This window comes from Rana temporaria, chromosome 6 (genome assembly GCF_905171775.1).
Source record: "Rana temporaria chromosome 6, aRanTem1.1, whole genome shotgun sequence".
NCBI lineage: Eukaryota > Metazoa > Chordata > Amphibia > Anura > Ranidae > Rana > Rana temporaria.
Genome location: NC_053494.1, coordinates 214,328,805 through 214,400,893, shown reverse-complemented (window position 1 = coordinate 214,400,893; position 72,089 = coordinate 214,328,805). Strand labels below are relative to the sequence as shown.

The 72,089-nt window shown below is 46.1% G+C and overlaps 1 long non-coding RNA gene across 1 annotated transcript; it reads right to left on the bottom strand.

Annotated features, from left to right (window-relative positions):
• Positions 1-30,225: 30,225 nt before the first annotated feature.
• On the bottom strand, positions 30,226-30,712 carry LOC120942709. The gene is made up of 2 exons (XR_005750253.1): positions 30,679-30,712; positions 30,226-30,314 (listed from the first exon to the last, which is right to left on the bottom strand). It is a non-coding gene; the product is annotated as an uncharacterized LOC120942709 (long non-coding RNA).
• Between the last annotated feature and the right edge of the window lie 41,377 nt (positions 30,713-72,089).

Genomic DNA, 72,089 nt, shown 5'->3' with positions numbered 1-72,089 from the left:
TGCTGTTAATGAAGAATGTTTAGTAATTAGCCTTAGTGTGTGATTAGGGGGGTGGGGAGTTGATTGTTCCTTTAATGCCTTGTACTGTATATAAGACTGAAAGAAACCATTAAAGTTGTGATTACATTTGGAACAAGTACAGAGCTGTGTGTCTTGTCTTGATTCTGGGAAAATGGGATGCCTGCTGATTTGTCTGTGTGTCAGATGAGCTGTCGTGGATGGGATGGAAGGTTGTAAACGGTGGTGACCGTTACAGTGACCATTCCAAAGAACGATACGAGTACACAAATTTGCGAACAGACAAAGAAACAGATTTACAAAACACACAAATGAAAATACGAACATACGAATGAAAATACGAACAGACAAAGGATTTAAAATACGGAATGCAAATCGTTCATTATAGATGTCATTTTCGTTCTTTTGCTTTTTCGGTGTTTCGTATTTTAGTAAGATTGTCCAATCGTACGTTCATATTTTCGCTTGTTCGTTATTTTGCTTATTCGTAATTCCGTAATTTTCGTATTTTGGTTCTTTCAGCTTTTCGGATGTTCGAATTGATCCGAATGTATGAATACTAACAAATTCGTACGAAAATCCATTCGTTACGAACGGGAACGCACATGTCTACCAAAAGCTCACATCGGACTTTTCTTGTCGGAATTTCCGATTGTGTGTACGCGGCATTAGTGTTTATATCGTGATCAGCTGTGATCGGACATGGCTGATCACGTGGTAAAGAGTCTCCGTCAGACACTCTTTACCAAGATCTGTGTTGCGGTGTGTCAGAGTGACACGCCGCACCACTGATCGCTGCGCGCCCCAGTGGGCACACCGGCTGTTATCCTGAAAGATGTCACATGACGTCCAGTCAGGATAATGGAACCACCGCCAGAGAGAGATATCATTTTGCCCCCTCTGTACAAATCATTAGTAAGACCTCATCTGGAATATGCAGTCCAATTTTGGGCACCAGTTCTCAAAAAGGATATCGGGGAACTGGAGAAAGTGCAAAGAAGGGCAACCAAACTGATAAGAGGCATGGAGGAGCTCAGCTATGAGGAAAGATTAGAGGAACTGAATTTATTCACTCTTGAGAAGAGAAGAATAAGGGGGGATATGATCAACATGTACAAATATATAAGGGGTCCATATAGTGAACTTGGTGTTGAGTTATTCACTTTACGGTCATCACAAAGGACAAGGGGGCACTATTTACGTCTAGAGGAAAAGAGATTTCATCTCCAAATACGGAAAGGTTTCTTCACAGTAACAGCTGTGAAAATGTGGAACAGACTCCCTCCAGAGGTGGTTCTGCACTAAGCATCACGTTATCAGCTGTTATTGGCTGACAGCTAATCACGTGGTAAGGGGCCGGGATCGGCCCCTTACTTGGATCTGTGATCACCTGAGTCTTAGTGCAGGGCGTGCGCGGCGAGCCAGAAAAGGGGAGGACGTCTATTGACGGCCTCCCGGAAATTCAGGTCTGCGTTGTAGCCGTCATTCGGCTATAGTGCGGACGCCAAGTGGTTAAATTGTCTCTGTCACCACCGTGTATCGGCTGGTTCAGCTGGACAATATCGAACACTTTTAGGCAATTATATAATGCCAGGCCGTTGGCATTTACATGACACGACACCTTCATCCCACCGCTTATTAAATCTTCGACTTTCAGACAGAATATCGAAGCTTTTTAAGTTCAATACAACATCAGAATTCTTTTTTTTTTATAAGTCTTAAGTGAAAGAAAATGTTCGGCTTAAACTGTTTGTTTTCCTAGAAGCCAATTTGAGTGCTTCATCTTCCCTGTAATTATTATTATTATGTGTTTTTTTTTGTTTTTTTTAACATGTTGGTAAGTGGCGAAGATTCTCAAAGAGGGAATTGCCAATCATTACTCGGTGAGAAATTGCTGCGGTGCAAGAGAAGCAATCAGAGCAGAACGTCAATGGAAGTCGTCTATCACGCGGCCTCATACAGTACAACGTCTCTTGTGGGGGAGGTTTTTTTTTTTTTTGTTCTTTGAAAAATGTGGGCTTCTCTCTGAAGTTTTATTATAATAACTTGTTTTTGTACCTTTTTTTTTTTTTTTTTCATGGAAATGCAGGTTTTGTAGATAATTTTGTCTTTTTTTTATGCACTATACACTGAGGCCCAGATTCTGAAAGGGCTTACGACGGCGCAACGCAATGTGCGCCGTCGTAAGTCCTAATCTGGGCCGTCGTATCTATGTGACCGATTCTTAGGCCCCATACACACGGGAGGATTTATCCGCGGATACGGTCCAGCGGACCGTTTCCGCGGATAAATCCTCTCGAGGATTTCAGCAGATTTTAATGCGATGGAGTGTACTCACCATCGCATTGAAATCCGCGCCAAAATCCTCTGGCGATGACGTGTCACGCCGTCGCCGCGATTATGACGCGGCGACGTGCGCGACGCTGTCATATAAGGAATTCCACGCATGCGTCGAATCATTACGACGCATGCGGGGGATCCCTTCGGACGGATGGATCCGGTGAGTCTATACAGACCAGCGGATCCATCCGTTGGGATGGATTCCAGCAGATGGATATGTTCTGCATGTCAGCAAATATTCGATCTGCTGGAATCCATCCCAGGGGAGATTTATCTGCGGAAAAAGATCCGCTGGAGTGTACACACCATAGGATCTATCCGCTGAAACCCATTCGCTGGGATTTTTCAGAGGATGGATTCTATCGTGTGTACGGGGCCTTAGGCCCCGTACACACGACCGGATCTATCCGCTGGGATTGATCCGCGGATCAGTTCCAGCGGACAAATCTGGTCGTCTGTACGGCCTAGCGGATATTTATCCGCGGAGATTCGTCGGGCCGGTCCATTTCAAGCGGATATAAATTTCTTAGCATGCTAAGAAATCTATCCGCTTGAATCGGGACCAGCGGATTGATCCGGTGGTCTGTACAGACTCACCGGATCAATCCGTCCGCTCCCCTCCCTCGCATGCGTCGTAATGATTCGACGCATGCGTGGAAGTACTTAACTTCCAGCGTCGCGCACGTCGCCGCGTCATCGTCGCGGCGACGGCGCGACACGTCACCGCGGAGGAATTCCGCACGGATTTTGATCCGATGGTGTGTACACGCCATCGGATCCAAATCCGGAGGAGGAATCTCCGCTGGAAACGGTCCAGCGGAGATCCGGTCGCGTGTACGAGGCATTAGAATCAGTTACGCATAGATATCCATTAGATCCGACAGGCGTAAGTCTCTTACGCTGTCGGATCTTAAATGCAATTTTTTTTTTTGCCGCTAGGTGTCGCCTCCGTCGTTTTCCCCCGTCGTGTATGCAAATTAGCAAAATACGCGAATTCCCGAACGTACGCGCGGTCGACGCAGTGAAGTTACGGCGTTTACGTTAGATTTGAGACGCGTAAAGTTGCCCCTGCTATATGAGGGGCAACCAATGTTAAGTATGGCCGTCGTTCCCGTGACGAAATTTAAAAATTTACGTCGTTTGCGTAAGTCGTCCGTGAATGGGGCTGGACGCCATTTACGTTCACGTCGAAACCAATGACGTCCTTGCGACGTCATTTAGCGCAATGCACGTCGGGAAATTTTAGGGACGGCGCATGCGCAGTATGTTCGGTGCGGGAACGCGCCTAATTTAAATGATCCACACCCCCTACCTGGATCATTTGAATTAGGTGGGCTTGCGCCGGAGATTTTACGCTACGCCGCCGCAACTTTACAGGCAAGTACTTTGTGAATCAAGCACTTGCCCGTAAAACTTGCGGCCGCGTAGCGTAAACGAGATACGTTATGCCCGCGTAGTTTTACGCCAGGATACGAGAATCTGGCCCTGAATTTATAAAATAACATTTAAAAAAAACATGTTGTTTTTTTTTAGATGAGACAAATATTGCATATTCGTGTTGTGTATTATACCTTTGTGACAACCAGTGGAGCTTTAGATTTCACGTCATTCAGGCTCCCTGTTTGTTCCTATAAGATTTCCTATTATCTGTGCCCAGTCTTGCCACACAGAGTTAACCCAGCTCTGAGCGATCCCAGTGAAATAAAACGGACTTACAGATAAAGACCAAAGTCCTTGCTTGAGTGACAGGTTATTTACATATCTCGTGCACTAGCTTGCAGACATGCACAGCTTCTTGTCTATGTATATTCTGATGGCTGTTTACACTGAACTGTGGATCACCCCATATTTTGAAAACATTTAATCAAAACACAGGAAAGACAGCCAATCCTGGGAGAGGAGAGGAGGAGAGGGGAGGGGGATGTGAATTGTGAACTTTACAGAAGCTGTGCATTTCTGCAAGCTAGTGCTTATTTCACTGAACAATAAAAGAGGATTGCTCAGAGCTGGATTAACTCTGTGTGGCAAGACTGGGCACAGATGATAGGAAATCTTATACTCTACATTGTGACATAAAAAAATAAATACATTTGGGTTTACATCCACTTTAACCTTGATGCGAGACATTGATGCCCAACTGCAGTGCCAACATGTGTCTGTTAACAATAACTCTATGGCTAATTTGCATACCTGAATAGGTTATATATTTTTAACCACTTCTATACTGGGCACTTTTACCCCCTTCCTGCCCAGGCCAATTTATAAAGAATTGGGAAAATTGCGCATAGAACATAATAGGCTGCCAAAACATTCCACTAGGCGGTGTAAACCAGTGGTCCCCAACCTTTTTGGCACCGACCGGCGTTGTGGAATAAAATCGTGCCAAGGCCCGGGGGGAGGGGGTTTTGTTATGTGGCTTTTTGTAGACAGTTTGTTGGGGAAATGGCTGGTGTTGGCGCTTCAATCATCACAGCACCATGGCTGATATGGTTTTGGGATGATTAAAGCACATTATTTCTGTCATTACATTGTAATATAAAATGAAATAGTTCAACTCACCATAATGCAGAATCTGCCACCAGATGTGGATTGCCATGTCACCTTCCACCAGATGTGTTTTGCCGCTTGCCACGTCGCCTGCCACCAGGTGTGGATTGTTATGTCACCTTCCACCAGATGTGGATTGTCGCTTGCCACGTCGCCTGCCACCAGGTGTGGATTGTTATGTCACCTTCCACCAGATGTGGATTGTCGCTTGCCACGTCGCCTGCCACCAGGTGTGGATTGCCATGTCACCTTCCACCAGATGTGGATTGTCGCTTGCCACGTCGCCTGCCACCAGGTGTGGATTGCCATGTCACCTTCCACCAGATGTGGATTGTCGCTTGCCACGTCGCCTGCCACCAGGTGTGGATTGCCATGTCACCTTCCACCAGATGTGTATTGTCGCTTGCCACATCACCTGCCACCAGGTGTGGATTGCCATGTCACCTTCCACCAGATGTTTATTGTCGCTTGCCACATCACCTGCCACCAGGTGTGGATTGCCATGTCACCTTCCACCAGATGTTTATTGTCGCTTGCCACATCACCTGCCACCAGGTGTGAATTGCCATGTCACCACGCCGCCGTAGCGCAAACCAATGTACGCCACGCCGACGCAGCGCAGAGAGGCAAGCATGGAATTCAGGAAGCCAGTGCTCCCCACGCTGCGTCAGCGTGGCGTAGGTTTCGAAGGCGCAGGCCAGCGTAGGTGGAAGTGGGCTTGACCCATGCAAACCCATGCAAATGAGGCGTGACCCCATGCAAATGATGGTCTGAGCGCCAGACAAGTACGTTTAACGAACTGCGCACGCAGGTTCGTGAATCGCTGTATTTCCCTCATTTACATATTTGAATGACTAATCAATGGGAGCGGCACCATGCTCCCAGCCTAAATGTGCGCCCGTACCCTACGCCGGCGTAAGCAAGATACGTCGGCGGGGTGTAGCCTGGTTTTAGGCGCATCTCTGTTTGTGGGTCTTGCGCACAGATACGACGGCGCACATTTGCACTTACGTTGGCGTAACTTGTTATACGTCGGCGTAAGGGCTTTGTGAATCCGGGCCATAGTATCTACAGTCAGGAAAATAAGTATTTGAACACCCTGCTATTTTGCAAGTTCTCCCACTTGGAAATCATGGAGGGGTCTGAAATTGTCATTGTAGGTACATGTCCACTGTGAGAGACATAATCAAAAAAAAAAATCCAGAAATCACAATGTATGATTTTTTAACTATTTATTTGTATGATACAGCTGCAAATAAGTATTTGAACACCTGTCTATCAGCTAGAATTCTGACCCTCAAAGACCTGTTAGTCTGCCTTTAAAATGTCCACCTCCACTCCATTTATTATCCTAAATTAGATGCACCTGTTTGAGGTCATTAGCTGCATAAAGACACCTGTCCACCCCATACAATCAGTAAGAATCCAACTACTAACATGGCCAAGACCAAAGAGCTGTCCAAAGACACTAGAGACAAAATTGTACACCTCCACAAGGCTGGAAAGGGCTACGGGGAAATTGCCAAGCAGCTTGGTGAAAAAAGGTCCACTGTTGGAGCAATCATTAGAAAATGGAAGAAGCTAAACATGACTGTCAATCTCCCTCGGACTGGGGCTCCATGCAAAATCTCACCTCGTGGGGTCTCAATGATCCTAAGAAAGGTGAGAAATCAGCCCAGGACTACACAGGAGGAGCTGGTCAATGACCTGAAAAGAGCTGGGACCACCGTTTCCAAGGTTACTGTTGGTAATACACTAATGCCGCGTACACACCATCACTTTATGTGATGAAAAAAAACTACACTTTCTGTGAAGTAAAAAATGACGTTTTTGAAACTTAAATTTTCAAAGACGAAGTTGCCTACACACCATCGTTTTTCTCACAATGTTCTTGCAAAGTGAGGTTACGTTCACCACGTTTTTCCATTGAAGCTTGCTTCATAAGTAGCTTCTGGGCATGCGTGGATGAAAAAACGTCTTAGAAAATGACGTTTTTTGCTACACACGGTCAATTTCTGTGAAGTAAAAAGTGCACTTTTGAAAAACGACACATAAAATTGAAGCATGCTTCAATTTTTTTTGGTCGTTTTTTACAAGACATAAAACAACGTTTTCCCCCCACACACAGTCAATTAAAGTGACGTTTTTAAAAACGTCATTTTTTTTCATCACATAAAGTGATGGTGTGTACGCGGCATTAGACGTCATGGTTTGAAATCATGCATGGCACGGAAGGTTCCCCTGCTTAAACCAGCACATGTCAAGGCCCGTCTTAAGTTTGCCCATGACCATTTGGATGATCCAGAGGAGTCATGGGAGAAAGTCATGTGGTCAGATGAGACCAAAATAGAACTTTTTGGTCATAATTCCACTAACCGTGTTTGGAGGAAGAAGAATGATGAGTACCATCCCAAGAACACCATCCCTACTGTGAAGCATGGGGGTGGTAGCATCATGCTTTGGGGGTGTTTTTATGCACATGGGACAGGGCGACTGCACTGTATTAAGGAGAGGATGACCGGGGCCATGTATTGCGAGATTTTGGGCAACAACCTCCTTCCCTGAGTTAGAGCTTTGAAGATGGGTCGAGGCTGGGTCTTCCAACATGAGAATGACCCGAAGCACACAGCCAGGATAACTAAGGAGTGGCTCTGTAAGAAGCATATCAAGGTTCTGGCGTGGCCTAGCCAGTCTCCAGACCTAAACCCAATAGAGAATCTTTGGAGGGAGCTCAAACTCCGTGTTTCTCAGCGAGAGCCCAGAAACATGACTGATCTAGGACAGGGGTCTCCAAACTACGGCCCGCGGGCCACATCCGGCCCGCCAGGCCATTTCTTCCGGCCCGCAGCTTGAATTCTTAGCTCCCCTGCGCTGCATATTCGCCCCAGGCAATAAGCAGCGCAGGTCCCGCAATCCCCTCCGGCGTCTCACTGTGTTGGCTGCTGGGACCACGGCATTCCAGCAGCCAATGAGGTGTTTAGTGCAGACCCGTAGCCGCCTCCCTGCTCCCGCCTCCCGCCTCGCTGTTAACCAGTAACGAGTGTGTAATACCAGCGGGGCGGGAGTCGGGAGGTGCAACAGGTCTGCAAAGCCAGTGATGGAGACGCGCTGGACACATGCAAGGAGGGGGGCTGATACACTTGTGTGGAGGTGGGTTGAATGGCTCTCATCGGGACACCCATTTGGGGGGGGGGGGGGGGGCTGACTCTTATGGGGACACAAATGTGAGGGGGTTAATAACTCTTATGGCTCTGATGGGGACACAAATATGTGGGGGCTGATGACTTTGATGGGGACACACGTGGGGGGGAGGGGGGGGAGGGGGGTTGTAGACTGATGGGGACACAAATGTGTGTGTGTGTGTGTGGGGGGGGGGCTGATGACTCTGATGGGGACAAAAATGTGGGGGGGGTGATGACACTGATGGGGACAAAAATATCTGTGGGGTCTAATGGGGAGACAGATGAATGGGGACACAGATGATGGGGACACAGATGGATGGGGACACAGATGGATGATGGATGGGGACACAGATGGATGGGGACACAGATGGATGGGGACACAGATGGATGGGGACACAGATGAATGGGGACACAAATGAATGGGGACACAAATGAATGGGGACACAAATGAATGGGGACACAAATGAATGGGGACACAGATGATGGGGACATGGATGAATGGGGAGACTGATGGGGACACAGATGAATGGGGAGACTGATGGGGATACAGATGAATGGGGAGATTGATGGGGACACAGATGGATGGGGACACAGATGAATTATGGATGGGGACACAGATGGATGGGGACACAGATGGATGATGGATGGGGACACAGATGGATGATGGATGGGGACACAGATGGATGGGGACACAGATGGATGATGGATGGGGACACAGATGGATGGGGACAGAGATGGATGGGGAGACTGATGGGGACACAGATGGATGATGGATGGGGACACAGATGGATGGGGAGACTGATGGGGACACAGATGGATGGGGACACAGATGGATGGGGACACAGATGGATTATGGATGGGGACACAGATGGATGGGGACACAGATGGATTATGGATGGGGACACAGATGGATGGGGACACAGATGGATTATTGATGGGGACACAGATGGATGGGGACACAGATGGATGGGGACACAGATGGATGGGGAGACTGATGGGGACACAGATGGATGGGGACACAGATGGATGATGGATGGGGACACAGATGGATGGGGAGACTGATGGGGACACAGATGGATGGGGACACAGATGGATTATGGATGGGGACACAGATGGATGGGGAAACAGATGGATGGGGAGACTGATGGGGACACAGATGGATGGGGACACAGATGAATGGGGAGACTGATGGGGACACAGATGGATGATGGATGGGGACACAGATGGATGGGGAGACTGATGGGGACACAGATGGATGGGGACACAGATGGATTATGGATGGGGACACAGATGGATGGGGAAACAGATGGATGGGGACACAGATGGATTATGGATGGGGACACAGATGGATGGGGACACAGATGGATGATGGATGGGGACACAGATGGATGGGGACACAGATGGATTATGGATGGGGACACAGATGGATGGGGACACAGATGGATTATTGATGGGGACACAGATGGATGGGGACACAGATGGATGGGGACACAGATGGATGGGGACACAGATGGGGACACAGATGGATGGGGACACAGATGGATGATGGATGGGGACACAGATGGATGGGGAGACTGATGGGGACACAGATGGATGGGGACACAGATGGATTATGGATGGGGACACAGATGGATGGGGAAACAGATGGATGGGGACACAGATGGATTATGGATGGGGACACAGATGGATGGGGACACAGATGGATGATGGATGGGGACACAGATGGATGGGGACACAGATGGATGGGGACACAGATGGATGATGGATGGGGACACAGATGGATGATGGATGGGGACACAGATGGATGGGGAAACAGATGAATGGGGAGACTGATGGGGACACAGATGGATGGGGACACAGATGGATGGGGACACAGATGGATGGGGACACAGATGGATGGGGAAACAGATGAATGGGGAGACTGATGGGGACACAGATGGATTATGGATGGGGACACAGATGGATTATGGATGGGGACAAATGTGGATTATGGATGGGGACACAGATGGATGGGGACACAGATGGATGGGGACACAGATGGATGGGGACACAGATGGATGGGGACACAGATGGATGGGGAGACTGATGGATGATGGATGGGGACACAGATGGATGGGGACACAGATGGATGGGGACACAGATGGATGGGGAGACTGATGGGGACACGGGTGTAAAGCCTCGTGCACGCTGCAAGTTTAGCCCCGCTGCATGATGCTCCAGCGTTAAGGTGCCAGCAAAGAATACAGGGCCACCAGCCAGTCCTGCTGTCAGCAGTAAGTCAAATTCTATTCTTCTTCTACTGTGGATTTATTTATAAATTATTTTTTCGGCCCGCGAATATGTGTAAAATATAGAATGTGGCCCTCGAAGTAAAAAGTTTGGAGACCCCTGATCTAGGAGAAGATCTGTGTGGAGGAGTGGGCCAAAATCCCTCCTCCAGTGTGTGCAAACCTGGTGAAAAACTACAAGAAACGTTTGACCTCTGTAATTGCAAACAAAGGCTACTGTACCAAATATTAACATTGATTTTCTCAGGTGTTCAAATACTTATTTGCAGCTGTATCATACAAATAAATAGTTAAAAAAATCATACATTGTGATTTCTGGATTTTTTTTTTGATTATGTCTCTCACAGTGGACATGCACCTACGATAACAATTTCAGACCCCTCCATGATTTCCAAGTGGGAGAACTTGCAAAATAGCAGGGTGTTCAAATACTTATTTTCATCACTGTATCTATCTATCTATCTGTCTATCAATCTCTCTATCTATCTCTCTATCTATCTATCTATCTATCTATCTATCTATCTATCTATCTATTTCACTCCTTTGCATCTTGCAAACTGAAAGTCTTTTTTTTTCTAAGCTGACTTCCTGGCTTCACAGTTGTCACCTCCAGGAATTTATATGTTAGTCAGTTGTAATTAGACATATCCTGGCAGCTGGCTTTTTCTACCATCCTGCCGCTCAGTGTGTTGATGAAGCCAATGGGCTGCTGTAATTATGCAATTTAATTAATTTTATGCATGCAGAAACATGCACTCACTTCATGGTTGGTTCCTTAAATAGAAAACACACATAATGATAATAAATGAATGGGGCGAGCTTTAGACAAAACACAGCTCTGGGCTAAACAGAAAAAGGACCCTCCATGTTGACTTATTAAATAGGTCTTCTGGCCGCACAATGCAATTTCATAAAGTAGTAAAAATAACTGTAGGGGGGTCACTACCAGTGCTTCCATCCAAGTAACTAAATGCCAAATTACCAGATCTCATTTCAATACATAATAAAAAAGAACAAAAAAAGTAATCTAATGGGTGTTCTGCAGTGTTACCAGAGGGATGTTATGCAGCCAACCAGGGCCGCCATCAGGAATTATGGGGCCCCTTACACAGCTTCAGGCAAGAGGCATGGGCCCCTGGAGCAGAGAACCGGGGGGGGGGGGCTGCCGCGAATTGAGAAGGGGGGGGGCCTTTATAAAAAAGGGGGTTGTCATCTGGGGCCCTTTAATAAAAAATAAAATAAAAAATATCTAAAAAAAATAAAAAAAAGGGGGGGGTTGCCATCTGGGCCCCTGGGGACCTCCGGGCCCCTTACAGGTGTACTGCCTGTACGCCCCTGATGGCGGCCCTGCAGCCAACATTGGGAGGGATGTAAGTGATAGAAACAGTGGTGGCTCATGCTGGGTGCAGGGGTGGCGCGGCCACCCCCCCAATCTATTCATCTGGCCCACTAATCTACATTTGTGGCACCGGACGCATGGATTCCAATGGTTTTTTTTGTTTCTTTTGAAGCACATGGTTAGAGCCTGAGATCCTAATTGGCTTAAAAAAAGGGTGGGCTTGGGGCTCAAAGCCAGGATAAGCCAGTGACATCCTCCACGGTGACTTTCTTGCGTAGTTATTCAGCTGGTCAGTCGATACCTCATTACTGCTATAGCTGCTGGTCTCTGAGCCTGACTCCCCGACCATGGCCCTTGCTGGCACCTTTTCCAGGAGTGGAGCCTGAGGCACCATACCTCTGAGCAACCAATGGACGCACAAATAGGATCAGTAGTCACCGGATCTCACTACCTTCTTCGCCTGCTGTGTAGACTCATCCCCTTCATTCCGGAAGGAGACACAGCAGTAGTAGTTGGAACAATCATCAATTCCCGACTCGTCTACACAAACTCCCTCTACCTCGAACTCCACAAATACCAAATTTCACATCTACAAGTCGTCTAGAACATAGCAGCCAGACTGGTAACGGAGGGGAAAAAAAACTGGGAATCGATCATCCCGTTCCTGAGGACCCTCCATTGGCTGGCCGTGAAGGATTGGGTTACTTTCAAGACCCGCTGCCTCACTCACAAATGCACACAAGGAAACGCTCCTGAATACCTATGCGAGAAAATAAATCACCACACCCCAAGTGGCCCCCTCCGGTCAACTAACTAAAACCTCCTCCACATCCCCAAGTCCCGCTACAAATCAAAAGGAGAACGAAGATTCGCAGTCCAAGAACCGTAACTATGGAGCGCTCTACCCACAGACATCCGCATGGAAGAAAACCATCTGGCCTTCAGGAAGAAGCTTAAGACCCACCTCTTCCGAGGTGGCTGGAAAAAGCGCCTTGAGGCGATTTAGTTCGCATTTGTAGCGCTATACAAGTTACTCACTCAATGGGAAGTGTCTATGTCACCCAGGCAGCAAAATGGGCCCAGAAGAAGGATGCTTCTTCTCTGTAGTAGAAAATAGAAGACTTGGGATCAAGCACATCACAAAAAAAGAATTTAGGCAAATTAAAGGGGTTTTTAGGTACCGTATTTATCGGCGTATACCGCACACTTTTTTGCCCTGAAAATCAGGGCAAAATCGTGGGTGCGCGATATACGCTGATATCCGCTTCCCGCGCTTTGTTCGAACCACTGCGCTGACATATACCGAGCGCAGTACACTCGGGTATAGTCGGGCAGGCTCAGCATCTCTCAGGCCTCGTACACACGACAGAGTTTCTCGGCAGAATTCGGCGAGAAACTCGGTCAGAGCCGGATTCTGCCGAGAAACTCTGTCGTGTGTACACTTTCGGCCCGATGGAGCCGCCGAGGAACTCGTCGAGAAAATAGAGAACATGTTCTCTATTTTCTCGTTGTTCTATGGGAGCTCTCGGCCCGCCGAGCTCCTCGGCGGCTTCAGGGCTGAACTGGCCGAGGAACTCGATGTGTTTGGCACGTCAAGTTCCTCGGCCGTGTGTACGAGGCCTCACGGTCAGGTCCTGTGCGTCCTGTACGTCCTTTACGCGAGAGGAGCCGAGCCCACCCGACTATACCCGAGTGTATTCCGCTCGGTATAAGTCGGCGCAGTGGTTCTAACACAGCGAGGGAAGCGGGGATCGAGCGGGGATGGCCGCAGAAGGACGCCGGACTGGACGAGGCCGTCGATGGACGAGATGGACGACGGGCAGGACGCGATGGACGACGGGCAAGACACCGACGAGGGGCATCTAAACTGTAAGTATTTTTTTTTTTTGCAGGAATCTTCCTTCAAGTTCGGGGGTGCGCACTATACGCTCGGGTGCGTTATAGCCCGCTAAATACGGTAGTTATTTTTTTTCCAACTGACGGATTGGGGTGGGGGCAAAGTGTGGTCGCGGGGGGTCATATTGGTGGGCATCAGATTTAATAATGATTCAAGTCTACTTTTTTATATATATATATATATATATATATATGCGTAAGTCGTCCGCAAATCAGGATTTACGTTGTTTCCGTCCACGTCGAAATCAATAGGCCCGTGCGGCGTACGTAGCCGCAATGCACACTGGGAAATGTAGGCGCCCGGCGCATACGCAGTTATAAAAAAAACATAAAAAACGTGAGGTCAAGCCTCATTACCATCAAACACGCCCCCCTCCAACACATCTGAATTAGGCGCCCTTACGCCCGCCCGCTTTAGGCTACGCCGCCTTATATTAGCATAGGGTGACCAGACATCCCCGGTTTCAGGGGACAGTCCCCGGATTGAGGACACTGTCCCCAGACCAAGTCTGTCCCTGGTTTTGTCCCCAGATTGGATTTGAACAGGGGATGGGGCAATTTCAAAGACAGCCAGTGCAGAATAAAAAATAATACAATTCTGAATTACACCCCCCCCCCCGCTCCGCCACTCCTACTAGCTTAGGGGTGTATTTTTTTCCATTATCTGTGCCTCTTTCTGATGATCATGTGCTGGTTGGTAATATTTTCTCCGTTTCGGGTGCATGTCCATTCAGCTCCGTTCGCATGTTCTTCTGCCTTGGCCAGAAGAACGGCGGGCGGCGACGGGCAGAGAGTCGCAGATTGCCACCATTACTGTTAAAAAAAAATATGTCCCTGGATTTCATTTTAAAAATCTGGTCACCTTATATTAGCAGGCAAGTACATTGAGAATCATGTACTTGCCTAGCTAACTTACGGCGGCGTAGCCTAAACAGGCTAAGCTACGCCGACGCAAGTTTAGGCAGATGTACTTGAATCTACCTATTAAAGCCCTGAGCATTGTACAGGTGGCCTCTTTTTTATATTTAAACTAATATGTCCTACACATGGCTTCCTTATCCTGCAGCTCTATAGCGGTCACATGGGCTGCTATGGTGGCAATTCTTCACCTTGAATAGTCCTTTAAAATAGGCTGATATCCAAACTTATTGAAAATATCTGTTGAATTTCTTTATAAAAGTCAAGGTAAGTTTAGAACACTGAATCCTTGGAGCCCGCATTGAATTTGCCTTGTAAAGTTTCAGAAGAGAAAAGCTCATTCCTTTAATTTGTTCCAATATTCCATTATGCAAGGTGCAATGATTGCCAAAAAAAGTCTGAATTTTAAGTGCAGACAGATTTTATTTGCTGTAACTAGTCCTGAACGAATGTGCTAGTTTAGCAGTTTTCCTTATCTCCCGGCCCCAATAACAATATTAAACTCTTTTATAGTCTATTGTCTGACCTAATATACCTGAGAGCTCAGTGAGATCCATCTTCAGCTGCTGAAGAAGCCAGAAATAAAGTGGAAAGTAATGATGAAGAAAACTTACATTAAACACATTGTTCCTTCCCTTCGCTGAGACATTAGAGGCGCCATTTACATATAAAGCGGAAATCAGAAGGTGTTAAGAGCGCTTCGGAAAAACTCAAAAACGGAGATAAATTTAAAGCTGAGATGAGCGCATTCACTTAATCCCCCTTTTGGAGTGAAATAGCCCATTTACTATGCCTACTAAAAATCATGGTACCCAATCTTATCTGATCTATTAAATTATTCTAGACTAATATAATGACATTGCAGAGCAATAACCTAGCCAGTTCTGGGCCTGGTGCTTCCGCAGCCTGTCATACACTGGGATTACTTTGGCGTACATTAAAAAGGGTGCTTACAAAGTTTGACCCCCCCCATGCTCCTATTGTAGTACGGCCACATAAGTTCCATTAGTGGTTGCTTATGCTGCGTACACACGCTGGGAATTTCCGACAACAATTTATCAATGGGAGCTTTTGGTCGGAAATTCCAACCGTGTGTAGGCCCCATTGGACATTTTCTGTCGGAATTTCCGACAACAAAAATTTGGGAGCTGGTTCTCAAATTTTCCGAAAACAAAATCCGCTCTCGTAAATTCCGACACACAAAATTCCACGCATGTTCTGAATCAAGTACGAGACGGAATCGCTCGGTCTGGTAAAACCAGCGTTCGTAATGGAGATAGCTCATTCGTCAAGCTGTAACGGACTGAAAAGCACGAGGCTGAAAAACGCAAATCGTCTCTCACCAAACTTCTACTAACACGAGATTAGCAGAAGGAGCCCAAAGGGTGGCACACTTGCTATGGAACTTCTGTTTTATTGCGCCGTCGTACATGTTGTACGCGACCGTGTTCTTGACGTTCGCAACCTCCGACAACATTTGTGCGACCGCGTGTATGTAAGACAAGTTTGAGCCAACATCTGTTGGAAATGTATCCATGGTTTTGTTGTCATACACACGATCGGTTAACCAGAGGACAACGGTCTGATGGACCGTTTTCATCGGTCAAAACCAATCGTGTGTGGGCCCCATAGGTTATTTAACCATCGGATAAAAAAAAGCCAACTTGCTTTAAATTTAACCGATGGATTCCTAACCGATAGAATTAACCGGTTAAAAATCCACACACGCCTGAAAAACTGCTATGGAGCATACACACGACCCCTTTTCCCCGACCAATTTAAAAAAATGTCAGTTTTCTCGGCGGGAAAAACAGTCGTGTGTACGAGGCATTAGGCTACATCAGGGATAAGCAATTAGCGGACCTCCAGATGTTGCCAAACTACAAGTCCCATGAGGCATAGCGAGACTCTGACAGCATCAAGCATGACTCCCAGAGGCAGAGGCATGATGGGACTTGTAGTTTGGCAACAGCTGGAGGTCCGCTAATTGCTTATCCCTGGGCTACATCTCTCCAATATAGTTACATTAACTGTTACAAGCCTGGTCTAAAGTTATTCAAAGGGGTTGGTTCTGGGGTATCACAAAAAAAGCCCTAAATGCACTATGGGGAATAAAGTAACACCGTTAAAAATGTTTAATTCAGCAAGACAAGAATAAGAGGAGTGTAGTTGCTATGTCCTTGACCTGTCTCCTGCCCGCTTCCTGTGTTTGACCTCAGCTATCCACCTGACCACATCCACTCTGATACCCACCTGGCTCCCAACCTCGGCTATCCACCCTGAACATGTCTGCTCCCATACCCACCTGGCTCCTGACCATGGCTTCCTCCAACCACGCTCCAGTCTTGGCACTATCCTAGACCTGCAACATCTCACAGGCGCCACCTATCTGCTGATTCTACTTCAATACACCAGCTGTACTATGGAACTTTCTGCACATGGTCCAGCAGGCGACCCGTGCTACTATGGACCTCACCTCTCTTGTTTCACCCTTAGGTAGGTCTGGAACTTAGCGCAAAAGGGAAGCCCTCTCTCCATTGGCCTCCAGCACCAGGTACGTGATAGCTACTGGTAAAACACATGGTTACTGGGTGTTTGCATGCACAGCCTTCCAGACCATTGCTTTCACAGAGAACAAAGGTCCTTCTTTACAGCATGCTGGCAGGGGACAGGTTTTTTGTTTTAGCTAATTTCAACTGTTTCCCAATGATCCTTGGTTAGCTTTCGTGACAGTCATTCTCTCTCTCTGTGTTTGATAGGAACAGGAGTTTGGCAGGAAGGAGGATCCATGGGAACCCACCAGTTAATAACCGTGATATACAGAGCAGAACTAATAGCTCTCCTTTGGAACAGGTTCCCTTGTTTTTCACAAAAATGGCTCTGTGAATTAATTTCTCCGAACAGTAGAAGAACTTTAATGAGATATTGTAAGGCAGTAATTATTTTGTGGCCCTCGTGGACCCAGATCACAGGAGATCATAACAAAGAATATCAGACAGGTTTATAGTTTGATATTTGTTCACTGATCAAACAATACATTCCAAAGAGCTCAGCACTGCTGTGAAAGCTGGAGGGAGGGTGCACTAAGCATGTGTGGGTCTCACACATGGGAGAGCGCTTGTTCCTGTGTATGTGGGGACGTCAGGGCCGTCTTAATAGCATCATGGGCCCCTGGGCAAAGTAATGCTCTGGGGCCCCTGCAATGATGACAGTGCCGGTAAACAGACATCAAGTAGGTAGGAGGCAGACTGCCTCCCCTGTGTATCTATCACTCTCAGTGCCTCATGCAGCTGGGGCCCCTGGGCAGTGCCCAGGTGTGCCCTCTCATTAAGACAGCCCTCTGTGGGGTTCATGCTAAACATCCTAGACAGGAATTTTTTTTTGACCAGGCTTTTTGGAACGCAGTACTTGGCCTATAGGTATGGCATTTAACCACTTGCCGCCCGCCAATGACAGATTGACGTCGGCAAAGTGGTTGTAGAATCCTGAGTGGACGTCATATGACGTCCTCAGGATTCTGAGCCGCTGCGCGCCTTGCGGCGATTGTTGTTGCAGGGTGTCAGTCTGATCTCACGGAGACTCTTTACCACGTGATCAGCCATATCCAATCACGGCTGATCAAAATGTAAATAGGAAAAGCCGGTAATCGGCTTTTCCTCACTCGCGTCTGTCAGACACGAGTAGAGGAGAGCCGATCGGCTGCTCCTGTGACAGGGGGGGTTTGTGCTGATTGATTATCAGCACAGCCCCCCCCCCCCCCCGAGGATGCCCACTGGACCACCAGGGATGGCCATATAGACCACCAGGGATAAAAAAAAAAGGATGCCACCCTAGACCACCAGGGATGAGGAGGACACAAAAAATGGATGCCAATCAGTGCCCAGAATGGGCATCACAGTATCTTAGGGTGCATTCTCACGCTGGCCACTAGGTGGCGCTTCCGTAGATTTCAGAGTAGAGTATGCAAATTACCTAGTTACGCCGATTCACAAACGTACGTGCGCCCGGCGTTAGTTTTTTACGTCGTTTGCGTAAGTCGTTTTCGTCGTAACGTTGCTCCTGCTATTAGGTGGCGCAGCCAATGTTAAGTATGGACGTCGTTCCCGCTTCGAAAATGTAATTTTTTACGCCGTTTGCGTAAGTCGTTCGCGAATAGCGCTGGACGTAATTTACGTTCACGGCGAAACCAATACGTGGGAGCAATGCACACTGGGATATGTACACGGACGGCGCATGTGCCGTTCGTACAAAACGTCAATCACGTCAGGTCATCATCGATTTACATAAAACACGCCCCCCCTCTACATTTGAATTCTGCGCGCTTACGCCGGCCCCATTTACGCTACGCCGCCGCAACTTACGGAGCAAGTGCTTTGTGAATACTGCACTTGCTCCTGTAAGTTGCGTCGGCGTAGCGCAAATACAATATGCTGCGCCGCCGTAACTTAAAGCGCAGCTACGTGAATCTACCCCACTATTTTTATGTATTCTTATTCACCATGGCCCAGATTCTCAGAAAAGATACGACTGTGTATCTCAGGAAACACCGTTGTATCTCTGTTTTTGGCCCCGGGTATCTACACTGTATGCGTATGATTCCTAGAATCATTTTCGCATAGATACGGCATAGATCCGACAGGTGTAAGTCACTTACACCGTCGGATCTTAGATGTAATTCGACGCCGGCCGCTAGGTGGCGTTTACGTTCAGTTCTCATTTGACTATGCAAATGAGCCTGATACGCCGATTCCCGAACGAATTAGCGTCGCGTAGTCGTCGCGTACATCGTTTCCGTAAGCGTAAGGTTACCCCCGCTATATATGAGGGGTAACCTTACGCCAGTCCGCCGTATGCCATGTTAAGTATGGCGTCAGGTCCGCGTCGGCTTTTTCCGTCGGTTACGTCGTTTTCCTAAGTCGTCGGCGAATACAACTTTACGTTAATGACACTCACGTCGGCGTCATTGACGTTTTCCGTCGTGAGCTGGAGCATGCACACTGGGCTATTTTTACGCCCGGCGCATGCGCAGTTCGATCGGCGCGGGGGCGCGCTTAATTTGAATACAAGCCGCCCCCTTTGAATTACGCGGCCATACGCCGGGCCATTTACACTACGCCGCCGCAAATTACGGAGCAAGTGCTTGGAGAATACGGCACTTGCTCCAGTAATTTTTTTGGCGGCGTCGTGTAAATGGCTTACACTACGCCGCCGCGGATTCTACGAGAATCTGGCCCTAAATCACTATTGTTTCAACATCTACATTCATTCTCACTTTAACCACTTCCCGACCTCCTCATGTACATTTACGTCCGTGGAATGGCACGGACAGGCACAATCACGTACCTGTACGTCCTCTGCTAGACGTGGGTGGGGGGTCCGATCGGGACCCCCCCCCCCCGGTACATGCAGAGGTCGGGTCCGCTCGGGGAGCGATCCGGGACGACGGCGCGACTATTTGTTTTTAGCCGCTCCGTCGCGATCGCTCCCCGGAGCTGAAGAACGGGGAGAGCCGTATGTAAACACGGCTTCCCCGTGCTTCACTGTGGCGGCGCATCGATCGAGTGATCCCTTTTATAGGGAGACTCGATCGAAGACGTCAGTCCTACAGCCACACCCCCCTACACTAGTAAACACACACTAGGTGAACCCTAAATGTTACAGCGCCCCCTGTGTTTAACTCCCAAACTGCAATTGTCATTTTCACAATAAACAATGCAATTTAAATGCATTTTTTGCTATGAAAATGGTCCTAAAAATTTGTCAAAATTGTCCGAAGTGTCCGCCATAATGTCGCAGTCACGAAAAAAATCGCTGATCGCCGCCATTACTAGTAAAAAAAAAATAAATAAATAAAAATGCAAAAAAACTATCCCCTATTTTGTAAACGCTATAAATTTTGCGCAAACCAACCGATAAACGCTTATTGCGATTTTTTTTACCAAAAATAGGTAGAAGAATACGTATCGGCCTAAACTGAGGAAAAAAAAAATTTTTATATATGTTTTTGGGGGATATTTATTACAGCAAAAAGTAAAAAATATTGCATTTTTTTTAAAATTGTCGCTCTATTTTTGTTTATAGCGCAAAAAATAAAAATCGCAGAGGTGATCAAATACCACCAAAAGAAAGCTCTATTTGTGGGGAAAAAAGGACGCCAATTTTGTTTGGGAGCCACGTCGCACGACCGCGCAATTGTCTGTTAAAGCGACGCAGTGCCGAACTGTAAAAACCCTTGGGTCTTTAGCCAGCATATTGGTCCGGGGCTTAAGTGGTTAATCCCCTCACTTCAATATTCTAGCACATCTTAACCCTTTCCATTCACAGTACACATGATTTGTGTCACAACATACATACACACGACTTGGTTTAATCAATCAACTCTTAACACTTGCCCTACACTTGTAACTCATAATTTATCACACGATTCTTCACATGTAATTTAATCTTCACATTATTCATGATTAGTGGGGTAGATTCAGTAAGCAATTGCGTCTGCGTAACCATAGTTACGCAGCGCAATTGCTTAGTTGCGCCGGCGTATCGACTGCTCCTGATTCAGGAAGCTTGATACGCCGACTGCAGCCTAAGATATGACTGGCATAAGGCTCTTATGCCGTCGTATCGTAGGCTGCATTCTTACGTTGGCCGCTAGGTGGCGTTCCCGTAGTGGTCAGCGTAGAGTATGCAAATTGCATACTAACCCCCGATTCACAACCCTACGCGCGCCCTGCGTACGCATTTTACGCCGTTTGCGTTCGTCGGGTTCCGCGCAAGGCTGCTCCTGCTATTAGCAGGGGCTGCCAATGCTAAGTATACCCGTCGTTCCCGCGTCGCGATTTAAAAAAATTGCGTAAGTGAATCGTGAATGGCGCTGGACGCCATTTACGTTCACGTTAAAGCGAATGACGTCCTTGCGACGTCATTTGCCGCAATGCACGTCGGGGACTATTTCCCGACGGAGCATGCGCACTACGATCGGCGCGGGAACGCTCCTAATTTAAACGATCCACGCCCCCTACGGGATCATTTAAATGACGCGCCCTTACGCCGGGCAGTTTTAAGGAGCGCCCGCGCAAATTACGTAGCTACTGCTTCATGAATGAAGCGTAGCGCAGGTAATTTACGGAGGCGCAGTGTTAAAACGGTACGCTGCGCCTCCGTAAAAGGGCGCAATTCGTACCTGAATCCACCCCAGTGTCTTTATCCTAGCAGTACACTGCTATTACTCACATATATTATTATTCTCCTAGCATCTAATGCATTACTGAGAATATACTTTCATGTTCATTTATTTTTATATTAATAATAATAATAATAATAATAATAATAATAATAATAATAATAATAATATATGCTAAGCTGTATGACAATTTGTTGTGTTCTGTGATCTTTATGTATGGAAATTTTAAGATTTTGCAACTCATAACTCATTGAATATTTCCTACTTGTTGGGGCAGATCCACATACATCTGCGCCGGGCGCAGCTTATCTAAGATACGCTACGCCGCCGTAACTTATCTTTTTTAGTTTGAATCCACAATGAATCCGCGTCGTAAGTTACGGCGGCGTAGTGTACCTCTCGTGGCGTAAGGGCGCGGAATTCAAATGGCTGTGATGGGGGCGTGTTCTATGTTAATACGTCGTGACCCGACGTAAACAAAGGTTTTTTTTTAACTGCGCATGCGCCGTCCCTGGGGGTAACCCAGTGCGCATGCTCGAAATTAAACCGGAACCAGCCAATGCTTACGACGGTGACGTCATTCTACGCAAATTCCTATTCGCGAACGACTTACGCAAACGACGCAAACATTTTTTTTAAATTGTACGCGGGAAGGACGGCCATACTTAACATTGAGTACGCCATCATATAGCAGCTTTAACTATACGCCGGAAAAAGCCGAACGCAAACGTCGGAAAAAAATTCGCCGGGCCGACGTACGTTCGTGGATCACCATAAAGAGCTAATTTGCATACTCGACGTGGATTTCGACGGAAACGCCACCTAGCGGCCGCCGAAAAATTGCATCTAAGATCTGACGGCGTACGAAGACATACGCCTGTCGGATCTAGCCGAGATGCCGTCGTATCTTGTTTTGAGGATTCCACAAAACAAGATACGCCTGAAGCTGGGCTCGATCCGACTGGCGTACGTCTTAGTACGCCGTCGGATCTTAGGTGCATATTTACGCTGGCCGCTAAGTGGCGCTTCCGTTGATTTCCGCGTAGAGTATGCAAATGAGCTAGATACGGCGATCCACAAACGTACGTCCGCAGGCGCATTTTTTTTACGTCGTTTACGTAAGGCTTTTTTCGGGGTATAGTTACCCCTGCTCTATGAGGCGTACGCACTGTTAAGTATGGACGTCGGGCCAGCGTCAAATTTTCCGTTGTTTACAATATACAATTGTACTTAAAATATTATCGGCACTGTGCTGTTCCTCTACAAAGAGAAGTGATTTCAATCGGATGCAAATATAATACACGTAATATCCAGTAGTCAGTGGAGCCCAAAAGCTGATTGCGGAACCCCACATGGGACCCCGATTAGTTTGCACCTCTGAGATCCAAAAATGTATTTTATGATTGGGTGATTGAGGTGAAAATACAGCTGTTACCTCATCCCGATTTTTCTTTTTTTACCTGGGAAAATAATCTTCATTTTAATTAACTGAACCAGCCAGAGAAATGGAGTCTTTACTTGGCAAATCTATTCCTCCTTCCACTAGGCTGCACCGGAGGGAAGGTTTAAAATGTTTATTTACATTTTATTCTGAAGCTTTTAACCTCAACCTTATAATTACGGAAACGCACATCAATTTTATTCCATGCAATCAGATTTAATTTAATTCCCAACGAAAAAAAAAGCCAAAGAGCTGGCGCCACCAAATACGCACTTTGTAGAGGAGCAATCTTCTCGAGGGGGTGGGAGGTGTGCAGGAAGATTGAAGGGCACAATCAGTCTTCCGTCTTCTCACAAATGACAGCCGTTGTCAATAAAGTAGATCGATGTTATTACCGGGGAGAACAATTCAACAGGCTGACGAGAAGAAAAGAAAACAAAATCTTACGCAAATGCGCTAAATTATACAAGCATGTCTAATCTCAAATCTTACAATATTGTGCAAGTTACCTTGTCAACCGGTTCCCGACCGTCTCCTGCACACAGGGCCGCCATCTTTTTTTTTTTAGGGGTCTGGAGGTCCCCAGGTGATATATATTTTTTTATTATTATTATTATTAAAGGGCCCAGAGGTCCCCAGGGCCCCATGTGGCAACCCCCCCTTTTTATTTTTTTTTATAAATGTTTATTTTTTTATTTGTGTTTATATTTTTTTATTTTTGTTTATATTTTTTTATTAAAAAATATTAAAAGGCCCAGAGGTCCCCAGGATGGCAACCCCCCCCCTTTTTTTTTTTATGTATTTTTTCTAAATGTTTATTTATTTATTTTTATTTATTTTTTATTAAAAAACCCAGAGGTTTCTTTTTTCTTTTTATTAAAGGGCCTAGAGGTCCCCAGGGCCCCGGATGGCTACCCCCCTTTTTTTTATAATTTCTTTTATACATATATTTTTCTTTATTTCTTCTTTTTTTGTAAAGGCCCCCCACCCCCGCTTCTCAATTTGCGGCAGCCCCCCCCCCTGCTTCTCAATTTCAGGCAGCACCACCCCCTCCCCCCCCCCAGTTCTCTGCTCCAGGGGGCCCATGCCTGAAGCTGTGTAAGGGGCCTCAAAATTCCTGATGGCGGCCCTGCCTGCACATATACATCGGCAGAATGGCACGGCTACGCAAAGTAACGTATCTTTACGTTACTTTGAATTTCACACCGCGCCCCTGCCGCGAGCTCCGCCACCGTGCCGGCGGGACCCCCGGACTCGATGTCCGCTGGTGATCCCGCGATCGGGTCACAAAGCAGCAGAACGGGGAGAGGCCAGTGTAAACAAGGCATCTTCCCGTTCTGCCTAGTGACGGGACACTGATCGTCAGGGCCGCCATCAGGGAGTACAGGCATTACACCTCAAAGGGACCCGATCGCCGATTTTTTTTTGGTATGACTTTAGCAACTCGCAGCAGGAGAGAGAAGACCTGACTTGACTTTGTTTTTTTTTTCGTCAGCACCAGGGGCGGACTGACAACCCATGGGGCCCCCGGGCAATAGAAGATTATGGGGCCCCCAGGCTTACAGATGGCCACCACGCCAGGAGGCAGTAGAGGCGGGGCAGCTAAAATCTCAGAATTTTAACATCAAAAGCATGCCGGTTTCGGACATATCAGGGACAGATGTAAAAAAAAACACAGATTTTTACATACTGTCCATGGTTTATTGAGCCTGGCAACCCTGATGGGGCCCCCTAGAGGCATGGGGCCCTCGGGCAGTGCCCGGGAGTCCCAATGGTCAGCACCAACCCCCCCGTCCCGCTTATGATCTCGTGGCAAGAGAAGAGATGGCACTTTCGTTACCACAACCCCCCCCCCCCCCGCGCTTATCATCTCGCAGCAGGAGAGAAAAGGCCCCTCCCCCGGCCAGTTCTCTGCTCCAGGGGGTCCCTGCCTGTGTAAGGGGCGCCAAAATTTGTGATGGCTGCCCTGCTGATCGTCTGCTCCCTGTCATCGGGAGCAGTCATCACTGTCATGTCACAGTAAGCCACACCCCCACACAGTTAGAATCACTCCCTAGGACACCCTTAACCCCTTCCTAGCCCCCTAGTGGTTAACCCCTTCACTGCCAGTCACATTTCTACAGTACATTTTTATAGCACTGATGGCTGTATAAATGTGAATGGTCCCAAAAATAGCATCAAAAGTGTCCGATGTGTCCGCCATAATGTCGCAGTCACGATAAAAATCGCTAATCGCCGCCATTACTAGTAAAAATATTAATAAAAATGCCATAAAACTATCCCCTATTTTGTAGACGCTATAACTTTTGCGCAAACGAATCAGTAAACGCTTATTGCATTTTCTTTACTAAAAATAGGTAGAAGAATACGTATCGGCCTAAACTGAGGGAAAACATATTTTTTTTATATCTTTTTGGGGGATATTTATTATGGCAAAATGTAAAAAAATATTGCATTTTTTTCAAAATTGTCGCCCTATTTTTGTTTATAGCGCAAAAAATAAAAACCGCAGAGGTGATCAAATACCATCAAAAGAAAGCTCTATTTGTGGGAAAAAAAGGACGCCAATTTTGTTTGGGAGCCACGTCGCACGACCGCGCAATTGTCTGTTAAAGCGACGCAGTGCCGAATCGCAAAAAGTGCTCTGGTCTTTGGCCAGCCAAATGGTCCAGGGGCTGAAGTGGTTAAATAAGGTCCTGTGAACACCTATCATCTCTAGAAAGCAAAGAAGTTTAAAAATTACAAGTTTACTTTGAATCATAAAAAAAAAAAAACATAATACTTGGAAATTATCGGTGATTATTAGAGGAACACAAACTTCCAACAATTCTATTTCTAAAATTACATTTTTTACGCAGAGGTTTTTTTTCTCAGAAAATAGGTGCAGGAACTCAACCACGACCCATTCAGATTTCACAAACAGTAGAAGGGTCTTAAAGGGGCATTAAATACCAGAATTGCATTACATACAGAGTGCAGAGTTCAGGGGGGGAGGGGCAGCATAGTGGTGTAGTGAGTAGCACTTTCGCCTAGCAGCAAAAGGGTCGCTGGTTCGAATCCCGACCACGACACCATCTGCCTGGAGTTTGCATGTTCTCCCTGTGTCTGCGTGGGTTTCCTCCGGGAACTCCGGTTTCCTCCCACACTCCAAAGACATGCTGGTAGGTAAATTGGATCTTGTCCAAAATTGGCCCAGTATATATATGTATATCTGTGTGTATGACTGTGTGTCCCTAGCGTGTCGTGATCCTAGGGGGTAAAATGACCGCACCAGCCAAGCAGACACTGGCTGGAATAGCGCCCAGAGGCGATTCAGTTTGCATGTGTAGCGCTATACAAGTCATCATTCATTCAGGGGGTTACAAAGCTGTCACTTGTAAACACAGAAACCAGAAATTTGTGTTTACAAGTGATTGTGGTGAGCAGGCAGCAAAGGGTCTGGCCCAGAGGTGGTGGAACTGAGGGCCAGATCCACAAATGAGATACGACGGCGTTTCTCCTGATACGCCGTCGTATCTCTGTTTCTATCTATGCGGCTGATTCATAGAATCAGTTACACATAGATATCCCTAAGATCCGACAGGTGTAATTGTTTTACACTGTCGGATCTTAGGATGCAGTACCGAGGCCGCCGCTGGGGGTAGTTCGCGTCGTAAACCAGCGTCGGGTATTCAAATTAGGAGTTACGGCCGATCCACAATGGTTTTTCGCGTTCGCTACGTCGTCCGTAGTCAAGTTTCCCGTCGCAAAGTTAGTCGTTTTTTTTTGGTGCCCTAACTTTAGTCAGCAAGCGTATTGCTGTCTAAAGTATGGCCGTCGTTCCCGCGTCGAAATTCAAAATTTAACGTCATTTGCGTAAGCCATCCGGGAATACGGAAGTACGCCGTTCAAAAAAATGACGTCACGGCGCGCAAAGCACGACGGGAGTTAGGAAACGGAGCATGCGCAGTAGGTCCGTCGCGGGAGCGCGCCTAATTTAAATGGCACACGCCCATTTGAATTGGCCCGCCTTGCGCCGGAAGCCGCTGGCGTCGTTTTCATCGCAAGTGCTTGGTAAATCAGGCACTTGCGATGAAAAATTGCGGCGGTGTAACGTATCTAGGATAAGTTATCTGGCCCTGAGTTCCCCCAAGTCCCACCTGAAAAAAAGCCCTGATTTTACGTAACTATCTGCAGGGCTGTAAACCCGTGTATATCGAACGTTCTCAAAACATTTAAGACTGTGAAATGAGCGCCAAGTTATCCCGGCATAAAGAGCTGATCTTTGGAAGTATAAAAAAAGGTAAAGATGATATTTGGAGTATTTTAAATGTAAATTGGTAAAATGTCAGCCAACGGGGAAATTTTAAATTAAAAGAAGTCTGAGTATAAAAGGGCAGCTTGAAATAAAGTATACATATCAATTTTATTTGCTTCAGTGTGTTTGTTTCTAATAACAATACAAATATAAGGGAGAAAGGTCAATGTCTAACATTAAGAGGGACTAATGCTAATCAGGTTTATGGGCAGAGCAGCAGAAACTTTCACCAAAGGTTATTTAGAAGGAATTCCTCGAGTATGAAAAATGAAAAAAAGTCTTTTTTAAATCATCGCCTCTGAAAGAAGAGTTCTTTGAATACAAATTTCTATATTTTGAATACACTGGTCCACCATCAGGAATTATGGGGCCCCTTACACAGCTTCAGGCATGGACCCCCTGGAGCAGAGAACCGTGGGGCTGCCGCCTCAAATTAAGAAGCGGGGGGGGGGGGGGGGGCTGCCACGAATTGAGAAGCGAGGGTGCTGCCGCCGCAAATTGAGGTTGGGGGGCTTTGGGTGCTGACGAACAAAAGGGGGGCCCCTTACAAAAAAAGAATATATAAAAAAATATATATATAAAAAAAGGGGGATAACACTTTAATAAAAAGAAAAAAAAAAAGAAAAAAGAATATCTATAAAAAAAATGAAAAACATTTTTTTTATAAAAAAAAGGGGGGGGTTACCATCCGGGGGCCTTGGGGACCTCTGGGCCCCTGGGACCTTTGATATAATTAAAATAAAAATATATAGAAAATATTAAAAAAGGGGGATAGCCATCCAGGGCCCTGGGGACCTCTGGGCCCTTTAATAAAAAAAAAAAAAAGAAATAAAAAAAATATAAAAAAAAATGTTTATAAAAAAAAAGGGAGGGGTTGCCATCTGGGGCCTTGAGGACCTCTGGGCCCTTTAATAAAAACAAAATAAAACATAAAAAATATATATATAATATTCTTTTATATATATATATATATATATATATATATATATATATATATATATATATATATAAAAAGGGGGGGCTGCCATCTGGGGCCTTGGGGACCTCCGGGCCCCTGGGGACCTCTGGGCCCTTTAATAAAAACAAAATAAAACATAAAAAATATATATATAATTTTTATATATATATATATATATATATATATATATATATATATATATATATATAATATATAAAAAGGGGGGGTTGCCATCCATGGCCCTGAGGACCTCCAGGCTCCTAATAAAAAAAAGAAAAAAAAAAGGGGGGTTGCCATCCGGGCCCCTGGGGAATCCAGCATGTCCTGAGATGGTGTCAACTCGACTGTCCCTCTTAGCATGCTGGTGCTCAAAAATCCCTAAATTCTTCATGTGGTCCCATGAAATTAAATAAACCATTAGTGTCCCACTGGGGGAGAAAGGATACAACAGGAAGCGAGAGGAAACTTTCCAAAGTGAAGGAAAATCCGCTGGACCGTATTCGCGGATAAATCCTCTCGTGTGTATGGGGCCTACGACGCCGCAATCGTACATTTCCGGTCGAATGCTCCGCCCACAAGCTATAGTAGAATTCTAATGTTGTATGACACTAGTCTAATTATATTTATTAATTATTGTTACTAGTTAACCAACATTAGAATTCTTCTATAGCCTATGGGCGGAGCATTTGAATGGAAATGCCCGCTCACGACGATCGTATGTTTTTAGCTGCTTCGTGGACTCTTCATGTTGCCATAATGTCGAATCTTTTCTCTCTATGTCGATTAATCTCGGACTAAGCCACATTAAACCTCAGATTCGATGGACACAGATCGCTATTGTCACCGTCATGTTGAATCTTCTATCTATATCGAACTGTTGTCACAATGAAATTAAAATAAAGCATTTTTTATGTTGGATCTTTCGGACTTTGGACTCTGCACATTCGTTATCGTCTGTTAGAACGAACACAAAAATCACAGAAATTTGGACCAAAATGCAATCGGACGAAAACAAATGTCTATTATTGACTATCCCAGTGGTCACCAGGATAAATGGGTTGAAAGTCCCCAGTTTTAATGTACCAAATAATATGGCACAGGCCTTGTCAGGGAAATGGTCAAAGAACTGGCAATCTTACCAACACCCATCATGGCCGCATTAGGTACGCTCCCGTGCGTATTGGCGTACGCAGATCCGTGGCTGCCTGAATGGGTGTACGCAGATGAGCGACAACGCTAACGGACGTGCGCAGATACGCAACAACGCTAACGGGCGCACACAGATACGCTGTGGCGCCAGCGGGCATACGCAGATAAGCGATGCCGCATCCTGGCCTATATAAACCTGCTGCTAAGATCCCTATGTTACTGTCAGGGCTGGGCTCAGCCCTTCCTTCTCTGAGCTGGCCGCTCAGCTGTCGGCTAATTGCCAGCTCCCATCTCTTCACAGTGACTCACCTGTTGATGATCCTGCTTGTTAGTCCTGCCTATTTAAGCTGTCCACTGCAGTTGATCTCTGCCTTCTCCTTGGTCAACATCACAGAGACTATCTCCTGTGTTCCTGTTGAAGACGTGCTTGGCTGTGTAAGAGGACTGTTAGAATGCATCCGGCAGATTCTCACACGCGCCAATGTGCCAATGCGCGTGCTCATCGTATGGCGTGCACGCGCAGGAGCGTGCCCCTAGCCACAATTGGCGCCAGACGGCCTATTTAAAGGATGTCCTGACTTCTGACAAGTGCTGACTGGTCTTCAGCTGTGTCCTGATAATCTGAATTCTGTTAAACCCGGGTTGATTCCTGTTGCTGAACCTTGGTTTCTTTGACCCTGCTTTTGGACTCTGATTACTCTGATTACTGGTTCCTGATCCTGGCTTCCCATCTGACCTTGCTCCTGCCTATGCCTTGTTACCTCGCTGAGCAGGAACAAAAATAGTCTCTGGACAGTCGCACTCTGAACAAATTGTAGCCTTTGTTAAAAGAAGGACAGCACTACAAGTCACAGTTTCGCACTGAAACTAGTGCTTAGTCACAGCTATGACTAAGCACTAGTTTCAGCGCGAAACGCGTCAGTGGTTGGGTTTTATTTTACTTTGCTGTGACTTGTAGTGCTGTCCTTCTTTTAATAAAGGCTACAATTTGTTCAGAGTGCGGCTGTCCAGAGACAATTTTTGTTCCTGCTTTGCTAAGTGCATTGCCTGCACCTGAGTTGTCTGCAGCCCTGGATGTTCATTTGGGTTCCCACCTGGAGCGGCTATTCCCTTTCCCCTTGTTACCTCGCTGCCCGCCTGTTACCGAACCCGACTATCCCTGTGACATTGCTCCTGTCTCCTGGTTGGCTCAACACTGTCTCCGAGTGCCTGTGCTGGCCGTCCATCCTATCAGCTTTCCTGGGTCCAGCTCCTTACCGGATGCTCTACCTGCACCTCCAGGTTACTCCAACTCCACTTACAAGTTCTGCACGCAACACCTACAGGCACTTGTGTTCCTCCTCACCCTAGCCACCATCTGTTGCAGTTTCAGTGGGGCTTGGGTTGGAGATACAAGGGAGGCCGACCTCGTCATTCCAGGCTCCTACCAGGTACGTGACAGGCTGACACATCCCTTCTGGTTCCTGATCCTGCTGGCTGTTCTACTATGTTCTTCTCTGGCTCTATGACATTTGGCTTGGCTGACTATCCATTCTGGTTCCTGAACTCTGGCTATGTTTTGACTACGCTTCCTCTGTTTATCTTTTTATTATTAATATTAAACAAGTGTGATTTATCTGTACTTTTGTGTTGGTCTGATTCATGGTTTCTGACAGTTGCTGGATTATCGCCAGCTCCCCCGTTTTCCCTGCACTATTGTATTCTGATCTTGGACTTCCTGTTATCGACCTGACTTTGACCCCCGGCTTGTATCCAGACCTGCTTCTGCCTGCTCCACTACTTGATCCCGTCTTGGCTCACCGACTCTGCTTCTGCCTGTTTTACCAATTACCGACCCCGGCTTGTTCCAGTATTACTGCCTGAATCCCGAACCTGCTATAACTGATCTTGCTGTGTATGACCCCCGGCCTGGCTTCTGATACCTCTTCTGGATCAGCCAACCGCCTGCTTCTTCTGGCTCTTCATAAGCATGCCTGCCATACAGAGCATCTCTCTTGTTCCAGTCACCCCACAGTTATCAAGCCTTCAACCACGGCCACTGGCAAACCGTGCTTCTTTGGTCATTACATTCCCTGTTTCACCCTCAGGGTTACACTGCACCCAGCCGCAAGGGGAGCCCTCTCAGCACCTTGGCCTCCAACTGGACTCCTGACAGGCCTTCGAAATCTAAGTATCCCTTCTGAGATCTGGTGCCTCAACAAAAGTTCTCAGATGGCTGACAATGGAAAAGGAGGGACCCTATTCAACCCTTCTTACCTACCCACCACCATGGGGCTTCTCCTGTTACCACTTGACTTTGTGGATCATGTATGTTGCCATGCTGTATAGGAAGTGTGCCACCTATATCTGCACAGTATTAGGGATAGCAAAAAAGGTGAGGAGAACAGAACAAAACTTGGTGGGATTTCTTTCTTACACCTGACATAAATTCCCAACTGATAGTAACATTTTATTTGCAAATAAAAAGGATCAGAGAAAGAATATAAAGAGCATTAAAAAGAAAAACAAATAGATAGGCAAAATGAAGGCCCTATGTCAACTGGCTTTGTGCTTTTGCTGAAGGAGTTGGCTTGAAATTAGTCGGAGTTGCGTCCGAGATCAATCAGAATTAAATGCCAAAGGCATCTGACCTCCTTTGTACTTGCATTTGACCAGGTTCAAGTGAGTTTTGCAATAAACATGTATAGGAATGCAAATCGCATTCGAAGTAAACAGACGCGTGTTGACACAGTCCCTTATGCTGTTCTTTTGGTCGGTATCACGATCAACCCTTTGAGAGCTCAATTGGGAATTGAACAGTTGGCTGCAGTTAGATGGTTGCTGGTATAACATCATCTACTCTAAATTCCTTTGGTGTATTTTCTAATTTTCTGCTCTGCTCTTCTGCTCTTCCTTTTGAATCCTTCTGCACTTCAAAAGCTGAAGTGTACTTTCCACCTCCTGGTGCACACAATACTGCAACTCTGGAATGGTTTGTGCTTAGACCCTGCACCTCAGGTGAACCTGCGTCATCTGCCAAGGTTACTTATTGCTGCACTTATCCAGCTGGTCAGTGGAAGCCTCTCTACTGCTATAGCTACTGACCTCTAGAACCTGACCCCTGGCCTTGACACCTGCACTGTCAGGAAAGGGTGGTGCCGTCGGTCTCTTGGATCGTAGTACCAGTGTACACCAGTGGGTGTCTTCCAACACTCTGGATCTGTAGTGGAGGGATTCACCTGCTGGGGGCACTGTTGGATCCATTGGCTGTAGTACCGGTGTCCACCAGCGGATGTTACCCAGCAGTGTGGAGCAGACAGCACCTCCTGCATTCAGGTGTCACTTGAGGCTAATTACAGACACTTCTGGTACATTTTAGGATGTACCACTCTTTCTCTTTGTTCTCCTTACTTTCCCTTTTATCTCTCTCTATCCTAATTTCTTGTTTTTTTTCCCCCCCATCCCTCTCTCTAGCCGTATTTCTTTCTCTTATTCTTTATTTTCCCTTTTCTTTGTTGCCCCACCTCTTTTCCTCTCCCTTACATTATTCCTTCTCTTACTCTTTGGTGGAGGGTGGGGGGAATGGGACGAGTGGCAGTGGTGGAGGGTGGGGGGAATGGGACGAGTGGCAGTGCTGGCGGGGAGTTGGGGTTAGTGGCAATGTTGGATGGAGTTCTGATTAGCCAACTTAGGTGCTTTTAATCAAGGTCACCTGCTGATCTGAGAACTGTAGTGGGGACTTTTAATGGCAGCTATAATCACTCACTGTGTCTCCGACTTTGTGGTGTTTCGTAGCAGTGACACCTATGCCAAAATCAAGAGATAGGGTCTCCTCCAGCCCCACCCACTTCACATTCCTCACCAGTCAGCTGACCTCTAGTCTCTGCCCCCCAGCCATGCCGTGAACTGAATGGGCGGCTGCGAAGAGGCTGAGTGGGTGGCTGTGGGCTCCAGGAACAGCCAACTGGGTGGCCACAGGCTCCAGGGACAGCCCTTCTGGGCAGCTGCAAAAAGGCTAGGAGAGCAGTGTGGGGTTCAGGAACAGCCCAGGATATGGTGACCCCTGGCAAATCATCATTCGACCCCCAAGGGGGTCCAGACCCCAGGTTGAGAACCACTGATATAGATAGAAGATTCAACATGACGCTGACAATAGCGATCTGTGTCTATCGAATCTGTGGTCGAATGTGCCTAACATTACTCTATTAGTTCAAGATTGTTCTACATAGAGAGGAAAGATTCGACATTATAGAGACAGTGTTGGGGACCAATCGACATGAACGACAAAGATTCGACGAAGCAGCAAAAAAAAATACAAACGTTGAATCTGTCATTGAAGGCTTATGGTGTCTGTTGAAAGTTCTAAGAAGATTAGACGGAGCAGCTAAACTGTACGACACCGCAATTGCAATCAAATGCTCCGCCCATAGGCTATAGAAGAATTCTAATGTTGGCTGACTAGTAATAATAATTTATAAATATAACTATTACTAGTGTCGTACAACATTAGAATTCTTCTATAGCTTGTGGGCAGAGCATTCGACCGGAAATGTACGATCGCGGCGTCGTACAGTTTAGCTGCTCTGTCGAATCTTCTTAGAACATTCGACAGACACCATAAGCCTTCAATGACAGATTCAACCTTAATTCATTCGGATTTTCGGATAAATGCATTTTTTTTAAAGAAACAAAATAAATAAGAATGAATTTCGTGAGTAAGGCCCCATACACACGATAGAATCCATGCGCTTGAATTTTTCCGCGGATCGGTTTCAGCGGATCGGCGGATTTATCTGTTGGTCCGCTGGCACGTACACACTAGCGTATAAAAATCCCCGCGAACCAGAACGTATGCAACGTAAACCACGTAAGACGTCACTATAAAGGGGAAGACCAAAGTCAACGGCGCCGCCCTCTGTTCCGCTTTTCTAATTCCGTGTTACAGCGTGCTAGTGAAGGTTTGGTTCGAGCCGATTCGTGCTTTTCAGTCTCCGCGTTTTGACAGATGGTATTCTTTGGTTCAGTGCGTGTGCTTGCGGGTTTGCAGTTGGCATTCGGGCACAGGCTTTCAGCACGTTTCCGCGTACTGTGCGCTCGTATCTGTGTGTCGTGCGGGCTTAGCAGGTTGTGCTGGATTTGGGGGTGCTTTCTGTTGGAGTGTGTTCTTGACTGACCAGCCGGCCGGTTTGAATCCATGATGGAGCAGCATCGTCGATTCTCGCGAATTGGTGGTGTTTATGGGTTTGCTTATGGACAGGCTCAGCGAATCAGTTGTTTGGGCAGGAACACTGGGAGGAGGCGTTTCTGGACCAAGAATTGGTTGCGCCAGCGTGACCATTTTTCTCATATGCCTCTGCTTAGGGAACTCCAGGAGAATAATCCTGATGATTTTAGGAATTTTCTCCGCATGACGGACCCCGTATTCAACCGTCTGCTGGAACTTCTGTCCCCCTATATCACGAGGCAGGACACTGTGATGCGCGATGCCATCACGGCCGAGCAGAGGCTTATTGCCACGTTGCGGTACCTGGCGACTGGGAGGAGCCTGCAGGACCTCAAGTTCTCGACAGGCATCTCTCCCCAGGCGCTTAGGGTCATCATACCGGAGACGTGTACTGCCATCATACATGTTCTGCAGGAGGAGTATATTAAGGTAAGTTCCCAAATTTTAACATCACAATCTTTTTTTTTTAAATGTGTGCGAAAGTCTAAAAAAATGTTCTTCCCTAATAACCATGAGATTGTAATCTGCTGTGTGTTGGATGTTCCCTTTTCTCCCCATGCATGTTGTTAACCTTTACATGTTTTTTTTTGGGCCTACCTGCATATTTTGTCCTTACCCACCCTAAACCTGTCCAGCATGCTTTCCTAGGCCCAAACCCACCTATGCAATTTTTTATTTTTGGCTAATCAATAGTAGCTCTGCCCCCCCCCTCCTCCCCCCCGAAATTAGTTTATTGCTCTATCATCAGAGGGATGTGGAGTCTGATAATTAAGTGTGCCTATATTGTTTTAACTAAATACTCACTTCACAATGATTGTATGAAATTAGAATCCTGTTGTTGAAGTTGCACAATGATGGTTTTGTATTGTGATTGCAATGTTTATCTGATAAATTACTAATATTTTTTCTTTTGTTTGTCCCCACAGCTACCCTCCACACCACAGGAATGGCAGTCTGTGGCTTCCCAATTTGCCCAGCGTTGTGATTTTCCGAACTGCGGTGGAGCAATAGATGGGAAGCACGTCTGCATTGTGCCCCCACCCCACTCGGGGTCCTACTATTTTAACTACAAGGGTTTTCATAGTATCGTGTTGATGGCGGTGGTGTCGGCACAGTATGAGTTTCTCTATGTGGACGTGGGGAAGAACGGCCGGCTGTCAGATGGGGGAGTGTTCTCACGGACTGAATTCTACGATCGTCTCCAAACTGGTGATCTGGCATTGCCACCAGATGAAGATAATGTAGAAGGACTTCCGTTTGTGTTCCTAGCGGACGAAGCTTTTGGGCTTGGACCTCACCTAATGCGGCCTTTTCCCCATAGGACTCTCACCTACGAGAGGAGGGTGTTCAATTATCGGTTGTCCAGGGCTCGGAGGGTAGTCGAGAATGCCTTTGGGATCCTCACCAACCGGTTCCGCCTGTTCCTGACAGCTATACACTTGGCGGAATTTAAATTGAACATGCCTGCTGCATTTTGCACAACTTTTTACGCAGGCATTGCCAGACGTACCTACCCGACAGCGTTTCTGAGGTAAGACTACTCTCAGATCCTCTCCCTGGGCTGGACACTGGTCGCGCTGGCATTGGCACCCAATCTGCTCGTGAGGTACGCGACAAATATGTTGAGTACTTCATGGGTCGGGGGGCCATTGCTATGCCAGATGATATTTCTTTCTAATTCGGCCCCCAAAAGAAAGGAATATTCACAGAACTAATAAATAATTAGACCATTGGACTTTATACAGGTGTTTGTCATTACTGCTTTTTCTCTTTTTATCTGTCTTCCTGGTTTGCACCAAAAATAGTGCAGTTTTAGTGCCAAATGTAGGGTTCAGGTTTTAGTAAATAAACACAATTCAACATTATTCACTCATCTCCAAACTGGGTATCCAGCATATAAAAGAAGAAAGCCACTCATTGATTGGATTTTGGAAAAACTTTTTTTATTTTGAGCTTTTTCATTTTCCTTGATTACTCAAAATATTTTTTGTAACAAACATGTCAACTTAGATTTTTTGCAAGGCTTTTATTTTTTGGTATATTTTTGATTTGTATAATTTTTTGATTTTTTACAATCATTATTCTCATAAATTTTTGGTGTTCACCAACAATGTATTACAATTGTAACATTTTTCACACAAATAGAATATTTCACAAATGTAAACTTAACAGCATTTTTTTGGGTGAATTTTTGAAACCAATATTTGTAAAAAAAAAAAAAAAATTTTTAAAATTATTTTTAATATTTTTTTTTAATTTTTAAAATTATATATATATTTTTTTTTATATTATTTTTTCCTCGAAAAAATTGGTTACATTTTTGCTCGAGATTTGTTACCATTTTTTGCATTTTTTAATTTTTGTTCTTTCTATTTTTTTTATTTTTTTTAATGATTTTTCTGGCTTGTTGATTTAAGCCTTTTTTTATTTTTTTTAAATATAAAATGTAAAACAAATATAAAAGACAATGTGTCACTTTTACATCACAGTCATGGTGTGAGTTCACACCTGAACACGCCAAAATTTGAAGATGCACACATTCAGTGCAATTCGCCAAATGTCAGTTCTACAACATAGAAACAGCGACAAAGGGCGACATGTGCTATCTGCCATCATGAGTGATCAATGTCTGTGTTATGTGGGAGCAAACCCTTCCTCAAAAACTACTTGAGAATCGAGGAGGGGTTTGTACCCACAAAGCACAGATAATCAATATTCTGTGATGGCAGATAGCACATTTTGGCGTATTGCTGAGTCCAAAAATAAAACTGGTTGGGGGATGGGCGGGTGGGGGGGTGTTCAGTCTTTGACCCGGCCCATCATGTCAATGATGTTTTTATAGTTCTGTTCTATACCGATAATTTTTTGGCGCATAGTTTCCAGCTCGGTGCAGCACTCTAAAAAGTATGTTTTTACATTCTGTTCCATGAGATGCAGTCTTTGTCGCATATTGTCCATCTCACTGCTGCACTCCATCACTTGCTGGATAATAATTCCAGCACTTGCGGCTGAAAAATGATGAACAACATCTTCATCCCCTACAAAATGAAGCCAAAATAAATAAATGTGAGAAAAAGCCTATCTACATCTATATAGGGTTGCCACCTCATCCCTTTAAACCAGAACACATATTAATTACACAGGTTCTGTGGCTGATTAAGGTGGTAATTAAACTCATCTGGTGCCATATCAGCATTACACTAGCCACAGAACATGTGTAATCCATATGTGTTTGTGATTAAAGGGATGAGGTGGCAAGCCTATCTACATCTGTTTTTCCATATAAAGCTGGTGTGACACTGACCTGATGGTGTGCTCCTTCCAACCTCCACATCTTCGCCATCTTGAATAACTCCTCCTTCTTGCACCACTTCCCCCTCATCCTCCACGACTCCTCCTTCTTCATCTTCCATCAATCCACCATCTTGTAAATTGCAAAAATCCTCTTCATCAAATTCCCCTTCCTCATCCAGAAGTACAAGATCCAAAATGACTCCATCCTCCTCTCTTCCTTGCACATCCTCCTCCTCCTCCACATCCTCCTCTCTTCCTTGCACATCCTCCTCCTCCTCCACATCCTCCTCTCTTCCTTCCACATCCTCCTCCTCCTCCACATCCTCCTCTCTTCCTTCCACATCCTCCTCCTCCTCCACATGGCGAGATGTTCGATGTTGGCCTTGTCTGGTCCTCTCAGCCTCCTCAAACTGCAGGCGTCTTCTTTCCCCTAAATAAACAAAGCAAAAAAGGTATACTCATCAACACACAGATATTGTAGAGCAGAAATCGCATACATTGCTTTATTAAGGAAGAGGCTTTTTTTTGGGGCTAAATTGGGTCTTCTCCCCCCCACTCAAAAATTTGGGATGACTTCTATGGCAAGCTCTGATTCAGTCCCTTTTTAGCGAAGTGACACACATGGATGTCCCTCCCTTAAAATTTTAACACGGAGACCATACAAATTTTAATCTAATATTTTGGTGGAGACACAGGTGCTCTGGATTACAGATATGAAAACACCTGCTTAGTAGCACTGTTGGCATTACACAATCTTGGATTTGCATTTTCCACAACTATATTTGTACCCAATGTTTACAAACCATGTTTTTGGCCATAGAGGCATGTCCAGGTGTTTTGTTCCTGGGCCAACATCGTATTTGGGAGAAAGAAGCTGATGTGAACGATGTTTACTATTAACAGTCGTTGCCCAAGCAAAATGTTTGTGCAAAACACCTTCTATTTCAACATGAGCTCAGAAGTACAACCAGGCCAAGGAGACAGATGTAGAAATGTACCTGACCAAGCTTAAAATCTTAAAAGGTTCCCCCCCCCCCAACTAATATAAATAACTTACTATCTTGATCTTCTTGTACTGATGTGGCTCCCTCAGTTTCAAATCGGACCACCGCTTCCGTAGCTGCTCCTTGGACCTGGTGATCCCAAACATTCTCTTCATTCTTCTTGCCACCTTCTCCATAATTTTCCCCTTTCTGCGGTTGGGGGTCTTGTATGGCCCATATTGGCCATCATAGTCCTTCCTCCGCATTATATCCACAAGCTCAATCATTTCCTCAAAAGCCATATTAGTGGCCTTATACCGTTTTGGCCGGGATCGGGACGTTCCTGCCTCTGTCCCCTCACTTCTGGCCTGAGAGCTCCGTGCATGCTCGCCTGACATCGCCATCTTTCCTTCCCACAGAGATTAGGGGCGTGGAAAACAGGAAATGTCCCGTCATGGGCGGGTACGAGGGCGGCGGTTCATGCATACGCGGAGTGTAGAGAATGAATAAGACGTAATTACGTAGGTTACGTGGAGATTATTCGCTCGTTTCACAGAAGTTACATAGTTCACGCCATATTTTTAGAGTTAACATTGATTAGGGGGCATGGCAAAGGTGACGAAGGCGGGGTGTCACGCACACGCGGAATGTATAGAAGGGAAGCCACGTGGTTACGTACGTTACGCGGAGATGATTATAACATTTGACAGAAGTTACACAGTTAACAACATATTTTTTGAGTTAACATTGATTAGGGGGCATGGCAAAGGTGACGAAGGCGGGGTGTCACGCATACGCGGAGTGTATAAAAGGGAACCTACGTGGTTACGTACGTTACGCGGAGATTATTTCAAGGTGCTTCACGAGGAGCTAGAGATAATAAGGTAAGAAATTTTGAACATGGGATCAGCAGAGGCCTAAAAACTATAGAGCCATGGGATTGGGGTTTGGTCTGTTGTTTGCACCCTTTTAACGCTACTTATGTTTCTTGTGTCCCCAAAACGGTATTTCCTTCTCACAATGCTTTCACACATCACTTAAATCTAGATGTGAAGAATGCTCTACGTATTTTTAGTTTTGGCCAGGTGTATTGTGATCATGCAAGTATTGTTCTGTGTTGGTTGGCCAGAGGTTATTATGAAGTGTATTTATATGTCAGGAATGATGAGGGGCATGCTAGGTACACATGAAATAGTGCCTTGAGGAATGGTCAAAATATCAAAAATGGAGGATGGTTAGAGATGACACGTCTTTAGCAAACTTTATTCCAAAATGGTTTGCATGTGAAATAATTGTTGGTCACAACAATGGGGCAGAGCTGGCCAGCATTTTAGCTGCAGGAGACACTGTGACTGCATAGTACTTTATAAATCTGGGGCCACATATTATTACAATGTGAATGCTGTGCATTTTTTAATGCTTCTTTTTTTTTGTTTTTACAGTGTGTTATTTTAGTGTTTTGAAAAAAAACATTAAATAAAGAAATGGACCAGATTGTGGGCCAAGAAGCTATAAGTAGCCTTATTGCTAAGTATCGTGAGACGCCCCTACTTTGGGATAGCAGACACCCCCTGTATAAAAATCGGGCGCGACGAAGGACAGCACTTGCTGAGATTGCAACATATATGCAGACATGGGTTCCCGGCTGCACAGGCCACATAATCAAGAACAAAATGAACAACCTGAGGGCCGCATTCCGCACCAAAAGAAAACAACTACGGGAGCAACGATCAGGAGCAGCAGCAAGCGAGTCCACGGAGCCCAGTCTGTGGTACTACCAGGAGCTGGAGTTTTTGGGGGATCAAATGGATGGCCGGCGATCAATGTCAAGCCTTCCTTCCAGACAGCAGTGCAGCAGACCTTCCACGGATCACCGTAGCCAGGAGGAGAACAGTGAGGGGCTGGCTGGCATGCGTCAAAATCTTCGACAAAACACTTCTTCTGAGGTAGAGTATTTTCCACCAAATTTTTGTGCTGCTAATTATGGTTTAATTTTGGAGTTGATATTGTAATCCCAAAAGAAAAAATGGCCTAGAAAAGTCGTGGGCATAAAAATAGGGGTCCTGGATGACAAGTGCAGGGATCAGAAGGAGAGTAGATTCAAGATTAAAGTAAGATAAAACAAACCAGTCTAGAGCATGAAAATGTGTGTGATTTGCTGGTGTCAAATTGTAAAACATGTCACTTTTTTTGCCACAGGAAGAAGTGACCAGCCAGGATTTGACGGCTACTGAGGCCGAGATGCATGCCAGCCAGGAGGAAGGGGTCATTGGCAGCCAGGAGGAGGAGGAGGCCGGGCCAAGCACAAGTCAGGAGGGCCCCAGGCCCAGGGCTAGCACAAGCACGCATGTCCCTCCCCCCCAGGTCAGGCAAGCAGGCCTAATGAGGCGCAGGAGGGAAGTTGAGGATAGGAGCCTAGAGATGATCAGAGAGGCGAGCGCCATAATGAGGGCCCCCCTGACCCGCACTGAGGCCTACAGTGCCTATGTGGCGCACAAACTATCAGAAGGGGGGAGGAAGATCAGAGGCGTGCCAGGAACCTCTTTAATAAGGTGATTCTATGGATGCAGAGGGGCTGGCTGACCGATGACACCGAGCTCAGTGACCAGGCCCATCCTGCCCAACATCTGTTACCTCCTCCTGCTGCCACATCCTCCCCATCTGCAAGAGGCCGTGGACAGATCCGTGGAAGATCTGCTGCAAGGAGGGTTACAAGGAACAGGAGAAGATGATTCCCGGCCTTCCATTTGATCCCCCAAAAACTTTTATCTTTTTGGACTACCACAGCCTGGGCTCCATTGGCTCACTTGCTGCTGCTCCTGGTTTTTGTTTTTTGTGGTTGTTCTCTTTAGTTGTCGGTATGCGGTCCTCAAGGTTTGCCATTTTGTCCTTGACTATGTTGCCTGTGCAGTCTGGAACACAAGTCTGCATGTATGTTGCTATCTCATCAAGTGCTGTCCTTCTAGTTATTTTTTTGGTGAATTAGGTTTAAAATAAATGGTGATTTTATTTTCAGAAATACCTTGTCTATTGTGTTTTTAGACTGTGTTGATTAGGCATGAAACATTTTTGGTAATATGTGTCATTTAGAAAGGACACCAACTCCTTGGGGGGGGGGGGGGACATTTGGTGTACCAACTTGGTGAAACCAAAAAGGAAAAACACACGCATAACAAAAATGGTGACATAACCTCACCCAAAAAATAGCTAAAAAAAAATGTGCAAGAAAAAACAATGGTGCCATAAATTGCACAAAAAAAAAAATGTGCAAGAAAAAACAATGGTGCCATAAATTGCACAAAGAAAAAACTAAAAAAAACAATGTGCAAGAAAAAACAATGGTGCCATAAATTGCACAAAGAAAAAACTAAAAAAATAATGTGCAAGAAAAAACAATGGTGCCATAAATTGCACAAAGAAAAAACTAAAAAAATAATGTGCAAGAAAAAACAATGGTGCCATAAATTGCACATTTAAAAAAATAAATAAACACAATAAAAAAAAACATTGCATTTAACAAAAAACAAAAAAATAGACATGTGGAGGACAAAAAGAAAGTTCCAACATCTGGATAGATAGCATCAGCAAGAGAACGGGTTTATTCTAGCAAGAGAACGCAGAAAAAAAAAGAGGCAAGAAACAACACAATAGAGCTTTAAAAGGACGAATGTGCCATATCACAAACAAACGAGAGTTTTACCTGAACGAGTGCTCCCATCCCCTTATTTCGTCTGAGCATGCGCGGGATTTTTATCCGCGGATATTGTGTACTAACCAACGGATCTATCCGTCGGATAGCTTCACAGCGGATATATTTGTTAAGCATGTCAGCAAATATTTGATCTGCTGAAAAGCGATTCGACGGAAAAATATCCGCGGATAATTATCCGCTGGAGTGTACACACCATAGGATCTATCCGCTGAAACCCATTTGCACGGATTTATCCGCGGATGGATTCTATCGTGTGTATGGGGCCTTACGAAATAAATGTATTTTTCGGACGAAAACGAAATTCCGAAACAAAATATTTCAGTGTGCACATGTCTACTAGTTAGCCTACACGGTTCCCACCCTTCAATTGGTTTCCTTCTACTGGACCTTTGCTATTGCAAAAAAATGATTTACATCTGGAACTATGTAGTAAGAGAGAACATTACCATGCCTATGTTTAAATGAATGTATGATTTCTGCAAAGCAGTTTATCTCTATGTATCTGTACCCAGGGCCGCCATCAGGGGGGTACCGGCATTACACCTGTAAGGCTGGCCCCCCTAACGTTTATTTTTTTCACACATACATACATACTCACCTTTTTGCATTACACCTGTACGGGGCCCCCTTACAGGCCTGGCTGGCCCCCTCCCGTTTTTTTTTTGTTACATAGTTTTTTTCTGCATTACACCTGTAAGGGGCCCGATGGTCCCCAGGGGGACTCGTCTGGCCCCCCTCCCATTTTTTTTTACTCATACATACATACTCACCTTTTTGCATTACACCTGTAAGGGGCCCGATGGTCCCCGGGGCCCCTTACAGGCCTGGCTGGCCCCCCTCCCGTTTTTTTTTGTTTACATTTTTTTTTTGCATTACACCTGTAAGGGGCCTGGCTGGCCTCCTCCCGTTTTTTTTTTTTTTTACTCATACATACATAGTCACCTTTTTGCATTACACCTGTAAGGCCCCTTTCACATTGAGGAGTTTTTCAGGCGGTACAGCGCTAAAAATAGCGCTGCTATCGCGCCTGAAAAACTCCTTCACTGCAGACTCAATGTGAAAGCCCGAGGGCTTTCACACTGAGGCGATGCGCTGGCGGGAGACAAAAAAATCTCCTGTCAGCAGCATCTTTGGAGCGGTGAGAGGAGCGGCATGTATACCGCTCCTTCACCGCTCCTTCCCATTGAAAACAATGGGAAACCGCGGCAATACCGCCCGCAATGCGCCTCTATAGAGGCGCATTGCGGGCGGTATTAACTCTTTATCGGCCGCTAGCGGGGGTTAATACCGCACCGCTAGCGGCTGATACCCACGGCAATTCCGGCGGTATAGCGCCGCTATTTTTAGCGGCGTTATACCGCCACCGCAGCTCCCGCCCCAGTCTGAAAGGTGCCTAAGGGGCACGATGGTCCCCGGGGCCCCTTACATGCCTGGCCCCCCCTCTGTTTTTTTTTTGTTAAATTTTTTTTATTTGCATTATACCTGTCAGGGGGCCTGGCTGGCCCCCCTCCCGTTTTTTTTTTTTACTCATACATACAAACTCACCTTTTTGCATTACACCTGTAAGGGGCACGATGGTCCCCGGGGCCCCTTACAGGCCTGGCTGGCCCCCCTCCCGTTTTTTTTTTGTTGAATTTTTATTTTTTGCATTATGCCTGTAAGGGGCGTGGCTGGCCCCCCTCTCGTTTTTTTTTTTACTCATACATACATACTCACCTTTTTGCATTACACCTGTAAGGGGCCTGATGGTCCCCGGGGGCCCCTTACATGCCTGCCCCCCCCCCCCCTCTGTTTTTTTTTGTTTAATTTTTAATTTTTTTTTCATTACACCTGTAAGGGCCCGGGCGTCCCCAGTTCCCCCCCCGCTTCTTATTATCTCCCGTCAGGAGAGAAGAGATTACACTTGTTTTTTATTCGTCAGCACCCCCCCCCCCCCGGTTCTTTGCTCCAGAGGGGCCCTACATAAAGCTGTGTAGGGGGCCCCAAAATTTGTGATGGCTGCCCTGTCTGTACCTGTTACACTGCTTGTATATAACTTTTACAGAACCCTGTGTATCTATCTATTTATTTATAGCTGTTACACTTCATGCATCATCCGTCTCCTGATCCTTGTTAAATCCCTCTCAGATCTTACAAAAATAAACTCCTTCTAAGGTTGTGGCGGTGGGCCCAGCTGTCTGCACAATATTCTTCAGCCGTCTCCACTCTTCAGTTCAGAAGATCCAATTCTTGTGAGTCACGCTGTAGCGGCAATAAAAAAAAAAAAAGAAAGTCGAAGTAAATAAAAAAAAAAAAAAAATGCAGTACCTGCTTGTTTTTCATTTTTTGATTTGGAGCCTCTCCAGGTTATTTCATGCTGTCGCTTTTGCAGCGAGGGAGACTCGCGCCTTCCCTCCAGAATCACATGGGCCGCGTGATTTCTGTATGAACTCAAGTGTTGTACGGAAATAAAAAGTAGAAACCAAGGGTTTAGAAGAGAACTAGTCATAGATGTTTAACCACTTCAGCCCCGGAGGATTTGGCTGCCAAATGACCGGCAATTTTTTTGCGATTCGACACTGCGTCGCTTTAACTGACAATTGCGCGGTCGTGCGACGTGGCTCCCAAACAAAATTGACGTCCTTCTTTTCCCACAAATAGAGATTTCTTTTGGTGGTATTTGATCACCTCTGCTGTTTTTATTTTTTGCGCTATAAACAAAAGTAGAGCGACAATTTTGAAAAAAAAACAATGGGCTAGATTCAGAAAGCCCGGCGTATTTTTCTGCTGGCGTAACGTATCTCAGTTAGGTTACGCCGCCGTAACTTTGGGCGCAAGTTCCGTATTCATAAAGAACTTGCGCCCTAAGTTACGGCGGCGTAGCGTATGAGGTCCGGCGTAAGCCCGCCTAATTCAAATGTGGATGATGTGGGCGTGTTTTATATAAATTTAGTGTGACCCCACGTATTTGACTTTTTTTACGAATGGCGCATGCGCCGTTCGTGAAAGAATCCCAGTGTGCATGCTCGAAATTACGCCGCAAATCGTCAATGTTTTAGACGTGAACATTACGTACAGCCCAATTCGTGAACGACTTACGCAAACGACATAAAATTTTCAAAATTCGACGCGGGAACGACGTCCATACTTAACATTGCGTACGCCTCATATAGCAGGGGTAACTTTACGCCGGAAAAAGCCTAACGTAAACGACGTAAAAAAATGCGTTGGGCGGACGTACGTTACTGAATCGGCGTATCTACCTAATTAGCATATTCCTATCGTAAATCGACGGAAGCGCCACCTAGCGGCCAGCGTAACTATGCAGCTAAGATACGACGGCGTAAGAGACTTACGCCAGTCGGATCTTAGCCTAATTTCGGCGTATCTTGCTTTCTGAATACAGAAAGAAGATACGCCGGCGCAGCTTTGAATTTACGCGGTGTATCAATAGATATGCCGGCGTAAATTCTTTCTGAATCCAGCCCAATATTTTTTACTTTTTGCTATAATAAATATCCCCCCCCCCCAAAAAAAAAAAAAAATATATATATATATATATATATATATATATATATATATATATATATATATATATATAAATAAAACATGTCCTCAGGTTAGGCCGATACGTATACTTCTACATATTATTGGTAAAAAAGAAAAACGCAATGAGCGTATATTGATTGGTTTGCGCAAAAGTTATAGCGTTTACAAAATAGGGGATAGATTTAGGGCATTTTAATTAATATATATATTTTTTTACTAGTAATGGCGGCGATCAGCGATTTTTTTTTTTTATCCTGACTGAGACACCGGACACCTTGGACACATTTTTGGGACCATTCACATTTATACAGCGATCAGTGCTATAAAAATGCACTGATTACTGCATAAATGTGACTGACAGGGAAGGGGTTAACCACTGGGGGCGATGAAGGGGTTACGTGTGTTCTAGGGAGTGATTCTAACTGTTAGGGGGTGTGGCTTACTGTGACACGACATTGATCACTGCCCCCCGATGAGAGGGAGCAGACGATCACTGTCCTGTCACTAGGCAGAACAGGGAAATGCCTTGTTTACACTGGCCTCTCCCTGTTCTGCCGTTCCGTGACACGATCGGAAACTTTTGACACCATTTTGGGACCATTGTCATTTTTACAGCGATCAGTGCTATAAAAATGCACTGATTACTGTAAAAAATGGCACTGGCGGTGAAGGGGTAAACCAGTAGGGGGTGCTAAAGGGGTTAAGTGAGTGATTCTAACTGTTGTGGGGCGTGGCTACGTGTGAAACTTTGCTGTTCCCGAAGAGAGGGAACAGACGATCAGTGACATGTCACTAGGAAGAACGGGGAGATGTTGTGTTTACACTGACATCTTCCCGTTCTTCAGCTCTGTGACCCGATCGCGGGACACCGGCGGACATCAAGTCTGCGGGTCCCGCGGGCACTGTCACAGAGCTTGCGGCAGGGTCGCGCGCACGCGCGGCTGCACATTAAAGGAGACGTACATGTACGCCCATCAGGGCCGGTGCAAGGATTTTTGCCAACTCAGGCGAAGGTGCATTTTGCCGCCCCCCCGACACGCACACGCGCACACACCATACATTATATATGTATATATATCAGACCCCCCTCCACTAACTACAGACCCCCCTCCCGCAGTATGGATCCCCCTCACTAAGAACAGACCCTTCCTCAGTACAGACCCCATCAGTGTAGAATCCCCCTTAGTGCAGACCCCCACAGTATAGACACCCCCCCCCATAGTGCAGACTCCCCCATCAATATAGACACCCCCATCAGTACAGACAACCCCATCAGTATAGACATCCCCCTTAGTGCAGACCACCACAGTATAGACACCCCCCCCCATAGTGCAGACTCCCCCATCAGTATAGACACCCCCATCAGTATAGACACCCCCCTATGTTCAGACCCACCATCAGCATAGGCACCCCCCTTAGTACAGACCCCCGCAGTATAGACACCCCCCTTAGTTCAGACCCACCATCAGCATGGCACCCCTCTCCCCTCCCACAGCGCCCCCCCACATGTCCATCTACTTATAATAGAGTAATAAAGTGTACAGTACAGACCTCAGAACAGCGCGGCAGCAGACGTATACACACAGCGGTGTGTGTCTCTCGGCTCCTCCTCCTCATTGTATGTAAAGAGCGAGGAGGAGGCGCCGGCGGCTTCAGTCCGCTCCACCGAACCAGAGCGAGGTCAGATCAACAGGGCAGCGGGCGGTGACAGAGGTGCCGCTATCCATGGGTGTCACCCCTCTGGCGGGTGTCACCCGGGTGCAGTCCGCACCCCCCGCACCCACCTAGCAACGCCTGCGTCGGGCGGGCGACTGTCCCGGTCAATTTTCTGCCCTGGGCGGCGCTGGCGCCGTAAGGCAAGTGCCCATGTTGCCTTGCGCTACCGCCGGCCCTGACGCCCATTTGCCCAGCCGTGTGATTCTGTCGACGTAAAAAGTCGTGCGGCGGTTCTTAAGCGGTTAAGGGGTTAAATCTTACCAGGTGTGACCGCAGGCTACAGTCTCATTGAGAGACGTGTCCTTTTTTAAATTCTTTTTTGCAAATGTCCTGCTTCAGTTCTCTCTCTCTTTTTTCTTTGTTCCCTCTCTTTTTCTCTCATATTATTTCTAGATGATCTTTCATAATATATCTGGGTCACTTTGACTTACCTCTGTGTATCTGGCCATACTCTATAGCAGGGTTTCTCAACTCCAGTCCTCGAGGCGCCCCAACAGGTCATGTTTTCAGGCTTTCCATTATTTTGCACAGGTGATTTGATCAGTCTCACTGCCTTAGTAATTACCACAGCCAATTCATCTCAGGGAAATCCTGAAAACATGACCTGTTGGGGCGCCTCGAGGACTGGAGTTGAGAAACACTGCTCTATAGAATGTCTGACATCCTTTAATCCTTTGTGATTTCCGTTCAACTCTTTCACATAACTGATAGTCATTTTGGGCTAGATTCACATAGAAGCGCGTATCTCTGCGGCGGCGTAACGTATCCGATTTACGTTACGCCTCCGCAACTTAGACGGGCAAGTGCTGTATTCTCAAAGCACTTGCTCGTAAGTTGCGGCGGCGTATCGTAAATCGGCCGGCGTAAGCCCGCCTAATTCAAATTTGGATCAGGGGGCGTGTTATATGTAAATGTACTGTAACCCGACGTGATTGGCGTTTTTGCGGAACGGCGCATGCGCGCGTCCGTGGAATTTCCCAGTGTGCATTGCTCCAAAGTACGCCGCAAGGACGTCATTTGTTTCGACGTGAACGTAAATGACGTCCAGCCCCATTCACGGACGACTTACGCAAACGACGTAACTTTTTCAAATTTCGACGCGGGAACGCCGGCCATACTTAACCACTTAAGGACCGGACCAATATGCTGCTAAATGACCCAAGGGATTTTTACAATTCGGCACTGTGTCGCTTTAACAGACAATTGCGCGGTCGTGCGACGTGACTCCCAAACAAAATTGGCGTCCTTTTTTCCCCACAAATAGAGCTTTCTTTTGGTGGTATTTGATCACCTCTGCGGTTTTTATTTTTTGCGCTATAAACAAAAATAGAGCGACAATTTTGAAAAAAATTCAATATTTTTTACTTTTTGCTATAATAAATATCCCCCAAAAAACATATATACATTTTTTCCCCTCAGTTTAGGCCGATACGTATTCTTCTACCTATTTTTGGTAAAAAAAAATCACAATAAGAGTTTATCGATTGGTTAGCGCAAAATTTATAGCGTTTACAAAATAGGGGATAGTTTTATTATTATTATTTTTTTTACTACTAATGGCGGCGATCAGTGGTTTTTTTCGTGACTGCGACATTATGGCGGACACTTCGGACAATTTTGACACATTTTTGGGACCATTGTCATTTTCACAGCAAAGAATGCATTTAAATTGCATTGTTTATTGTGAAAATGACAGTTGCAGTTTGGGAGTTAACCACATGGGGGCGCTGTAGGAGTTAGGGTTCACCTAGTGTGTGTTTACAACTGTAGGGGGGTGTGGCTGTAGGTGTGACTTCATCGATCGAGTCTCCCTATAAAAGGGATCACTCGATCGATGCAGCCGCCACAGTGAAGCACGGGGAAGCCGTGTTTACATACGACTCTCCCCGTTCTTCAGCTCCGGGGAGCGATCGCAAGGGGGCGGCTAGAAACGAATAGCCGCGCCCTCGTCCCGGATCGCTCCTGAAGCCACGGGAACCACCGCATGTACAAGGGGGGGGGGTTCCGATCGGACCCCCGACCCACGTCTAGGCAGGGACGTACCGGTACGTACATGTGCCTGTCCATGCCATTCTGTGGATGTAAATGTACATGTGGCGGTCCGGAAGTGGTTAACATTGGTATGCCGCACTTACGCCACTATATAGCAGGGGTAACTATACGCCGGGAAAAGCCTAACGTAAATGGCGTAAATGTACTGCGTCGGCCGGGCGTACGTTCGGGAATTCGCGTATCTAGCTAATTTGCATACTCGACCAGCGTAAATATGCAGTTTACGATACGACAGTGTAACACAGTTACGCCGGTCGGATCTACGGGAAATCTATGCGTAACTGATTCTAAGAATCGGGCGCAGAGATACGACCGCGCAACTTAGAGATACGACGGCGTATCTGGAGATACGCCGTCGTATCTCGTTTGAGAATCTGGCCCATTATCTCCAGTTCTATCTCCTGAAAGACGTGTTTTATGGGTCGGTGTTTTTATCCTTGCCTTCAGTAAGCTCGTTGTTGGCTTCTCATTATGTGCCGCGGCGCGGTTTTCCATGGAGACGACCATAATTGAATATGAAAGTCTAGACAAGATTTAAACAACATCTTCATTGCCCTCGACAAACATTTCCAACACCCCGGAGTGTCGAGGATGTAACAGTTACCGTTTCACCGTTTGTACTCTCGTCTCTGTTTACCGCGCACTCCGGTGTAAACTGTTTGCTGTTTATGATGCCATTTTTTTTTCATAAATTACCAGCTTTTATAAATGTGTTTTCAGAGCTTTTGGTGCCAACATTGAGATGCCATGCGGCGTGACAATGACCATATGAAAGGCCTTGCGAATTCTAATAAGGTTTTCGGAGACTAGAAAATCTGTGAACATTTTGAAGGGTAAAAAAATTAAAAAAGGTTCAATCCAATAAAAACGGCATGGGTTATTTTAAAAGGAGACAAATTAGACATGTGCACAGCAAAAATTTTCGTTTATTTCTGTTTCGTTTCTGTTCGTTTATCGTGATCCGTAACGAGTCGTAATTTCGTAAGACGTTAGTTATCGTATTCGTACTCTTTAGTATTTTCGTAACACTTTTTTTTTCCGTTTCCGTTTTTTTCTATTAGTTTATTTTTCGTTGAATCGAGATTCGTATTTTCGTTATATTTTGTATTCTGCCGCGTTCGTATTTTTAAAATTATTTTATTCGTTCCTTCCTTTTTTACGTTGGTTTAATTTTCGTTGTTTTGCTATTCGTATTTACATTATATTTTCCATCATGCCGCGTTCGTATTTTCGTAAGAAATATATCTTCGTTGCTTTATGATCATTCGTATTTTCGTGTCTAAATTCCTTTGATTGTAAAAACGTACTTTTGTAGATTTTATTGCATTCGTAATTTTGTTAGAATACATTTTACGTTTATTCGACACACTACTCGTCGTAATTTTGTAATTCGTACTTTACTGTGATTGACTTGACTGTCTTAGTTAGCACACACACCCTGTCTAGAATGAAGTCTGACGTAGAAGAAAACTAAAATATGTCAGATATTACAAATACAAATCTAGAAATGAGATGCACTGCAGTCTAACACAGAAAAAGACACAAGGAGCCAGGAGGTAATGAGCAGTGGCGGTTCGTCCATAGAGGGCGCTGGAGCGCCGCCCCCTCTGGTTCTCACCGCCACTTAGTCTAATAACATAGATTCATGCATTGCACGAATCTATGTTATTTTCGCCGCTGCCGCTGTTATTCAGATGGTCGGCGCTCAATGTCCGGCCATCTGAATAACGCCAGCTGGTTGGCTGTACGGAAATGTCTATCTAAGCCAACAGCTCTGATAGGCTTTCCCAATACAGCCCTCGGGTCCCGGAAGCTTATTCTCGGAGCGCACAGACTGTACGCCCCTTGGATAAGATGACAGGCGTCTCAGCCAATCAGGTTGGCCGGTTCTGGCTACCTGTAACCTGATTGGCTGAGACGCCTGTCAGTCATCGAGGGCGGGAGAAGACATCGTGGGACGTGGATGCCTAAAACCAGTAAAGGTAAGTGCCAGGCGGGGGGGGGGGGGGGAGAAAGCAATTTACAGGGCACAGTGGGGACAATTGGCACAGCGGCGACCATTAAAGGGCACAGTGGCTGCGTTTAATGGCATGGCACAGTGGTGACAATGTATGGCACAGTGGTGACAATGGATGGCACAGTGGCTGCGTTTAATGGCATGGCACAGTGGTGACAATGTATGGCACAGTGGTGACAATGGATGGCACAGTGGCTGCGTTTAATGGCATGGCACAGTGGTGACAATGGATGGCACAGTGACTGCGTTTAATGGCATGGCACAGTGGTGACAATGTATGGCACAGTGACTGCATTTGATGGCATGGCACAGTGGTGCGAATTGATGGCACAGTGGCTGCATTTGATGGCATGTAACAGTGGCTGCGTTTGGGCACAGTAAGACTGCAATTTTTTTTTTCCTTTGCGCCCCCCAAAAATTTTTGAGCATCAGCCGCCACTGGTAATGAGAAAGAAGCTGATTGGGGGAAGGAACAAACCTCTTCAGAGGAAAGGGACAGCGCTCAGTGGCTATTGGTCAATGTCCAGAAATATTTCAGTACTAAGGAAAGCTAATTTACATTATTTCGTATTTTCGTTGTTTTCATTTCCGTTTTCCGAAGATTCGTAATTTATTTTTCGGTAGTTTTGATTTTCGTTTTTTATTCTTTGTTCGGCATTTCGGTTGTTTTCTTTTCGGTCTTCGAATATTAGTAAGTTTGCATTTTCGTTCATTTTGTTTTTCGCAATAATTTTTTTTTTTTTTTTGGGGTTCGGTATTTTCGTTGTTTCTATGTTTTCGTTTCTTTCTTCTTTCGTATCTTCGTTGTTTTCCATATTCGTTATTTTGAAAATATCGTTATTCGTTATTAATTGCGCTAAACCATTCGTTCATTCGTATGTTAACGAATCAACTAAAATAACGAAAATTTACGGAAAACTTATTCGTAACTAAAAAAATTGCACATGTCTAAGACAAATCATGGGTGCGGTGTTATACACCAATGCCTGGCTGTCTCAGAGGGGAAGGAGGGGGCGAGCACCGCCGGATTACACAGAGCCGGGATCTCTCCTGTGTACTCGCAGTCACACACAGTCCCGCCTATTGGCCCGACTCCTAGCATAGACATCACATGTCCCGGCATTGGATCGGTGTTCTGTCTATCATAGGAGCCGGGCCAGGAGGCGGGACTATGTGTGACTGCGAGCGCTGAGTACACAGGAGGTCCTGGCACTGTGTAATCCAGCACTGGTGAAGCTGCATTGATAGGCAAAGGCAAGGCTGCAGATGGGCACTGAGCAGGCTGCAATGATGGGCAATGGCGAGGCTCCAAATGGGATTAAGCTGCAATGGTGAGCCTGCAGGTGGGTACTGTTCAGGCTGTAATCCTGGGAAATGGTGAGGCTGCATTAATGGGCAATGGTGAGGCTTGGGCAATGGCGAGGCTGCAGATTGGCAATGGCGAGGCTGCAGATTGGCACTGATCAGGATGCAATGCTGGGAAATGGTGAGGCTGCATTAATGGGCAATGGTGGGGCTGCAGATGGGCACTGATCAGGCTGCAATGATGGGCAATTGTGAGGCTGCAGATGGGCACTGATCAGGATGCAATGATGAACAATGGTGAAGCTGCAGATGGGCACTGATCAGGATGCAATGCTGGGCAATGGTGAGGCTGCAGATGGGCACTGATCAGGATGCAATGCTGGGCAATAGTGAGGCTGCAGATGGGCACTCATCAGGATGCAATGATGGGCAATGTTGAGACTGCAGATGGGCACTGATCAGGCTGCAATGATGGGCAATAGTGAGGCTGCAGATGGGCACTTATCAGGCTGCAATGATGGGCAATAGTGAGGCTGCAGATGGGCACTGATCAGGCTGCAATGACGAGGCTTCAAATGGGCACTGATCAGGTTGCATTATAGAACAATGGTGAGGCTTCAAATGGTCACTGATTAGGCTGCATTAATGGGCAATGGTGAGGCTGCAGATGGGCCATGATCAGGCTGCACTGATAGGCACTGATTATGCTGCATTAATGGGCAAGGGTAAGGCTGTAGATGGGCCCTGATCAGGCCGCACTAATGGGCATAGATCAGGCTGCATTGATGGACAATGGTGAGGCTGCATTATTGGGCTGTAGTGAGGCTGCAGATGGGCACTGATCAGGATACAATGATGGGCAATGGTGAGGCTGCATTAATGGGCAATTGTGAGGCTGCAGATGGGCATTGATCAGGCTGCAATGATGGGCAATGGCAAGTCTGCAGATGGGCACTAATCAGGATGCAATGATGAGCAATGGTGAGGCTGCAGATAGGCGTTAATCAGGCTGCATTAATGGGCAGCTGCAGATAGGCACTGATCAGGCTGCACTGATGGGCACTGATTAGACTGCATTAATTGGCACAGATCAGGCTGCATTGATGAGCAATGATGAGGCTGCATTGATAGGCACTGGTGAGGCTGCATTGATGGGCAATGGTGAGGCTGCATTGATGGGAGGAACAAAGCCTGATGCCAGCAACTCTGCTTTGCAGCCCAATTGCAATTCAGAACAACAGGGAAGTGAGGGGAGAGAGTATTCTAAAGTGCTCTAGAAGTCTCCAGTCTGGTCACATGATGCCACAAGGTCTTTCTCCTCTTGGTTTCTTCTGTAGGCTGGATGGTCCTCAGTGATTACAAAGATCAGCACTGGCGTGATGATGCGCGTGCGGTTCTCTGCATCAGTATACAGTGGTACACGGGGAGGGGCCATGATGCTCTGCACTTGCCGTATGTCCTCAATCTTCTGGGTTGAATTAAGCTAATGCTGCGTACACACGATCGGATTTTCCATCGGAAAAACCTTGGATGGTTTTTCTGACGTAATCCTGCTCAAGCTTGTCTTGCATACACACAGTCACACAAAAGTTCTTTGAACTTTCGACCACCAAGAACGCGGTGACGTACAACACTACGACAAGCCGAGAAAGTGAAGTTCAATGCTTCCGAGCATGCGTCAAATTGTTTCCGAGCATGCGTCGGAATTTTGCGTGTCGGAATTGCTACAGATGATCGTATTTTCCGATAGGAATTTTTTCCGTATGAAAAATTCGAGAACCAGCTCTCAATCTTTTGTTGGTGGAAATTTTTACAGCAAAAGCCCGATGGAGCCTACACACGGAATTTCTGTTCAAAAGCTCACATCGGACTTTTGCTGTCGGAATTTCCAATCATGTGTACGGGGGCATTAGTGTCATTCATCCCAGAAGACTGAGGACATACTGTGAGTTCAGATATCCTTGGTTCTTCTTTTTCTTTTTTAACCACTTAAGCCCCGGACCAATATGCTGGCTAAAGACCCAAGGGTTTTTTACAGTTCGGGACTGCGTCGCTTTAACAGACAATTGCGCGGTCGTGCGACGTGGCTCCCAAACAAAATTGGCGTCCTTTTTTCCCCACAAATAGAGCTTTCTTTTGGTGGTATTTGATCACCTCTGCGGTTTTTATTTTTTGCGCTATAAACAAAAATAGAGCGACAATTTTGAAAAAAATGCAATATTTTTTACTTTTTGCTGTAATAAAACATATCTAACATTTTTTTTCCTCAGTTTAGGCCGATATGTATTCTTCTACCTATTTTTGGTAAAAAAAATCGCAATAATCATTTATCGGTTGGTTTGCGCAAAATTTATAGCGTTTACAAAATAGGGGATAGTTTTTTTGCATTTTTATTTTTTTTATTTTTTTTACTAGTAATGGCGGCGATCACCGATTTTTTTCGTGACTGCGACATTATGGCGGAAACTTCGGACAATTTTGACACATTTTTGGGACAATTGTCATTTTCACAGCAAAAAACGCATTTAAATTGCATTGTTTATTGTGAAAATGACAGTTGCAGTTTGGGAGTTAACCACAGGGGGCGCTGTAACATTTAGGGATCACTGTGTATGTGTTTACTAGTGTAGGGGGGTGTGGCTGTAGGAATGATGTCATCGATCGAGTCTCCCCTATAAAGGGGATCACTCGATCGATGCAGCCGCCACAGTGAAGCACGGGGAAGGCGTGTTTACATACGGCTCTCCCCGTTCTTCAGCTCCGGGGAGCGATCGCGACAGAGCGGCTATAAACAAATAGCCGCGCCGTCGTCCCGGATCGCTCCCCGAACGGACCCGACCTCCGCATGTACCGGGGGGGGTCCCGATCGGACCCCCCACCCACGTCTAGCAGAGGACGTACAGGTACGTGATTGTGCCTGTCCGTGCCATTCTGCCGACGTAAATGTACATGAGGAGGTCCGGAAGTGGATAACAACAAAAAAATTAGTCTAATGCTGGCCTTTTAAATCTTTGACTATTACCGTATAAGTATAAGCCGACCCGAATATAAGCCGAGGCACCTAATTTTACCACAAAAAACTGGGAAAATGTATTGACTCGAGTATAAGCCTAGGATATCCATCTGCATTCCTCACTGTGCCTTACTTTGCCTCACTGTGTCCATGTGCATGCCTCACTGTATCCATGCCTCACTGTGCCTTACTGTGCCCATGCCTCATCACTGTCACTGTGCCCATGCCTCACTGTGCCCATGCCTCATCACTGTCACTGTGCCCATGCCTCACTGTGCCCAATCTCCCTACCTGATCTCCGGCGCTGTGTGACTAGACTGATGTCTAACATGGGAGTCTATGGAAGAGGTTCCTGGCTTTGAAAAATCGGTGCTCCCCGGCCGTAGGTTCCCTGGACAACAAACTTTGCACACTTGTAGATGAAGAGTGGGTCTACATGTGGGGTCCAGGGGACCTAGGGTTGGCCAGTACCGGGTCCCCAAAATCACTGGAGAAATTACCGTTTAACATGTGAGTCTATAGAAGGGGTGCCCGGCTTTGAAAAAATCGGTGCTCCCCGGCCGTAGGTCCCCCGGACAACAAACTTTGCACACTTGTAAAGGAAGACATGTGTGCCAAGTTTTTGTCATGGATATGCAATAAAGTCTGGCAGCTTACCTGATCTCCATGTGTTCATTAGAGGCCTGACCCTCCTTCTGACTGTCTTTTATCACCTTCCTCCCTGTATGGCTCCACCCTAGGCCATCCCAGGAAGCCTATATTAACCACTGCACTGTTAGTCTGTTTTGCTGTTCAACCGTGTTGTTAGCTTTAGTTCCTGTCTGCTACGAATATCTTCCTGTGTACCGTTTTTGGCTCGTCCCTGACTTCTCCTGTTTGCCCGTGATCCTGACCTTTTGCCTGCCCCTCGGTTACCCTTGTCTGCCTATTGCCCCGACCTCGGCTTACCCATCACTACCACTTGTCTGCTTGCTGCTTACCCTCTCTCCCTGTGGAGCGTGACCTAGGGGATCCCAGGGGTCGCGACCTGGATCCAGCTGCGGCGAAGGCCATCCTCACCACTAGAGGCTCTGGTGAACACAAAGCTGGGTCTTAGACTCCGCGCCCTGGGCGATCTTGGGTTCACGCTTCCTCTCTAATCGCAGCAGTCGGCCATAGGGTTCACTACCCTGTGGTGCATCCCTGACCCCAACGTGGTGCACTTGTCACCTGGCCACAGGTGACCTGACAGTTTGGGGTCCAGGGGACCTACGGCTGGCCAGGATCAGGCACAAAAAGTTGAAGATGGACACAGACTCGAGTATAAGCTGAGGGGGGCATTTTCAGCACAATAAAATGTGCTGAAAAACGCGGCTTATACTCGAGTATATACGGTATTAAAGTACTATTATACCCAAAAGCAAAAATGTAATATATTGCAGCTGACCAGCATTTAGATGTGGTGGTTGCATTCATAGGGCCAGATTCACGTAGCTCAGCGGATCTATAGATCCGCTTGATCTACGTGAATTAAGATCCGCTCCCGCAAGTTTAGGAGGCAAGTGGCTAATTCACAAACAACTTACCTCCAAACTTGCGACGGCGGATCCTAAATCCCCCAGCGGAATTCAAATTCCGCGGCTAGGGGAGTGTCATATTTAAATCAGGCGCGTTCCCGCGCCGATTTAAATGCGCAGGCGCCGTCCGCGAAATTTCCCGGCCTGCATTGCTCCCACTGACGTCGCTAGGACGTCAGTGGTTGCGACGCTTACGTAAACGACGTCCGTCCCTATTCGAGAACGACTTACGCAAACGACGTTAAAAAATTTTAATTCGACGCGGGAACGTCGGCTATACTTAACATTGGCTGCGCCTGATAAAAGAAAGGGTAAGTATACGATGGAAAACCGCTACGGAAACAGCGTAAGAACACTGCGACGGGTCCGCGTACGTTCGTGAATTTGCGTATCTCGCTGATTTACATATTATTTATCGTAAATCAGCGGGAACGCCCCCGGCGCCATTTTTAAATTGAAAAAAAGATCCGACAGTGTAACACAGTGTAACACTGTCGGATCTAGCCCTATCTATGCGTATCTGATTCTATGAATCAGGCGCATAGATAGGACCAGTGTAAGTCAGAGATACGATGGTGTATCAGGAGATATCAGGAGATAATACACCGTCGTATCTCTTTGTGAATCTGGCCCATAATTTTTATTTTTTAGGATTATGATGCATGATGGAACCTCATTTCCAATGTCAGTTGTAGGGTAGAATACCCCCCATCGTGGAAAGAAAACAGGAAGATCTTTGCACACGGTTGGCTTTAATAAGCAATGTTTTGTGAGTTTACATGAAGCAGATTATGGAAAAAATGTATTAGGCTGGAGTGTTCCTTTGGGTGTCTTAAAACAAAATGAGCAATCTAAACTCGGCGGCGAGAATTCCTGGAAAGCAATAAATGGTCCAATTTAATGCCAAAGTGGTAAACAGCCGAGCCCGGTACAAAGGACCACTTTAACTGCTCCCCGTCACGCTGCTGTGTACCAAACTGACGTTCCATTTATCAAGAGTGATTAATCATGATACTGGGGGGTGCCAGCCATATATCATACTGTAATTGGAAAGTACTGGAGGGACTCTGGAAATGGAGGAACCTCTTTCACCGCGGGAAGGCCCAGGCTAGTCTTATACTATAGTCGTCATGAAATTGATGTTGAACACACTCAGTGACAGACAATGGAATTACCTGTTCTAAGAGTAGATTTGAACCCTAATTGGAAGACATTAGGCTTCTAAAGCATTAACCTCCCTGGCGGTATGATTCTGTCTGGAATTACGTACCAAAAGCGGTACATTTATTTTGCAAGGAAATTTGGCGTTTTATACTGTAGGCCTGTAATTTTTAGAAATAACTCACTTAAATCTGACCAAACAAGAGTCTAAGGCCGGGTACACACGGACAAACATGTATGGTGAAAGCGGTCCGTCGGACCGTTTTCACCATACATGTCTGCCAGAGGGCTTCTGTACGATGGTTGTACACACCATCGTACAGAAGTCCGCGCGTAAACAATACGCGGGGCGTGTCCGCGGTGTCGCCGCGTCGATGACGCGGTGTCGCCGCGACAATGACGCGGCGACGTGGGCGGCCCGCCTTTAAAATGCTTCCACGCATGCGTCGAAGTCATTCGACGCATGCGAGGGACGGCGGGCGCCTGGACATGTACGGTAGGTCTGTACTGACGACCGTACATGTCCGAGCGGGCTGAATTCCAGCGGGCTGTTTTAAAACAAGTCCAGGAATATTTGTCTGCTGGGAAAAGGCCCGGCGGGCAAATGTTTGCTGGAATTCGGCCCGCTCGCGCCCACACACGACCAAACATGTCTGCTGAAACTGGCCTGCGGGCCAGTTTCAGCAGACATGTTTGGTCGTGAGTATGGGGCCTAATAGGCATCCCGGGTATGATTTTTTTTTTTAAAACAAAATTATAAATTATAATATAATAAATAATTATAAATAATTATAACAAATAATAATATAATTATAATAAAAATTATTCAATAATGTAATCAACTCAAAATCACTGAAATTTGCTCAGTTGCAGAATTGTCGCTGTCATTATTTTTTTTTTTTTATGACGAATTTCCCCACAAATCGCTATCGCACATTTCTGCAAGTGATTATAATTTATTATCGCTGTTTTCTAGCTGATCTAAAACCATTTTTGACATAAAGGGACACTTTTGGACAATCTACAGTTTTTAGGCAGAAATTACATTTTTTATTTTTATAAAAGTACATGTAGGACACTGGGCAGACCACTAGGGACAAGGGGGGGGGGGGTGTATTTTTTACATACAGTACTGTAATCTATAAGATTACAGTATACTGTATGTAAAGTGTTTGTTTACTTTTTTGAATTTGGCGCCGTTCTCCGTTTCCGTGCGTCGTAGGGAACGGAGATCGGCGGCACACAGGGACTGTGAATCAAGCGAGGAGGTCCCGCTCGCTCACACAGCGCGGTGGCAACGCTGGATCCAGGGACAAGGTGAGTAATTTGCCCGTGGATCCAGCAAAAGGTAAGCCGCGCCGCTGCACGTCCACCCTGAGCGTAACTCGGGGATACCGATTTTAGCATTGAAAACCAACCCCGAGTCACGCTCGGGTTTACCGTCAGGGGGGTTAACAAGTGCCATTTTTTTTCCTTTCTTGTTTCATAAGCCTTTTTATTTCTTCCATCCTTTTTCTCATCTCAGTGCTGAAGATCTTCTTTAGCCTCTTGTAGCCTATTTCTGTTTCCTTCCCCCTTGCTCCAGCAACAGCTGATCATCATTTCTCTGCTGGACAGTGACAACAGTGTGTCACGTCGGCACAACATGCTTTTGGACGGCCGCTTGTAATCTCTACTAAGGTAGGGTGACCAGACGTCCCGGAGAGAAAAGAAGATTCCCGGCCACAATTTTTTTTTTCTTTAGCAACATGAGGTGAAATTGAAGGTTTGGTCGGCCGAATTTCGAAAATCAATGGTGGCATTATCGGATCACAAAAAAAAAACGAACTTTCAGATCTTGAAAATAAAATTTGTTCGAAATTTGACCGCGTATGGCCTGCTTCAGTTATCATAGCAGAAGTTAGTGTAAGAAATTCACAGGAGAAAATGCATGTTGACAAGCAGAGTGTAGAGGTGGGCGGGGAGTTTACTGACATCACAACTCCACCCACTGAGCTCCGGACAACAGACCCACCCACAGAATCTGCAGTTTTTCAGCTCTCATAACAGACCTAGAGGGGAGACATTTGACAGGTAAGGATACATGCAGGAGGCATCTATATCCTTATAGATCAGCACTATGGCAGTAGTTTAGAAAGGATGAGAGCGGGTTTACATCCACTTTAACTGTTCTAAGGTGAGACCCCGTTTTTCGGGTTCTAAAAAATGACGTTTTTAAGGGTCTAGAAAAAAATATGTTTTTTTCAACCTGATCATTAAAACGGCCTTGCCTACACACGATTGTGAAAAAAAAATGCTCTAGCAAAGCGCGGTGACGTACGACGGCGCTATAAAGGGGAAGTTCCATGCGGATGGCGCCACCTTTGGGGCTGCTTCTGCTGATATTGTGTTAGTAAAAGACGATTCGCGCTTTTCAGTCTGTTACAGCGTGATGAATGTGCTTACTCCATTAGGAACGTTAGTTTTACCAGAACGAGCGCTCCCGTCTCATAACTTGCTTCTGAGCATGCGCGTTTTTTTCACGTCGGTAAAGCCAACACACGATCACAACCTTAAAAACGACAACGTTAAAAACGTCGTGAAAAAATAGAGCATGTTCGAAATTTTTAATGTCCATTTTTTAGATCGTGAAAAATGCTCTGGAGCCTACACACGATCGTTTTTAATGACATTTAAAAACATTTTTTTAGTTAGAACCCGAAAAACGGTCGTGTGTACGCGGCATGAGAGCACATAACAGTTGTGTGAAGGCATGAAATGAATATCTCTGGCCCCGTACACACGATAGAATCCATCCGCTGAAAAATCTCAGCGGATCGGTTTCAGCGGATAGATTCTATGGTGTGTACATTCCTGCGGATATTTATCTGCGGAAATTTCCCGATTCCAGCGGATAAAAATTTGTAGACATGTCTACAAATCTATCCGCTTGAATCGATCCCAACGGATTGATCCGCTGGTCTGTACAGACTCACCGGATCAATCCGTCCGAAGGGATCCCCCGCATGCGTCGTAATGATTCGACGCATGCGTGGAATTCCTTATATGACAGCGTCGCGCTCGTCGCCGTGACATCATCGCGGCGACGGCACGACACGTCATCGCGAGGGGATTTCGGCGCGGATTCTATGGGGAGTACACTCCATCGGATCCAAATCCGCTGAAATCCTCGAGAGGATTTATCCGCGGAAACGGTCCGCTGGACCGTATCCGCTGATAAATCCTCTCGTGTGTACTAGGCCTCTGAGAGACACCTCTGTCACGAAGAATTGTGTGGATTTATTATTATTTTGCACACATATATTGTTTGTGATCATTTATTACTGCGCAAGATCACCCTTTTATTATCTCTTCTATGAAGTTTCTTATTGTGATTGAAGCTCCCGGACATTAGAAGATCCCATTATAATCTCACTTTTCTTTATATTACTTATGTCCCTTTGAATACAGATAGGAATAGACTTGGTTACATGCTGTTCCACGTACTTATTTTATGAATTATTTATCAATGTTATGGTTCATCGATTTTTTTTTTATCATTAAGTACAAAGCACGCCTTCAAAGTAAAAGATGATTAAAGCGAGATAATATTTGGTAAGTTCTAAGTGGTAAACAAGTATAGCCGAGTAAACAAAATAAAAGAAAATAATTACTGATCACCTTGCCGCCGGCCATAAACATAAACATATGGGGTAGCGCAGTAGTGAGCTTTTACGCCATGCTGCCATATAAGCGCCACTTTTCTGTGCTGGGTACTGTGATCACACGGTCACCAACACCCCCTAATTATAATTTAACCGGTTAAGACCCGGACTAATATGCAGGTTGCCCCTTCTTGCGATTCGGCACTGCAACGCTTTAACTGACAATTGCGCGATCGTGCGACGTGGCTCCCAAACAAAATTGGCGTCCTTTTTTCCCCACAAATAGAGCTTTCTTTTGGTGGTATTTGATCACCTCTGCGATTTTTATTTTTTGCGCTATAAACAAAAATAGAGCGACAATTTTGAAAAAAATTCTATGGCCCAGATTCACAAAGCACTTACGCCGACGTATCTCGAGATACGGCGCGTAAGTGTAAGTATGCGCCATCGTATCTGTGCGCCATGCCCATAAACTGAGATACGCCTGAAAATAGGCTTTATCCGACGTAACTTTTTCTACGCCGGCGTATCGTGGGCGCATATTTACGCTGGGCGCATTTGCCGCTCCCATTGATTTTCTATGCACATATGCAAATGAGGGAGATACGCCGATTCACGAACGTACTTGCGCCCGGCGCATAATATACGCGGTTTGCGTAAGTCGTACGTCCGGCGTAAAGTTATTCCCCATATAGGAGGCGCAACCCATGTAAAGGTATGGACCAGGGAACACAGTCGTCGTATTTTATGTCGTTTACGTTGAATATAACTAGGCGTAGGTTACGTTCACGTCGTAGGCAGTGATCCGTCGTATCTTAGGGAGTAGTTCCAACGTGATTCTGCGCATGCGCACTGGGATGCGTCCACAGGACGGCGCATGCACCGTACGTTATTCGTATCTTTATGACGCTCAATCCATAATTTTCATGGGGTCACGCCTCATTAGCATGGCTCACGCCCACTTCCACCTACGCTGGCTTACGCCGAGAAAACCCAGCGTATCTTTAAGAGCGAGTGGGAGCGAGTGCTTTGTGAATCCAGTGCTTGCATCTGTGCGATGCGTCGGCGTAGCGTATATTAGATACGCTACGCCCGCATAAATATGCGCCAATGTATGAGAATCGGGGCCATTATTTTTTACTTTTTGCTATAATAAATATCCCTAAAAAAAATATATAAAAAATAATGTTTTCCTCAGTTTAGGCCGATACGTATTCTTCTAAATATTTTTGGTAAAAAAAAAAAAAATCGCAATAAGCGTTTATCGATTGGTTTGCGCAAAATTTATAGAGTTTACAAAATAGGGGATCGTTTTATGGCACTTTTATTAATAATAATTTTTTTACTACTAATGGCGGCGATTAGCGTTTTTTTCCGTGACTGCGACATTATGGCGGACACATCGGACACTTTTGACACATTTTTGAGACCATTGTAATTTTTACAGCGAAAAGTGCTATGTGAAGATTATGTGAAAATGGCAATGGTAGTGAAGGGGTTAACCACTAGGGGGCGCTGTAGGGGTTATGTGTGACCTCATATGTGTTTCTAACTGTAAGGGGGCGGGGCTGGACGTGTGACTTCAGTGATCGTCGTTCCCTATATCAGGGAACAGACGATCACTGACACTGCCACAGAGAAGAACGGGGAAGGATTGTTTACACTCACCTCTCCTCGTTTCTCAGCTCCTGTGACCCGATCGCAGGACACCCCCCGCTGCGTGCGGCGGGCAGCTTACCTCGGGGAGCGATCCGGGACGAGGGCGCGGCTATTCGTTTCTAGCCGCCCCCTCGCGATCGCTCTCCGGAGCTGAAGAACGGGGAGAGTCGTATGTAAACACGGCTTCCCCGTGCTTCACTGTGGCGGCGCATCGATCGCGTCATCCCCTTTATAGGGGAGACACAGTCGATGACATCAGACCTACAGCCACACACCCTACTGTTGTAAACACACACTAGGTGAAGCCTAACTCCTACAGCGCCCCCTGTGGTTAACTCCCAAACTGCAACTGTCATTTCCACAATAAACAATGCAATTTAAATGCATTTTTTGCTGTGAAAATGACAATGGTTCCAAAAATGTGTCAAAATTGTCCGAAGTGTCCACCATAATGTCGCAGTCACGAAAAAAACGCTGATCACCGCCATTAGTAGTAAAAAAAAAAAAAAATGATAAAAATGCAATAAAAATATCCCCCGGGTCCGGGGGTTAAGTGGTTAAAAGTACATTTTTAAATAGTTGTGTGTAGTTCTCCACATGATTGGGATGTGGTGTCCTTGAAGATAGCCCACCAAAAATGGATGGAATCACGAGAAACCATTTATTACCACTTCCTCTCAAAGTTTCCGACCCCAGAAGGCAGGAAGGGAAGTAAGTGAATGGCTAATCAGGAATAAGGGAAAGAGAAAAAGTCATGGGGAGTAACAGAAAGAGGAATGAAGAAATAAATAGAAAGAGATGGGGAAATATACACAGAACACGGCTTTTCTATTTTATATTTCACATCGTAGCCTGTCGCTGTCATCCTTCTGCCGCTGACAATCATTTCAGCAATTTATTGAGAAGTGAAGCCATAAATCCTCAGCCACTGAAATCCCAGTAAACAGTCAATATTAAAGCCTTCAATCCAGACAACTGCATAGTCATAGCGAATGGTAAAATCCATATTCAAATGTCTTGCAGGGGACTTCTAAAGACAGGGAGGGGAAGGACGCGCTCTCCTCCCGCCAATACTGCATCTGATGTGTATTGAAATTTTGCTCTTAATATGTTTTTACCCATTAGAGCCTCCGTGTGCCACATATTGCTACAATGTGTCTTCAACGATTATTACCGCAATAAAACTTCCTATGAATGACAACACAACATATATTTATTTTCAGGATTTTATAAAATGGGATTAACAAAAAAAAAAGGTTTAGCCTCGTTTTCTTCATAAAGCTCAGGCAGATTTTGGAGCTCAGTAAAGAAAACATTTAGCTAGATTCAAGTGGAGCGCCTTAACTTTGCGGCAGCGTAGTGTATCGTGTTTACACTGTAAGTTAGCGAGGCAAGTACATGATTCACAAAGTACTTGCCTGCTAAGTTACGGCGGCGTAGCGTAAATCGGGCGGGCGTAATGGCGCCTAATTCAAATTTGGCTGAGGGGGCGTGTTTTATGTTAATGGGGGGTGACCTGACGTGATTGACGTATTTTACGAACGGTGCATGCGCCGTCCGTGTGCATATCCCAGTGTGCATTGCGGCAAAGTACGCCGCACGGTCCTATTGGTTTCGACGTGGACGTAAATGATGTAAATCCCTATTCATGGACGACTTACGCAAACGACGTAAAATTTTCAAATTTCGACGCAGGAACGACGGCCATACTTAACATTACTATTCCAGCTATTTGATGGAATAACTTTAGGCCTGAAAGTGCGTTATGTAAACGGCGTATCTTTACTGCGTCGGGCAAGCGCACGTTCGTGAATCGGCGTATCTACTCATTTACATATTCTAGGCTGACCGCAATGGAAGCGCCACCTAGCGGTCAGCCTAAAAATTACACTTTAGGATACGACGGTGTAAGACACTTACGCCGCTCGTATCTGAGCCTAATTTAAGCGTATCTGGTTTCCAGAATACGCTTAAATTTGCGTTGGCGTAGATTCCGAGTTAGATCGGCGTATCTACTGATACGCCGGCCTAACTCTGTGAATCACCCCCCTTGACCTAGTCACATCAGTCTCTGAACCGAAGGAGCTTACACTCTTATCTTAGCAATATAGAAGTCTATAAGTGGGTGGGTGGGGCTCTGGGTACTCCTTTCCCGCTTGAGTTATGCGGAGTGGTCATACGGAGCCTTTCAAACTCCCTGGGATTTTGATTTTGAGACACTTTTCTTAGTTTGTTTAGTAGTCCGTTACTTCATGTGAAATGCCCAGTGGTGTTTCCACTCGGAAAAAAAGTCCTTCCTATCGAGGTGGTGGTGCACAACATTCTGGGTGAAGTTGGGAAGATTTGGGGGTCTTGAGAAAGACAGGTGGTTGTTGCCGGGGGGGGGCAGGATGTCAGGTCCCCGTAGCTGATGTCTGTCAGTCTCTGGGTGTACACACCTTCCCCGTTCTTCACTGTGGCGCTGTCATTGATCGTGTGTTACCTATTATGGGGAAAGGCGATCAATGACGTCACACGTCCAGCCCCGCCCCCCCTACAGTTAGAAACACAGATGAGGTCACACTTAACCCCTTCAGCGCCCCCTAGTGGTTAACTCCCAAACTGCAATTGTCATTTTCACAGTAATCAGTGCATTTTTATTGCATTTTTTGCTGTGAAAATGACAATGGTCCCAAAAATGTGTCAAAATTGTCCGAAGTGTCCGCCGTAATGTCTCAGTCACGAAAAAAAATCGCTGATCGCCGCCATTAGTAGTAAAAAAAAAAAAATTTATAAAAATGCAATGAAACTATCCCCTATTTTGTAAACGCTATACATTTTGCGCAAACCAATCGATAAACGCTTTTTGCGATTTTTTTTACCATAAATATGTAGAAGAATACGTATCGGCCTAAACTGAGGAAAAAACAATTATATATTTTTGGAGGATATTTATTATAGCAACAAGTTAAAAATATTGGGCTAGATTCAGGTACAATTGTTTTTTTTTTTTTACGGAGGCGCAGGGCATGGTTTTTGCCCTGCGCCCCTGCAAATTTACTGCGCTGCCCTTGATTCACGGAGCAGTAGCTCCGTAAATTGCGTGGGCACGCCGGCAAAATGCCCGGCGTAAGCGCGCGCAATTTAAATGATCCCGTAGGGGGCGGGAATCATTTAAATTAGGCGCGTTCCCGCGCCGATCGTAGAGCGCATGCTCCGTCGGGAAACTTTCCCGACGTGCATTGCGGCAAATGACATCGCAAGGACGCCATTTGCTTCAAAGTGAACGTGAATGGCGTCCAGCGCCATTCACAAATCACTTACGTAAACGACGTAAATTTGAAATTTTGCGATGCGGGAACGACGGGTATACGTAACATTGGCTGCCCCTGCTAATAGCAGGGGCAGCCTTACGCGAAAAACGCCGTACGGAAACGACGTAAACTGCGTGCGCAGGGCTGGCGTAACGTTGTGAATCGGCGTTAGTATGCCATTTGCATACTATACGCTGAGCACAACGGGAACGCCACCTAGCGGCCATCGCAAGAATGCAGCCTAAGATATGCGGGCATAAGAGCCTTATGCCGCGCATATCTTAGGCTGCAGTCAGCGTAACGAGGTTCCTTAAACAGGAGCATTCGTTACGCCGGGGCAAGTAAGCAATTGCGCTGCGTAACTATGGTTACGCAGGCGCAATTGCTTCTTGAATCCGGGCCATTGAATTTTTTTCAAAATTGTCGCTCTATTTTTGTTTAAAGCACAAAATAAAAACCGCAGAGGTGATCAAATACCACCAAAAGAAATCTCTATTTGTGGGGAAAAAAAGGACGCCAATTTTGTTTGGGAGCCACGCCGCACGGCCGCGCAATTGTCAGTTAAAGCGACGCAGTGCCGAATCGCAAAAACTGGCCGAGTCCTTTACCTGCCTAAAGGTCCGGGTCTTAAGTGGTTAAAGTCCCACTGTCACGTGATTACACAGCTTTCGGCTTCAGTAGATCAGTGCGGTTGTTGCCAATGGCCGGGCAGGATGGGGGCGGAGCCGGACAAGACATCTGTGGAGATGGGTGGGCTGGGGGCAGGGCTACTCCGAACTCTAATTTTCGAGTTCAACAAAAGTTTACTGCCAGGTTCAGCTGAGCAGGCAGACCGGTGTCGGTACAGAACAGGAGAGTGCTGCTTGTCCAGCTTAGACTCCTGTTTATAATCTAGAGATTCAGCAATTCAGAAAATGCAGAATATAAAAGTTAAAGGTATTTGACTAATCATTGGAATTTTTTTGGGGGTGGAATTCTTTATATGAGCACTTGGGTGTATTGCAGGCATGTCCAAAGTCCAATTGCGGCCCCCCTGCTGATTTAATACTGCCCCCCTGGTGATTTAATACGGCCCCCCTGGGGATTTGTATGTATATATCGTTTGTGGCCCCCAGGGCCGCAAACGATATATACCGTATTTATCGGCGCTGCCTCGGAGGGGACAGGGAGGGGGCGGGACGAGCGCCATCAGATTACATGAAGAGAATCTCCTGTTTACTCAGCGGCGTGTGTAATAGGAAGTCCCGTCTCCTGGGATGCCATTGGACGACTGTTCTGTCTATCATAGGAGGCGGGACTTTGTATTAAAGAGGCCATAGAGTAAACAAGAGATTCTCCTGATTGTAATCTATCGGCACTTGTCCCGCCCTCCTCCCTATCCCTGAGGCTGTAGATGGGGATCGATCAGGCTGCACTGATGGCAATAGTAAGGCTGAATTCATGGCACATGTGAGGCTGTATTGGTTGCAATTAGGGGTGCAACGGATCAAAAAACTCACGGTTCGGATCGTTCCTCGGATCAGGAGTCACGGATCGGATCATTTTTTGGATCGGCAAAAAAAAATAAAGAATTCTCCCCCACTGTAATATACACATGTCCCCCCCCCACTGTAATATACACATCTTCCCCCCGTTCAACCCCCCACCAACTATAGTACCCCCTCGGTGCAGACACCCCCCCTCCTTTCAGTACAGAGACCCCCCCTCCTCTCAGGGCAAGAGACCCCCCCTCCTCTCAGGGCAAGAGACTCAAGGCAAGAGACCCCCCTCCTCTTAGGGCAAGAGACCCCCTCCTCCTCTCTGGGCAAGAGACCCCCCCTCCTCTCAGGGCAAGAGACCCCCCCTCCTCTCGGGGCAAGAGACTCAGGGCAAGAGACCCCTCCTCCTCTCAGGGCAAGAGACTCAGGGCAAGAGACCTCCCCTCCTCTCAGGGCAAGAGACCCCCCCTCGGGCAGTACAGACACTCCCAGCGTGTGTCCCACGAGTGCGGGCTCCTCCTCTGTGGGTGTAAACAGAAGAGGGCCACCGCCGGGTGTACCAAGATGGCCGCGGCTCCGGAGGTAGGCCGAAGCCGCGGCCATAACGTTAGGAAAGGCCGCAGCTTCGGCCTAGCTCCGGAGCCGTGGCCATAACATTAGAAAAGGCCGTGGCTTCGGCCTAGCTCCGGAGCCGCGGCATTCCGCTGATCACAGTGTGTTCCGATCCGAAGGGGGTGACCCGTTCGGATCACGGATCAACTGTGATCCGTTGCACCCCTAGTTGCAATGGTGAGGCTGCATTCATGGCAATGGTGAGGCTGCATTCATGGCAATGGTGAGGCTGCATTCATGGCAATGGTAAGCCTGTGCGTGTTATACGCAGATAAATACGGTATATCCAAAAAACACGCCCAAGCTCATCCTTAGTCCCGAGCAGCGCTCTGGGATACGTTGGGGCCACAAAAGAGATATATACGGTACATCCAAATAATACGCCCAAGCTCATCTCTTCACCACATAAGATAATTCTTGTTGGTCAGTGTATTAGTGCTCGGACGAACACACTTAGACCGAATTTTAATGGTTCAAAGAAGGCAAAATAGTTGTCCCTCACACATGTTCATTTCATCAAATCTGGCCCTCTTTGAAAAAAGTTTGGACACCCCTGGTGTATTGCTTCTTCCCATAGTGAATCTTCCATTCTGCTCTGTCCAGGGTGCTGAAATCATTTCCATCTCACATTATCAGAGATGTACCCATTTCTATATGAATGAACGCAAACATTTATCTCCGGGGGGGGGGGGGGCGAGTAGCTCCATTAACCTCCACCATATACATTAACCCCTTAATGCCCGCCACACGACTATTTACGTCCGCAGAATGGCACGGACAGGCAGAAGGACGTATATATACGTCCTTGCCTTCTAGCGGGTGGGGGGTCCGATCGGGACCCCCTCCGCTGCGTGCGGCGGGCGGGTTCCCTCGGGGAGCGATCCGGGACGACGGCGCGGCTATTCGTTTATAGCCGCTCCGTCGCGATCGCTCCCCGAAGCTGAAGCACGGGGAGAGCCGTATGTAAACACGGCTTCCCCGTTCTTCACTGTGGCGGCTGCATCGATCAAGTGATCCCTTTTATAGGGAGACACAATCGATGACGTCAGTCCTACAGCCACACCCCCCTACAGTTGTAAACACACACTAGGTGAACCCTAACTCCTACAGCGCCCCCTGTGGTTAACTCCCAAACTGCAACTGTCATTTTCACAATAAACAATGCAATTTAAATGCATTTTTTGCTGTGAAAATGACAATGGTCCCAAAAATGTGTCAAAATTGTCCGAAGTGTCCGCCATAATGTCGCAGTCACGAAAAAAAACGCTGTTCGCCGCCAATAGTAGTAAAAATAAATAATTAATAAAAATGCAATAAAACTATCCCCTATTTTGTAAACGCTATAAATTTTGCGCAAACCCATCGATAAACGCTTATTGCGATTTTTTTTTACCAAAAATAGGTAGAAGAATACGTATCGGCCTAAACTGAGGAAAAAAAAATTTATATATGTTTTTGGGGGATATTTATTACAGCAAAAAGTAAAAAATATTGAATTTTTTTCAAAATTGTCGCTCTATTTTTGTTTATAGCGCAAAAAATAAAAACCGCAGAGGTGATCAAATATCACCAAAAGAAAGCTCTATTTGTGGGAAAAAAGGACGCCAATTTTGTTTGGGAGCCACGTCGCACGACCGCGCAATTGTCAGTTAAAGCGACGCAGTGCCGAATCGCAAAACCTGGCCTGGGCATTTAGCTGCAAAATGGTCCGGGGCTTAAGTGGTTAATACATTCTCCATCTTAATATTTATGGTCCATATTAAGGTTATATCCTTCTATATACACTATACGCAATGCACTGCATGTGAGCTGCTTGACTAATAATAGAGTCAGATAGAGTAATGAATTTCGCCCGGAGTGCTCAGCCCGGTTATTTGCTCGCTGAATGATTACAATATGTCTTTCTTATTACACTGCAGATGCACCGCAGGTGACCGCAAGCAATTACACCTGCCCATGGATGTGTAGAGAGAAAATAAGAGGCACATGGAGGGAAGGAAGAGAGGAAGGCATTATGGAAGAACTACAGCATGCTAAGCACTAGCAGGATTATTTTATTTTAAGTGAACTTATCATGTGAATAAAGTTTATGGGTCAAGGAAATTGCTGAATAGCAGGCGATGGTGCTCATAGAGTCCTTTATCCCCCTTTAGCATTACGTTGACTCCCCCACCTCCTTTAGAAAAACATGCAAAAACATTAACCACTTCGCGTCCAGGGCAAATTTTACATTTTTCACACACATGTTAAAGTGATATTAAATCCTTGGCTTTTTTTTTAACCACTTAAGGACCAATAGGCAGATTCAGG